Source organism: Centruroides sculpturatus, unplaced genomic scaffold (genome assembly GCF_000671375.1).
Source record: "Centruroides sculpturatus isolate CEXI.00-Female unplaced genomic scaffold, Cexi_2.0 scaffold1385, whole genome shotgun sequence".
Classification (NCBI taxonomy): domain Eukaryota; kingdom Metazoa; phylum Arthropoda; class Arachnida; order Scorpiones; family Buthidae; genus Centruroides; species Centruroides sculpturatus.
The window spans coordinates 146,817-215,593 of record NW_019385547.1 but is presented as its reverse complement, the minus strand read 5'-3'; the positions used below and the strand labels follow the sequence as shown (position 1 = coordinate 215,593).

General features: G+C 30.8%; 2 protein-coding genes and 1 pseudogene across 4 annotated transcripts; 2 read left to right on the top strand and 1 right to left on the bottom strand.

The window, feature by feature from the left end:
* The first annotated feature begins 922 nt into the window (after positions 1-922).
* Positions 923-5,011, top strand: LOC111639999 (CCR4-NOT transcription complex subunit 2-like). The gene is made up of 9 exons (XM_023385992.1): positions 923-1,122; positions 1,192-1,296; positions 1,365-1,448; positions 1,516-1,550; positions 1,618-1,717; positions 3,259-3,415; positions 3,494-3,555; positions 3,636-3,786; positions 3,866-5,011. Exons 1-9 carry the CDS (start codon positions 1,020-1,022, stop codon positions 4,098-4,100), a joined length of 1,032 nt encoding a protein of 343 aa, XP_023241760.1. The 5' UTR covers positions 923-1,019; the 3' UTR covers positions 4,101-5,011.
* A 7,755-nt stretch (positions 5,012-12,766) lies between these two features.
* Positions 12,767-58,709, bottom strand: LOC111639994 (protein kinase C-binding protein NELL1-like). 3 transcript variants are annotated; one of them, XM_023385987.1, is made up of 20 exons: positions 58,284-58,709; positions 48,376-48,525; positions 47,230-47,380; positions 38,072-38,342; positions 36,794-36,866; positions 34,864-34,946; positions 34,636-34,764; positions 33,024-33,120; positions 32,198-32,280; positions 32,019-32,121; positions 31,788-31,907; positions 31,575-31,712; positions 31,250-31,372; positions 31,086-31,181; positions 30,884-31,021; positions 18,509-18,619; positions 18,188-18,438; positions 17,871-18,098; positions 16,531-16,580; positions 12,767-14,652 (listed from the first exon to the last, which is right to left on the bottom strand). In XM_023385987.1, exons 1-20 carry the CDS (start codon positions 58,333-58,335, stop codon positions 14,346-14,348), a joined length of 2,754 nt encoding a protein of 917 aa, XP_023241755.1. In that variant the 5' UTR covers positions 58,336-58,709; the 3' UTR covers positions 12,767-14,345. The 3 variants fall into 3 exon arrangements, with proteins under 3 accessions (XP_023241755.1, XP_023241756.1, XP_023241757.1); XM_023385988.1 differs by lacking the exon at positions 16,531-16,580 and having other exon boundaries at positions 58,284-58,708; XM_023385989.1 differs by lacking the exons at positions 48,376-48,525; positions 58,284-58,709 and having other exon boundaries at positions 47,240-47,371.
* On the top strand, positions 24,533-25,657 carry LOC111639995 (annotated as a pseudogene).
* Positions 58,710-68,777: the final 10,068 nt, after the last annotated feature.

Here is a 68,777-nt window from a genome sequence, read left to right as displayed (position 1 = left end):
TAGTAGAGCATTGTTTATCCAAATCAATTGGGGACTGGGGTTGTTCAGATAATCAGTTATCCAAAAAATAAGTTATGTACAAAAAAATATATTAAAAATTTATAATGATAATTCAATTTTTGTGGGTTCTTGACAATCGGGATCAGAGCTTAAGCCTTATTAGTTCCTATGTAGATCCACCCCTGATTGTAGGCAGATGACTTCAACATATCTACAGTAGATAAATTTAACCTAAGAAGATGTAATCAAAAAGACTCAAGCTAATAAAGGAGTAACAAAAATCACAACTGAGAAACAAAGATATGCCATCCATGAAAAAATGGACAGATTGCTTTTAGNGCGCTACGGACGGCGGGAAAGTAGTTCGGCTGCCCGATGACGTTTTACGTATTATAGGAGTTATTTTTACCGTTGTTTACGGATACTGCCACAATTTTTATAGGAATCATAACTATAGGAAACGGTTTTATAGGGGAATCTACTGTACATCCAATCTACCAACGTAAACAAACTACATCGACTAACTCATTAAACATAGAACCATACACCAACCAAAGCCGGCTTTGGTTGGTGTATGGCTCTATCTACCAATGTGTTTGCTAGTGAACTTCTCTGTTGTAACTGGGCTAAAAACTAAAATACATCTCTATTTGGTAGACCATTATAAGGATCATTTTTGGGTAGCATAAAAAAAATTTATTTTGTAAGCAAATAAGAATAGTAGGATATTTTAAAACAGAGAAAAATTTGACATTATTTTTCAATTAAAATTCCATCAGTGTCATTGCTTTTTCAGAATTTTATAAATTTATTTAAAATTATTGTAAATTCTCTGATAGACATCACTATCTATTGATAAATTTATTTATAGTGATAAATTGTTGGAATATTTAAATAAGCATCTATTCACTGATTTCATTAAGAGGTTAACTTTGTTATAATTAACTGGATTGAATTTTTATTTATTCACTTTTTTAATTCCAAAATTTTTTATCTTACAATACAGTGGTGCAGGATCAATGAGTGGGATGTCAGGTTATGGCATTTCTCATAATTCTAGGAATTTCATTTCTCAAAATTTATTAGGGGGGAGTTTACAGAATACCTTTTCATCGAGTCCTGGTAAGAGAAATAGATTTTTAATACATTGAATATAAATTGTTATTCTTTTAACAGATTATCTTATTCCAGCTCTAGATCTATCAGAGTTTCCATCACTTACCAATAGAAGTACTCAGGATACAAATTCCAATCCTTCACTTCCTCCTAATCCTATGGCAGGGAGACCTCAGTATGGTGTGTACAGTTCTTTTAATTAAATTTTCTTTTCTTCAAAAATAAAAATAATAATAAATCTTTTGTAGTTGGGATGGTGAAACAACCCACCAATGAGTCAAATGAGTTTCAGATTCATAGTGAAGATTTTCCTGCATTACCAGGATCTCAGAGTAAGATTTACCATATTATTGTTATTTTTATATTATGTTTTTATTTAATTTGTTTTTAAATTTTCAGATCAAGACAATAGTCAAGAAGCTCTTAACAAATCTGTAAGTTTAGTTTTTTAAAAATGCATAAAAATCAAAATTCAGAAATTAAAACTTTATTTTAATTTAGTCCTGTGGAATATCTCTGGAAGCGACAAAGGAGGGAAGTCGTTTTCTTGAGAAATCTGCCACTCAGTGTCAAAAAAGAGGAATCCAAACATCTAAAGAAGGTAGTTTAGTACTTGGATTATTATAATTATATTGTATAGATTTTAATTAGTGTAAAATTATTTTAGATTGATAATGAAATAACTATTACTGAGCAATTGAAATTAGTTATTTTGTCCAATACTGTATCAGTCAAAATAACATTCTCTCTCCGTGCGATAATCAGTTGTAAATTTTATATTAATGCTGTATTGCTATGTTTCATATATATGACGTAGATCGCTCATGTTGCAAGTGAGTTCACTACAGAATCAGCCATTTCGCTGCACTACCATAGTGTAAAATCGACCAGTATATGAGCTGCGATTAAAACGTTAGAGCCCTTTTTCTCGGAATCTTCTGGCTAGTGTGCTTTACAATTCTTCTGGGTGGACACCCTTGAGGTATACTACTAACCTGCAAAGTCTCATCCCGAACTGAATTTCTGAGACCGTAAGGTCCTCTTGTTAGTTCATAGGTGGTTTAAGAAGTTTTATATCGACAACTTCAACCTATAGGATGAACCAAGTAAAGGAATGAAATCTACTGTAGATGATGATGCTTTACATATGGATTCAAAGAGAGCTGCTCTACTTTGTTAATCCTTCAGGTTGAAGTTGCCTATTTGAAACTTCTTAAACTGCTTTGCACTATGTATTAGAAAACAGCATCATATCTAAAAATTTCACCCAAATTTTTAGTTACAACAGTTGCATTGTTACCTTTTAGAAACTTATGAAGGCTGCACTGATGTAAATACAGTAGATCCCCCTATAAGACGGTAGATACNCCTTCTTGAATATGCGACCCCTTTACAAATTAAAAAGTTCTGGCGACCCCCACGGCCATATTAAAACTATGTCAGTGATTTTAAAAATTACTGTACATATTTAATTTTCTTTCTGTTGAGATTTAAATATCGATCAAAAAACCAATTGTATCGTAAAATAAACAGGCACAGTCTTCTCACTGAAATTGTAGTTTTTTTTATTGTAGTGTAGGACCTACAAACACTTGTCTTGTTCTTTTACCTGCGACCCCCCATGTATGGCTTTGTGACCCCCCCGGCGTCGCGACCCACAGGTTGAAAAACACTGCAATATGTCATTGTACATATTTGTATACATTTTCAATTAATGACACCATGCTTTTATAATTAATATAAACGTTCTGTTATGATTATATGATATGCCATTTTAAGTATCTTTTTATGTTGGTATTTTTACAATTTAAATTATATAATAATATATTATTTCCAAGAATATAATAATGCATATTTGGGAAATTAGAATGTAATTTACAACAATAACAATAAAACTTAACTAGTTCTTGAAAAACTTTTATTAGGCAAAAGCAGATATAGTAAACTTAAAACTATATGAAATAAAAATAAAGTTTCTTTTGTAGAGTTTGTAAATTCATTGGATACAATTTCAAGAAAACTTTCTTTTTTTCGGAATGTTTTGCAATAGTGCATATTTGCAACAGATGTTTGCTAATAATTTCTAAATTTTATTTTGTTAAGCTGTACAACAAGTTTAATAATTGATACTTATCATTTCAGGAAGGGTGACGAATATTCCTGGAGGAATGGTGATGGATCAATTTGGAATGGTGGGTTTGTTGACGTTTATTCGTGTGGCGGAAACTGATCCAAATCTAGTGTCTCTAGCTCTAGGGAGTGACTTAACAACATTAGGGCTCAATCTTAACACTCCAGAGTAATTTCATATCCAGTTTTTAACATATGCACTTTAATTTTTCTATTTACTTAGATTTTTTTTATGCATATTTAATAGAAGCCTTTATCCAAATTTTGGAGGACCATGGTCTGAACAGCCTTGTAGGCCTCAAGACATAGGTAAGCTAAGTTGTGATTGGAATTATTATTATTTTTTTGTTGATTATTATTATTTAGTTATGATTTTCTTACTTTTCTAGATTTTCATGTGCCATCGGAATATCTGGTCAACCAGAGCATAAAAGAGAAATTAGCTCCAATCAAGCTAAATCGGTATGGTGAAGATCTCCTCTTTTTTTTATTTTATATGTTCAGTGGTGATATTCTTCAGTTGGCAGCAGCAGCAGAATTGTAAGTGGAAATGACAGCTGTCTGTTTTAGTGCATGTGTAACTCATGTTCAATCTGACTGAACTCTTTGCCTCATTCAGGTACAACCGGGACTGGAGGTACCATAAAGATGAAAGAGTGTGGATCACCCGTGCTCCGGGTATGGTGCCTACAGAAAAGACCAGCACGTACGAAAGGGGTACTTACTACTTTTTTGATGCAGGAAATTGGAGAAAAGTGGCCAAAGAATTTCATCTGGATTATGATCGGTTAGAAGAACGTCCCCACATGCCTCAAACTCTACACTACAATCCTGCCCAATCAATGATGGCATAGGACAAGAAGGATCGTTAGTCTTGCAGTGATTTTTGTCATTTTGCATTTGGTTCTACTGCTGCCGGATGGATCCAGCTTGTTTTTTCTTTATGAAAGAAATCAACACCAAAAGAGGAAAACTACATTTGGTAACAAAAGTGCAAATAATTATCTGTATTGTAAGATTCTTTTGCACTATCTGACAAGAATATTCTTAATCCTATTCTGAGAAGCTTTAGTTCCCACAAATATTTTTTTTGGATACTTTATGTTAATTATAATTTATATAGATAGAAAATTTAATAAGAATACAAAACAAAAAATGAGTCCGTGTATATAAATAGATAAAAAAGAATTTTAAATTTTCAAAGAAAAACATGGAGTATTTTAACTGCGACATTGTCCTTCTAAAATTCTCTATTGATAGCCATATATCACCACAGTTTGTAAAATTATCATGTTTTGTAATTAGAATTTTGGTGGAACTTCCAAATTCTATAAAAATATATATTATATATATTACTATACAGATAATTATTATCGAAATCGTTCGATATACAAAACTACATATTTTTATCTGACAGTCATGTCTGTATTAAATTAGTTACAGAGAACTTTTTAAATTGGCTAAGTGAGGCAGTATTTATTTCAAACACAATTTTCAAGTTTGAAAATTTGATCATTTTAAAACAATCATATATTTAACTTAAAGGAAGAATGGCAATCCAGTTTGAAGTCTGCAGACAAATGAAGCCTGTTATGTCAGTCGTGCATCACTGTAATGTATATGATAATTTTGTTACATCAACTGCAAATAATTCACTGCACATAATTAAGTTTTTGTAAAATATTTCATCTTGAACGTCATTAGAGCTCATTTGACAACAGTGGAAATAAAAATTGGTATATTGAATAAAGTTTTAATTTCTTGATTTTTGTTTCATTCAGGATATACAAAATTTATTTAAAATGTTTTTTATTTAGATGACTTATTTCAAAGAATATTATAGATAAAAAATAAATGGGTTATAATTGGTCTAAGTACATATAAAATACATAATATATATACATTTTCAGTATATACTCTCATGTCCAAAACTCAGCATAACCATCAATTTGGTTATATTTCAGAGAGTATGAACAGAAACTTTACATATAAGTAGAATATTGCATTCTTTATGCGACAAAACAATTGAAAAGCAAAAATTTAATCTAAATTATGTCAAATCAAAAACAAGAAAAAAGTATTAAGCATTGTCATAAAAATTTTTGCACAGAAAATGATTAATATAGCATAACCTCCTGCAAACACACACACTGCACAGTGATTGCCCACTCTGATTATAAAATTTGCTCTTGATAGAGCTGATAAATAATGTCAATTCTTGAACAAAAATACCTTTAAGTTCCTTTATCATTATTCTTGATAGAGGCTGACAGGATGCAACTTGTCTCACTAGAGTATCCCACATATTCTATGGAATTTAGAGCTGAAGATCTTGCAGGCCATCCCTTGTGACAAATGTCTTTACTGTCAAGAAAACTATTTACAAATACAACCCTATGTGTGCAGGCATTATTGTCAATGAAAATAAAATATGCATCCATAGCATCTTATATAAGTCTCACATAGAGTTCCAAAACATTGTGTCTTACCTTGTTGCAGCAATTGTACCCTTTGCAAGAATGTGGAGTGCAGTACAGCCATTAAGCATAATGCCATCACAGACTATGATATCATCACTCCAAACTAGTCTCTCTCTGCACTATTCATCAGATTGTATTGAATTCTCTGCTTTCTTGATTTTAATCTGTAGATGATATCCAGACTTGTCAGTGTCAACATTGCCCTACTCATTCAAAGTGTTAAGAATATTGTTATTGGATTATCTTAAACAAGTTTTTTTGCACACACAGGTCAATGAAACACACAGTGGATTCTGGCAAAATCACCTGAATCCTCCTATAAACAGTTTGTTTTGAAACTCTAAAACTGGTGGCCATAGACAGTTCTGCAGAGTTGCCTTCAGCTAAGGAGACATTCTTCTGTTATGACACATCATTAATATCAAGTAGTAGTCCTAAAGGGTAGTAACCCTTGGACATCCACTTCCTGGTTGACATGTAACCTAATTTCTATTCTTACACTATTCAAAATAGGAATCAATTCTTTTGAAACAAAAAGAAACATGGGCAATGTGATACAATTAAAATCAAATCAAAAAGGCCAGTCTTTCATCAAAGCCAATTCATTAATAAAACCAGTGCAGAATGTAGATAATAATGAAACAAATGTCTAATATGTAGTAGCAAATGGTATTTTCACAATTTGATTGACATAAATAATAGACACTTGATTTATGATGATTGTATTACATCAGAAAAGCAAAATGTTGATCTGATTTCTTTCAGTCATGTAATTTATGTTTTAAAACTTATGAAAACAATTATAGGAAAATTAATTTGGTCTCTGCAAGACAAAATATTGAAAAAAATTGGAGTTTAAACTGAAGGATCATTTTTGTTTATTTCAGTTTTCAAACTTGGTATGGCAATATTTAAAAAGAGCTTCGTAACTTTGAATCTTTTAATAAACAAGTTGATAGTTTTTTCTATGAAAATGTTTCTAGTAAAGTCTAATTAGTTTTTATCAAGCTACTGAATTTTACTTTAATGGCACAACAATCTTGTGTATATTACATGTAACATACAGGTAAAATGTTTTTTATTTTGTATATGTATTTATACATGTATATTTTACATGTTCTGTAGAATATCTTCATTTCAAAGTGTTGTTTATAGACTACTTAAATGATTAATAGTCTTAATACTTCAATACATATAAATTTTCAAATTGAGTCTTGATATTTGGGTTGTGTTAATTATCAATATGCTTTATCAATAAGAAATCAAGGAGAATTCGAGATTAGAACATAGCTTTTCATTACACATTGATCTTGAGCATTTATACCTGGATGTTAACATAAGTACAGTGGGTGATTGGTTAATGAACATAATCCATTCCAAGACTTCGTTCGCTATCCGAATTGTTCATTAACCGATTATCGATTTACCATAGGTTTTTATGGGAACTTGATTAATTTGTTTTGAAGACCCCAAAAAATAAAAACTTTCTCACTATGTTTATTTATATGTAATAATAAAAATAAAAATGCAAGAGTGTGTATATATGTATTAGTCATGTTTCTTCCGTTTGTGGGAGTTAAAGAATCTGTAATGTTGATTGCTTTTCTCTCCAGGATTTTTCAGTAGTAGTTAATAGCATTGTAATTGTAGAGATCCCCAAGCTATTAACCTCAACCTAGTTTGGATGCCATTTTAAGACCGTCGTTCTGACATCATCCCACTTCAAAAAAATATTTAATAGCAGATATTAACATTAATTCTTTTTTCAGAAGAAAACATATCTTACCAAGTTTCTTGGTGTTTTTCATTCAAGAGTTCTTGGTGTTCTTCTGTCGTCAGATCAGTTTCAGTTTCATTATGAGCTCTTCAATATTCTTTATTTCTCAGATGTGATTTTGTTATTCCTTAAGCTGCTTGATTTTGTTTTTATTATACAGTATCTTTCTTAGATAAGATTTGAACTGGTCTATAGTAGGCCACAGTTCAGCCATACTGCCCAGCAACATCAGACATCAGTCCACTCTACCTTTGCTATTATACGCTCACTTTTTGAAAATAAAAACTGATGCGAAACTTAACAAGTGCCCACCCGACACTCTCACGAATACTATAAATGAATTATTTTTGTCAGAAAAATAAAAGGCTGGAATTACAAGGGAAAGTTTCAAAGTTCAGAGGAATACTATCTGGTAAGTATATACTGGGTTGAGCGTCAATGTCAATGTCTCCCGTACTCTGAAAAGTTTCAAATTGTTGCTGAAGACAAGGGAAGACCAATCAATATTCATTATTTTACATTGTTTCTTGTTTGTTCTGTGAGGTGTTCATTGTCCAAACATAAAAATCTTTCATGAAAGTGTTTGTTATCTGATTTGTTCATAGTCTGAACTGTTCATTAACCAATCACCACTGTATTCTCAATTTTACAGTATAAAGAAATAACTGATCATTTTTAATCATTTTTTATTTTACCTCTGTTTAAGCAAATATTTAACATGAAAAAAGTATTTAAAATGAAAAATTTTATACTTTTGGGCCTCAATTTGAAAAAATTGTAGACCTATAAAATCCTACTGTCTGCCTTTCCTTAATCTTGAGAACAGAGATAGATGAAAGGGGATATGGAAAGCTTAGGACAGGAAGCCACAATTAACTTCATATGAACTTCATGTTTTATTTTAATTCAAAACTTTTCCCTTGAAAGAAGTTATTGATAGAAGACCCACAAATCCATTGCTATCTAACAGGAAAAGTATGATGTACAGGGGCAAGACACTAATTTGAGGTGAAGAGCATATATATTAATTTAAAAATATGATTAAAAATTCAGCCTGGCATTGTGATGTCACAATAAATAAACCTTTTCAATAAAAACAAGCAAACTTCTGTCACTTCATTTAAAAATATATATAAATGACATTAAAAATTTGAAGTAAATAGGAATAACAAATTTACAGCATAAAATTCATTGAATAGAAGAAAAATATGTGAAATAATAATCAGGTTACAAATGTTAATTATTTTTCATTTAAATTTTTTAGTCCACAGTCTTGATTATTTAAATTTTTCTTCAGTTTTTGATGCTAGATTTTTTCAGTTGAATCTTTCATATTGTTGATGCTAGATTTTTTCAGTTGAATCTTTCAGCCATTCTATAAATCTTATATTTATAAATAATTTGAATTATCAGTTTTGAGATTTTAATTCTAGTTACAATAATCAATGTAATGCTACAGAGAAAAGCAAAAAGGAAAACATTTTAGAGGTTTTTCAGGGATGATGAACATTGTTTTAATAATACATATGTGAGAAAGTCCAGCTTGCTGCCTGAGATTTTCATTGATAAGTATTGATAAATGAACAATGCTATAGAATGTAGCAATTAATTAATTAATGGAAAATATTGGAAATAAATCTGAATACAATATATATTTAAGTAATAGATTGAGGGTAGATTAAATATATTCAATTGAAAAAATTAAGTGATGACATTTGAACAATATAGTTTCTATTTATATTCTTTTGCAGTTATTTATACACTACAAAAAGTTAAGTTTACCATTGATTGGTAAAACTAGAAAATGTAGTTCTTTAAGCAGACTTAGTTATATCCATTCTTTTAATGAAAACATATTTGAGTTATTGATAGTGAATACATTTATTTGTGATAGACAACAGAAAAATTAAGCATATTTCTACATAATCATTTTTATGTAATATTGAATTGAACGTTTTAATATATAATTAGTTTTGTAAATTATTATATTTGGGTTATTGTTTTGCTAAGAAGCAGAATATTTCACTTTTTGATTTTAATATGAAATTTTCAAATCAGATTTAAAATAATATAGTGGTGATTTGCAAACAATCTTAAAATTCACTTGAAAATTATCATTAGATTATAAAATGAAGATATAGTAAGTTATCTTGTATTTTCAGCTTAGCTAATTTATATGTAACAAAAATTTTAAAATTTAAACTTGTATTGAAATATAAATTAACTTGTTTATATACTAGTGTGACATTTAAACTGATCTAAGATTAAGATGGCAGTCAGTCAGTCTAGAAGTGGAACTGGAACAGTTTTTTTTAAATCCATAAATAACTTTCAAACTCTCCATATGAACCAGGGGGAGAAAGAATAGAATAGATTTTTAAAAATTTGCAGTTTCAATATTAAAAGTTTAACTTCATAAAATTGCAATCATTCTCCAAGAAGAGAAATAACTAATGAGCATAAAGAATTATTCTTTCAATTTATGACAATGAGGTTACATTTATAAGTATTAAAATTGCATTTCTTTAGTAAATTAAATATTCCAGTAGAAACTCAAATCTGTATTAACTTAAATACATTTGTTGATATATAAATTGGAATTTTAATACAGTGAAGCCTTGATTATCCGAAAGTCAATCATCCGAAAGAATTCCAGTCGGCAAATTTAAATTTTCGCCAGTGCTGTAGCGCTGCAATCTTTGGCTATGTCTTGGGCTACTCAAATATTTTACGTTTTTGATACTAAATTAACTTCTGAAGTATAATTTTTTATTGTTTTTATATTTTTCAATATATTTATTTTGTTTGTACAAAATAAAAAAATTTTTCACGATACAATAGTCTTCGTTAGGCTTAACATCGACGAAAATTCAACGCGAAGCGACACGCAACGGAGAAAAATTTCAACATGGCATAGGTTAATATATTTTTCCGTACACAATCGGTTATCCAATATATCAATTTTCCGAACAACCCCAGTCCCCAATTGATTCGGATAATCGACGCACTACTGTACTTACTTTTTAAAAGGTGTTAAACACATTTTAAACAATGAACAGGTTATGCTCTATAGATTAGAATAAAAGTAATAAATACTTTTGTCCATAAAACAAATGAGCCTTCATAGCTTTGATACATTTTAGTTTTTATATAGTGATACATGAAAACCAACTTTGCTTAATCAAAACAATTTATTACAGCATTTTCACATCCTCTTAAATTGTTTAAATAACAAAATGAACATGAGTCAGTATGTTAATGGATAACATTAGTTTCATCATTTGTTAGTTTAACTAACAAATGGTGAAACAAACTGAAAAAGATGAAATAACCAAATAATGGTTATTTGGCTAGCTACAAAAAAAATCACTTATCTTTTGTAGATTACTGTATATCTATTTAATCTACAAAAGATAAGTGAATTTTTTTTTCTTTCTTCTTTTTTATAAAGGACTTTCATATATTAAATAGCTTGAAATGGATCTACAAATTATTAAGAATGAAAATATACAGCATTTAAAGTTGTATAAAAACAAAGTTATACTGACACTGATTATTGGTTTTATATAAAACTTTTGTTTAAAAAAATAAATACTATTGACTACAAATTATATTCCAAATGCTAAGTATTTTGCAAGATTTGCCAAAAATGAAACTTAAAGTTTATTTTAATTGGAAAGTCTTAATTTTGTCAAGAATTGCCAAGATTTTGTCAAACTTGCCAGACTAAACTTGCCAAAATGGTAAGTTTGATTTAATTGGAACCTATTCTCTCAAGTGAGACTTAAGAATAAGCTCTATGTCAAATACAAAAAAAGGGCAAAATTAATTAGTATATTAGATTAATACTAATCTAATTATTAGGAAGATTTGTTAAACTAAGTTACAGGTTTAATTATGGTAATTTGATGACTAATCAAACAATAAGGTTGCCATTTTACATATCTATCACCTTTACACAGTATGTTTAACAATAGGAATTTGTGGAAACTTGTTTAAAAATCTGGTATAAGATCCATTTTGAAAACTAATTTCCAAATAGATTTTATAACCAAGTTGTAATATTTAACACACTTGAATTAGTGTTTGAAGCATGAAGTTTGTTCCATTTAAGAACATTAAGTGGCTGATCTGTTTTATTTAGAATGGGCAAATATGAATCTAAAAACAAATCTGAAGATTGAATTGCATTCCAAAAATGATTTTTGGATTTTAGAAACTTCTTAGGTTCATGTGTATTCAAATTTACTGGACTCAATGATGAAAATAAGTTGTCTTAGTTCTAAGTTATTGCACTGCTGTTTACCATTATTCTCCATTTCTCTAACATTCCACAGAATATAGCAATCATAAAATATAGCATATTGATTGCATTTAAACACTTTAAAAATGAAAATTGTTTTACAAGTGTTACTTGTAGGTATGGGTGTTGCATCATAATTTCAATATACAATTTTTAAACAACCTTCAAGGGAAAAACCAACATTCTAAATAGAACAAACACTGTCAGTATAGAATTTATTAATTTGATTTGGAAGTTAATGCATACTGATGACATTTATTCTATTTAGAATTTATTTTTCTTCCTTGAAGGTCATTAAAAGTCACCTAAAACATAATTTTAATTATACTCCACTTAAAAAGATATTGGTGTGACAAAATGCATTTTTAATGATGGCTATTGAAGTATGAAATAAGTTTGTAAATGTTTTTCTTCTAATCATTAGTTGTTCTATAATTTTTTTTCCCAATAATTAGGTAATTTACAGATACTGGATATAACAGGACTAACAACAGAACAAATTACAAAGTCCAATCTCTACCTTGGCATTCCATAATACAATCAAATACATTATGTACAAATCACTAATTACTATTATCAAATTCAATTTTTAATTGTAAAATTTAAATAATAAATCAAATTTAGGTTTATAATTTCAAACTTTGTAATGCATCTGAAGTAAAATTTAGTACTCTAGTATGGTATATTTAGTCAAATACAGTTTAAATTCATTGATGCTATTTCATTTATAAAGTTAAGTTATCTGGCTTCTCAATTTGATTTTCATACATTTATGTCATTTTAGAATTTTAATAGAGATTACATTAACATAAAATATATACATTTTTTTAAAACTGCCAAATTATAGCAACTGCTTTGACATTAAAATTTTCATTTCAACTGAATCATTAGTGGTTTGTGTATGTATGTAAAAATTGAAGTAACTGCAAAATGTTACATGTCATATTTAAAATTCATATATTACAAATTCTCTTTGTTCACTTTATTAATCATAGGGGAACGTATAATTATTTACATTATCTTACAATTTTCCAATTTAAGAATCATTCCACGACCCTAACAGTTATACAATAATGAGTGCATGCCTAACTGATATTACAACAAACAAAGCAAAAAAATTGCTAGGAGGAGGCAGGCTCCTCAGTGAGAAGTACTGTTTTCGTAGTAGAGTTCCACCTTACGGATCACAAGAAGCTTATCTATGATAGATTGGTATGTTTGCAACCACCTGTGTGTGGAGGCGGAGAGAGGCAGCAGTGGGCCAAATCCGTACAGTTTTTTGATTTGACTAGATGGCCCATGGTTCAATTTGAAAAACATCTATGGCAATATTTTGAATCTTATGTTTGACTGCTATACAAGTATTGGAATTACGGAAGCGAGCAGAGTTTAGTGCCTTCATCTGAAAAACACAAAGCGAAAAAACACTAAATTTCTAAATGGTTAACTTAAGAACTAGTTGTCATGGAGAGAATTAACCTCTCAAAAAGGAAGACGTATTGCATAGGCCTGATGTCCCCAGCTGCCAGGGACGTCTCTGGCACACGTTACCCGCTTGCCAGATGCTTCCTGGAGATTGACTCGTGTTGCTAGTAGGAACCAAAACATTCCGAATTCGGACTTTAAAAAAAAGGCAATTTTGTTCTAGGCTTCTTGTTCCTACGGGTGACTGCATTGGTGTCGAGTTCGAAAATAATTTCTGGCACCAAAATACTGTGACCTGAAGCCGTGCGGTACTTGGACACTTAAATGTGGCTTTTTTGCATACAAATTACAACATGACAATTCCCTGTAACTATTATTATAGATGAAAAACAATAGGTGCTCAGAACTCTACTGTAGAGATCATGGCAAGAAACAGAAGTATGCTAGAAGGCAAAAATTTGAAAATTTGTCCAAGAGTCCAGCTCTTGAATGACAGCTGTCTTGTTTCAGGCATGGCACACTCAACCGATGAAACATCACAATTCTGCTAGTTTAGCCAGAACCCGTCACTCGACAATATATTACACATCTCAAATAAATTAAGTACACGATAGCTTCGGGCTAGCATTTAACAGATTATATATACAAATTACAGTATATTTAAAAGTATTTTGCATATGTGCACAGTCTATATAAAGTCAGTGAAACAAATATACTTGAAGTTGTATCAAAAATTTGTGAGATGCAAAAATTCAAAAGTTTAAATAAATATGAGCAGGACCTTGTTTACAACCGAAGAGTCAAATTTCAAATGGCACAACAAGCAGGTTTTGTACATTTTAGGAAATTGTCAAACTGAGTTAACTATATTACTAGATCCCTCATAATCCAAACAAATATTTCATTTTATTTCTGGGAAACATCTTCACAGCTGTTAACTCAAGTCCATCTAACAATGAACTGTCCCTTTCTTCTCATTTCAGGAACATAAAAGGAAATGATTCCTTTTTATTTGGAATTTCATTGGTATGTTAACTGGCAGTAGGTATAACAGGCACTCCTTCAAACTATAGCTGATTGTGTGTATCAACCAGAAATTTTCTGGACCGCTTGATTAGATAGGAATTTTGAGAGCCTGAATTGAACTTTTTGCTGTTGGATTCCTTTTTGGCAATACTAGGAATTGTGAAGTCCTTTGACACAGAAAGTAGTGACTTTGATAACCTGTCATCCTCTGTATGGGATGAAGTGTCAAAAGAAAAATCCAACAGGCCTTCAGTGTTGGCACGATCTTGAGAGGTAGCAAGTCTGTTGGTGTTAAAATTCCTTTTCCAAACATCACGTTGCAAGGACATACTAGTAGCAGAGCCATCACTATTAACCAAACAATTGGAGTTATATGAGCAGCAGAGCTGTCCATTCTAGAAAATAAAAATTTGTATTTTTGTTTAAAAATTGCTCTAAGTATACATAAAAAGATTTTTAAAAAATTAAAGACAGTGACAAAATAACAATATTAGTTTATGATATGATCAAATTTTTGGAAAAGTGAAAACAAATTTTTAAAATAGAAAATAATCCAGTGTCACTGTATTTAATTTGAATTAAATATAAACATTTCAATATGTATGACAAATTAATTTCCAGAAGCTAACTTTAAAACTTTCTTAAAATATTTTAAATATGACCAATGAGGATAACATTTTCATACAACTAGAGGCAATATTAAAATTTGAAAATAAACCATTATGAAAATCAAGAACAGACCATCACATCTAAACAGGCAGATCTTAATGATTTAGTTAGATAAAATTTTACATATTAGATACTTTAGAAATTTTGAAATACTTCAATAAATGATATCTGAATCTCAATCACTTCCCTGATTTCTAGTGTTAGGGTATCAGTCCAAACTAAGGTAATTTAAAAAGTCTTACTATTTAAAGATTAATATATTCAAGTTATTTTATTAAATGTATAAAAACAGCTTATGCTTAATTTACAGTTGAACTATATATCTGTTTACGAATAAAAATTAAAATACACACTTAACTATAGTGTATGTAGACAATATTGTATTTTATACAGAAATTACTATATGTTTATTTAAAATAACATTTGAAAAAAGAACTAAAATTACATTTAACCCTCTTAAAACAGGATTTATTACAAATTTTTAATCTTAATATGGACATAGGTATGAAACACAAGTATATGCATTTTTTACTTTGAGATATAAAATTCTAATTCTAAAATGAATTCATTATACTGTATCCATTTTGTTTTAAAATTTTAAATAATGAAATCAATGTTTTGCTTTTATTTAAAGATTAATTATTGTTACAAAAATGTTGGCTAAACTATGTATGGTATATACATGTAAAGTATGGTTAAACTATCAATAACTAAAACAGCTTCCTTTTATGTAATCTACATTCTATATAAAAATAATTTTTTAAACACCTGAATTTGAGAAGTTGAAAGTTTGACATGTACAGTCAGTTCTGTCTAAAGCAATCGAGCATGATAATAAAATACTCTAAAGGTTCAACTCTTAGTTAACCTGCAAACACTAAAGAAAAAAAGAAGTCAACAAAAATTGAAGTTTTCTTAGACAAACTGTTTTACAGCAAATCAGGGAAGCAACCAATTCATATTTCAAATGAATAACTTAAAATTTAGATGTATTTTTCCAAAATGTATTAAAATCAGTTTATAATTTGAGAAATGGTAAAATTTAATTTAAATGTGCACATTTATAACTTCCAATAAATAAATAATCCTGTTATTATAGTTTAGAAGCATACTGGTATAATGCATAAACAGTATGTTATATAAAGGTTAATTTAGAATAATGGCAGTTTATCTAGATTTAACATTACAGCTAAAATTTATAAATGAAATTAATGCCATTTTATTAAAATTGTCATTAAAAATAATACTAATTAAAAGCAAAACTTTAAATTTGAATAAACGGAAAAATCTTATCCTGTATAACAAAATATTGCAGTACAAATTAGCAGTATCCTAACAGTCAAAACATAATGAAATGTTTATGATTGCTTTATTTAAATTTATTTTAATTAAGCTAAGCAAGAATTGCACAAAGAAAATACAAATTAAGTGAAAAAGCATACTAAAATTTTAAAAAGTGAATTAAAAAAGAATTTTAGTTTGTTACTTAATTTAAGCAATAAGGGGAAAAAAAGATTAAAAATCCATGCATAAGAAAATGATGCAATAGCAGTAGAAGTGTGTGCAGCTATGCAGATGTGTTAAATTCAACAAAATGGCTTTACCGATGGGAACTATAACCCGTATTGCTCACCGAGTGTTCACAGTGTGGAACCTGTAAGAGGAGTATTATGTAGACAGAACAACAACAGGATAGTTAAAAGTTAACCAATATTAATATTAATGTGGAAAACAAAAAAAGGTGGTTCTTCTTCTGATTATTAGTCAATTAGACTTACTTCATCATTAATAAAAAATTTTAAAATTAAATACTTCTCTTATTAGTAACATGGTTATTTTGTTAGTTGAACAGAAGAAGAATTACCAACAGATTTTCACTTTCATTCCACATTGTTAGTACCAAATCAAACTTGCACCAAAACAAGCAAAGGCTGCATTGCTGCACAGCACATCATGGAGTAGATTTGAATGCACATTTCAATGTTCATTTCATTCAAAATTAATCATCCTTCCTAAGTAATTAACAAAATCACCTGGAGGATTTGAAAAAATTTTTTAAAATCAGAACAAAATGACAAGTTTAAAAACAATTAGAAATATTTTAATTTTTGGTGCAAATTTGTTAGAAATTGACTAAAGGGGAAGTTATAAATAACCTGTACACATTTTTTTCTTCTTTTCTTAATGCATTCTTAAATTATGTTCACTAATAATAAGTTTAATCTAGAATTTTTCAAGTGTGTTTTAAAGTAAATCCACATAAGTATAAATAATTGAAATGCACTTGTATTAATTAAGACTTAAAAACTTAATTATTACTACATGCAAAATCTGAAGATTTAAGTCACTATTCAGTTCCAAACGAATTGCTGTATTTGTAAAATGTATCTGATTCGCTTTTTTAAAAAGAGTAGGCACTTTTAATTTTCTGAATAAAGAAAAAATCTCAAAAATTACATGATTTTTTTTTTATTATTTTAAAAATTTGTCAAATTTGTTTATATAATGCAAATGATTCTTTTAGAAAACTAGAATTAATTATATTGACTGTCCATTTTAATAAAATTTATATTTGTGATTTTCTTTATATTATTCGTTTCAAATCTTGTAAAAAAATCTTTGAATATGAAGTGCTACTGTATATTGTTTCCAAACATTTCCAGTTTAGTGGAATAAATTTTTGGTGGTATTTTTTATTGAAGGATATTTTATTTATCTTTTGGTGTTATGAACTTAATGCAAAAGAAAAGATAGATTTCTTTACATTTAAAAAGCTCATTGTACTAAAAGATCCAGTTCTTAATACTTAAAAAGTCACTTCCAATTTAGACTACAAAAATAATGTGTACGGGTTTCTATATTTAAAATGATTAACTTGCTTGTTAATCATTTTTTAAATTGAAAAAAAAATGTTCATTCAATAATAGAAATTGCAATATCTTACTTGACATTTGCAGGAAGCACACTGATCATGAGTAGCTGGTACAACTTCTCCTGAATTGTAAGTATGATCATGATACATACAACCAATACTCAGTGACAGATTATTACCATAAACTATTTGTGAGCAGGTCTGTTCTTCACAATGAATACAACAATCACCTGGTCGGTATGTAGGTTCATTACAAGAAACAGGAGGGCATTCCATTTCCCAGCAATCAATCTCACCATTCTATTGAAATGGAAAATTTAAAAACTTAGTAATAATTCTACTGCAACATGTCAGACCTAAAAGTTTAAAAATTTCATGGTTAAAATTACCAGACATTCACATGTTTGGCACTGATAAATCCATTTTTCTCCATTCTGTAATATTTTTGAAGATTCTTGATGTTTACAAGTCCTATTTTTATAACAATGTGGACAGCAAGAAGTATCCACATTGCCACTGCTACAGTCACAAGATCTTTCACAATGCACAACACCATTGACACAGTTACAATGATGACAAAGATTTGTTGGTGATATCCATTTCTCCCCATTATATTTTTCTTCTTCATAATATAGGCAATCTGTAATATAAAGTAAATTTTATACAGTGCACTTTAAACTAAATCTTAAATGTCAATAATAAAAACCTACTAAGAGAACAAGTTGTTGTATTTTGGCATTTACAACTAAAGCTGCCTTCTTCATTAACACAGGTTGCAGATGGATGACAAGTGTGAATACCTAATTCACATTCATTAATATCTAAAAAAAGTAAAAACAAAGTTTATAGAAAACTTAGCATATTTCTGTAATAGATAAAATTTATCTATTTCATTTTTATAATTAATTAGATAAATTTTCAAATATATTTAGTAGTTTTATATGCAAATTATTAAAGAACATTTACTGACAAACAAACTGCCAATTTGAAAATTTTAGTGTAGCTTTTTTGATGCATTCAGTAGATTTTAAAGTTTAATATAAATAATTGTTGAAACAAAATCACATTTTACAAATTTGTGATACTTAGAAATAAGTGGAACTAAAAAATATTTCAAAGTATTTCATTTTTTTTTAAATGAATTATTAAATAATATTAATATTTAGAAAAAAGTCTTTTGAGTTTATCATAAGAAACAGACTTAAAAATGCTTTAATATATATGTCTCCTATATCTTTAACTGCACTTACTGCAATACATCTAAAATTAATAGAATTGTTCTGGCAAAAGAATTTTCAGTTTGAAATTAAAATTTTTTGTTCAAGCCTGAAGGTCAGTAAAGCTGACCAAAAACATTTGGTATTTAGCAAAATAAGCTGCATTTTAAAGGTTTATTGGAGCATTTTTGATGTATTGCTTTAATATATTCCAGTTATACTCCAAACTTATGTGATAGGTGGGACCGAGCAATAACCACGTAAGTCGGGGTATAATTTAGCAATTTGTGTAAAATCCAAGTTTGATGTATGTAAGCTAATAAATGTTCTCGTTAATCTTATCTCGTCTTTTGATTCGTTCACAGTTACAAGAAATCACCACAGAGTCTCTCGAGTCTCCATAGATATAACAAACAGAAATAAATAACAAAATAAATTGTAGCTATGTGTCAATTCCGCGCGACACATCCGAACATGTAAGCAAGCTGAACAATAGTGTGGGGGAAGTGAGTAATCAAGAGTTGCATGGCACTCAAACAAAAGACGAATCGGCAAGATTTGAAAATCGCATAACTTCGGGTTTGCGTAAGTCGAGGTATTACTGTATTTCAAAAATGCATCACAGAAGACAAGCTCTGATTTAGCAAAGCATTTCGGGACCAAATCATCTGAAGAAAGGTATCTACTAAAATAATTGGCATTCAATGGCAATCTGGCAGTTTTTCAAGTACTCTTTCACAACTTTTGTAAAAAATAAACAGAAATCAAACTAGACAAACAAATAGAAAGAATCTTACGTTGTTAATTATCATGTAAAAAATTGTCCTAATTTGGTAATAGAGCTAAGCATCATTTTATGCTAAATTTAACAGTTAAAAAGTAATGATTAAAAAATAGAGAGAAATTTAGATCTGGACTATAATGGAAATCAAAATTACAACAACTCTAGTATCTAAAATTAACCAATAAATGCTATCCATATTTCAAGCAGCATTTCTAATAAAATTTCTCAACGTGGATCATTTGATTTACTAAGATTTTGAAAGAAAGAATAACAAAGCAAAGTTGAATAATGAAAGAAATTAAGCAAGAGAAGTACTACCAAAATGTTTTTCCACTGAATGTAGGATATCTAAAAAATGGAACTGAATCTTGTTTGACAAGGGCATCCTATAAAAACAAAATATTTAGTACTTATTTTTAGAAATGATCAGTGCTTTGCGCTTTTTATATGAAAACATGAATTTTAACGTCTCCTGAATAGATACTTTAGAAAATAGTGGACAATTTTTGTTTGTTGTCTGCATTAGACAATGGCTACATAATCAGGGCAAGTAACAATCCTATTACTAAGCTAAACTGGAAAGTCTGCTCAACGCAGCTGTCTTCTAAACTAATCTACAAAATCTAGAATTCATTGCTTTCAAAATTATGGAGAACTATTTTTATAAATATTGAAAGAAGATGCTAAGTCTTACAATTAATACAAAAAAGGCTCAAAATGGGAAATGAAAAATTCTGGAAAACAAAATTTTGTTCCAAATTAATATAATACAAAATTCTGTTAAAATATTAAACCTAAGTTTCACTTTAAAAAATTTAAGCTAAATGATAAGTTTTATTAAGAAGAATTTAGAAAAAGCAATTTCTTAAGTATAATATATTTTACTGTAATTTTAAATTTAGAATCTAAAAAGAAATTTGACGTGTTCTTTGGGAAGCAAAAGCACGAAGTTTCTTGGAATAGATCATAATGTACAGTACATATTGACATTAAGAAAAAAAACAGACAAACCATGAACAAGTGAGCTTTTGGTATTTGCATTTTAACTTTTTACTTGAAATCTAAGCTATGGGTGTTTTTTTCCAAAATACAAAAGTAAGTTTTTGTATGTTTTCTCCAGAAAAACAGTTTTATTTAAAGGATAATCAAATTGCTAATCAAATGTGTTTTTCTTAAGCATTAAGAAAAACAAGTTGACTAATAGTACACAGTTGAAGTGAAGATTCATTAATTTATATGTAAAATAAATGTTCAGAACTTTATACTGTTATAATGTTTTGTCTTATACACTTATAAGTTCAAAGTCATGTAAAAACTTCACAATAGTACTTGGACTTCAATTTAAAAAAACCAAACATGCTTTTAATAATTAAAATGACTAGATTTTCTATATAACTCTATACACATTCACAATATCAAAAATTTAATAGAAGTGTTCTGTAGGAATATGAATGAAAATTTAAATGCTCTATTTCAGAAAATCACAGACTACATAAAAATTTTATCATATAAATACCATTAAAAACAAAACTAATGAAATGCCAAGATTTAATTAGTTCTATTATTTTCAGATTACAAATAATATGCATTTTAAATATTAGAATAGTTTTGCTACAATTTATCAACTAAAATTTTTTAATATATTTTAATTTGACCAATTTAAAGAAATATCTGAAATATGTTCTAATGATTTTAGTATAAACTAAAATGGAGAAGGCACCGAGGTCGGCATTACATGTACGTTTATCATTTTATTGTATGTTTTTAGTGATAAAAAATGTACAAATAATGCTGACCTCAGTACCTTCTCCATTTTAGTATACAATATTTGGCATGAAAATCATATTGATCACAAATTTCATAAAACTTCTACCCTTACATAGTCTTCAATTAGATAGGAAGATCCACTAGTTCTGAACATTTCATAAACAAAATGCTACCATTATGATTACAAATTAAAAATGCACACAATGTAAAAATATCCAAGTAAACTAAATTGTATTAAAATCAGTTTTAAAGTTAAATATATAATTGGAATTAATATTTTGAAAATCAAAATTTAAAAAAAAAGTCTTTATTAAACTTTGTTTCCAGAATTTGCAGCAGTTTACATTGTATTTGATATACAAGTAGTATATGACAAAAAAAAATTTTTGGTATGCATAACTGAAAGTTACACACTTAACTATTGTTTCTTTTAAAGCTTTAAAAAATTGTGCCAAAGTTATCTGAATTTCAAACATGTATAATTTGTTTACAATAAAAAGCTGAAGAAGAATCAAATTAACTACATATAAAATCAAACTGAACCAAATTTAATATAAAACAAGTTTCATAGTTTATGACATCAATTGTCTTATTTCATCAGAACGAATTTTTCAATTAATAATTCATATACTATTTGAAGGATAGCTGCATTATAAAATATTTATTGTATTTTATTACAGTGAAAAATGAAAATCTTATGTTGCATGCCAATTTCCAATGTACTATTTTGGACATTTGCCATTTAATTCACTATGACAATAATAGTAGTGATCAGAAAATTTGCCAAAAAGGTTTCACAAAAAATTCATATTTAGAAAAATTTTCTTGATATGACAGATCACACAGTCAAGATCAACAAGTTATACCTTAACCTTCTCTACATGTTCTCATGCAGAAGGAAAAAAAAATTGCTACTAAATTTTTAAAAATTCCAATAAATCCTTGACTTTATACATAGCTGCAAAGCAGCTGATAATATTATGCTCATTGTAAAAATATCTAACTGAATATTTAATTTAAAATTTATGATTTTACAATATAAGCTTGCAAAGCCATATATTTAAACATCTTACGGTAGAAATTTTGATAATGTGGAAAGATATCTTCATAATACGTTTTCAAATCATCTTAAAGCATTATTAAAAAAAACAGCTCCAAGAATAATTTCAGAATTTAAAAAAAAATTTTAATTCACTTGTCAATAAAATTAAATTTTTTCCTCCAATATTTGATGTTAAATATAAGATTAGTGTTTAGTGTCAAATTTTCCATTTATAAAAGGTGGGAATTATTTTTACACATACATGAATGAAATGGTTCTAAATGGAAAAAACAAAGCAATTTGGATAATTAAACACTGCAAGAGCAGTTGATAAAATATTTTTCAATGTATTAAACATGAGATGTGTATATTTTTTAATGCTTAGAGAGAAAACAACCCACACATTAAACCATTTATTTTCGTAAAATATTTTAATAGCTATTTTAAACTAAACTAAAAATTAATTCATGGCTTTCATTTTATCAAGGGAGAAATTTAAAATATGCAAGCAGCAGTATCAGAATCTCTTAACAGAATCTGAAAACAAACAGAATTTCTAAATTAACCTGTCAGGCAACACTGCACAAATTACTGTATTGACATAAGTATTTAAATATTTGACAGACCTATAATTTTAAAACCAAAAATTCTTAATTAAAAAAGATCATTTGCAATTGCAGTTCAGGAAAACAATGGCTTACAATAACCTTCATTAAAATGGCAATCCAAACAGTTTTCAGGAAGCTGCACCTTTTTGATGAACTTTTATATTTAATTATCTGAAGTTTTGAAGAATCCAAATGAATAAAATGTATTATTACTAGCTAGCCAACAATCATTATGTTGTAACTGATCTGTTGTAAGTTGATCTGAGTGTCAAGTCAAAAGGTGGAAATTACTACATACTTTTTGAATGTCAGAGCTCTTGTGTAGTCGTCACCCCAGTTAGTTATATCTGAGAGTGAATAAAGTTAATTGTTAATTAACTACATGTTTTTATGTGAAACAGTCAATAAATCAATATAAAATTGGCAACGAGGACTAAGATACAGACTTACCAGCAGAAATTACAATTTGAGATCAAAAGCAAGAAATGTCGATCCCAGGAACATCAACCAGTGGAGTTTGTTTCGAAATGGACAGCCAATAGAAAACCTACAAGGACCGCTTTAATTTTTGCTTGAAGGCAAACCAGATTGAAAATGACCAAGATAAGTGTGCTTTATTTTTTACTGTGTGCGGTGAAACCCTATATGAACTTGTAGTAACACTCCTAGCTCCAAAAGAAATGACACAAGTTAACTTCAATGAAGTTCTTAATGCTCTTGATAGCCATTTTAACCTGAAACCTAGTGAAACTGTCAAATCGTCGAATCGTTCAAATTTAACCAGAGGTCACAAAAAACAAGAGAGCGTATCAACGACTATGTCGTGGAACTATGGAAAATTGCAATGAATTGCAACTTCGGCACCTCACTAGAGCATATGTTAAGAGATAGGCTAGTGGCTGGTTTAAGGGATAAAGGAATACAACACGTGTCATTGGCAAAAACGGACACTACTTATAAGGCCATTTTAGATGCAACATTGGCAGAATCTAAAGATATTAGCCAACTTGGGTCAGACGGAAACAACACCCAAGTGTATAACTTAGAGGTGAACTACAAGAGAAAGAATGAGTCTGCTATATTACGCTGTTTTCGGTGCACTGGAAGTAATAACCCAAATAATTGCAGATTTGCTCAAGTAATCTGTAAATTCTGCAGAGGGACACATAGAAAAAGCATGTATCACGAAACAAGAGTGGACGGAGAAAAATTCCAAACCAGGGAAGAAACCAAATTGGGACACAATGGAAAGAGGTATCCAGCCAGAGAGCCAAAGTACACAGAATTGAAGAACATAAAAATTTGACATCGAATCAGATAGAGGAATATACATCTCTATTCAAAATACATGGAAGTAGGATACCACCCTTAAAAATCTTAATATTGAAAATATACCAGTCATGATGGAAATTGATTCAGGGGCTGGGTACACTGTAGTGAGCAAATGGACGTTAAAAGAAATTAAAATCCAGCGAGATAAGTTAGAACCGGGAGAAGTCAAATTACAGACATGGGCGGATCAGAATCTGGGAGGTAGTGGTCACTACAAATGGTGAGTGTACAATTTAAAGGAAGAGTTATGAATCTGCCATTGTTAGTGATTAAAGGAAATGGACCAGGACTTGTTGGAAGAAATTGGTTTGAACCATTAGGAATCAGAATAGAGGGACTATATCACCAACATGATGCAGATGATCTGATACAAAAATTCCAGCATTTATTCAATAATTCAGAAATGGGTCTATTTAGAGGTGAGGTAGTCAGTTTAGCGATAAATAAAGAAGCTAAGCTTATTTTTATGTGGGCAAGACAGGTTCCTTTTGCATTGAGAACAAAGGTAGAACAAGAGTTGAATCGACTTCATCAGTTACGAAAATAGAACCAGTTAGAACTTCTAAGTGGGCCACTCCTGTGGTACCCGTTGCAAAACCAGATGGAAGTGTACATTTATGTGGAGATTTATTGCCTCTGTTTATGGTGCAGCAGTAAAGTAGATGTATACCCATTGCCTGCCATTAACAATATACTTGCTTCCTTATTTCATTATCTGGTGGAAAGGTATTTGCAAAGCTGGATTTCAAGGAAGCATACTTCCAATTTCCTGTGGACCAGAAGTCATCCGAGATACTGACTATCAACACATGCAAGGGTTTATATAGACATGAAAAGACTACCATTTGGAGTGTGAGTAGTTGTCCAGCTATTTGCCAGAGAGATGGAAAAGATCCTAGGAGGTATTCCAGGGACAACTGATGATAGATAATATACTTGTCATGGGACTCAATGAAGAAGCCCTACATCAAAAGTTGAAAATTCTTAACTGGATTTCAGAAGCTGGACTAAAACTGAACAATACCAAATGCCTATTTAAGACAAATCAACTTAAATTTTTAGGATAGTTGATAGATGCTCAGGGCATTCAACCCACACCAGATAAAATTGCAGTTATCCAACAGGTTCAGGACCCAAAAAACAAACAAGTGTTACAAGCATTTTTGGGGATTTGTAAACTTCTATGATAGATTTTTGAAAGATAAAGCAACCGAAGCTGAACCATTATATAGACTCCTAGATAAAGACAAACCATAGATCTGGAAAAAGAACACAGCAAAGAATTTGTGAAAATAAAAAAGATGATAACACCAGAAACATTATTAATACATTATGATTTAAATAAACCAGTATTGTTGTCATGTGATACTTCAGCATATGGAGTTGGAGCAATACTTTCATGCACATTACCAAATGGATCAGAAGCTCCTATATACTTTGCATCTAGGACACTCCACCCAGTAGAAAGAAATCATTCACAATTCAAGAGAAGTATTAGCTATAATCTTTGGCATCACAAAATTTCATAATTACCAAGCTGACCAAAATTTTACTATATATACGGATTGTAAGTCAGTTGTGGGCCTTCTGAACCCTGCTAAACCAATTCCTGATTTAATCTCACCCAGAATGATTCGTTGGTGTTTGAAACTAGCAGCATACTCATAGGATTGAACATCATTGGTCAGCAGAGATGACTAATGCTGATGAATTCTCATATACCATACTGTGGAAGAAAAGACCATCTCCAAACCAGGAGAGATATTCCTTATATTTGAACAGCCAGAATTGCCCATCACATCTCAGGAAGTAAGCAGAGACAAACAAAGACTCAGTGTTAAAAAAAGAGTTGAACATGCAATCTTACACGAATGGCCACTTAGTAGTCCAGAAGAACTTGCGCCAATAAAAATAAAAACCATTCAACTATCCAGCATAATTCTTTAATAGCGTAAAAACCGTTTTCAAATGCATTAAGCGTTCATCAAGATTATATGCTGAGAAGGAGAGGTATTCTAACAAAATTACTTTACTTTTCCAAAACTATACTTTTCCAAAAGGCACATTAAAGAAACAAAGGAATGGCTCCAAAAAAACAATGTTGTTCTCATAAAGGCTGATAAATCAAAAAGGTGTTGTACTCATCGAACGGAGCTCATAGAGAAAAGCTGCATGAGTACATCGACAGCACCGAATGTCGTCCTGCCCCGAGTAATTACCTAGAAGCCTTACAACAAAGAGTGAGAAAATTTACCCTAACTCCTTTAGCCAATTATCTGGGTATGAAGACTGCTACTTTACAAGCTCCCAGGACACCAAGAATTTTTGCCTTTGGGAAAACCCATAAACATGGTTCGCAGTTACGCCCTGTAGTAGAAAAATGTAATGCTCCAACCTTCAGAATAGAAAAACGACTTGTTAAATTTATAAAAAGAAAGATGCAGGTTTCACCTTTTTCAATAAAAAACTAGGTGGACTTTATCCTAAAACTGGAAAATATTGCCCTCATGAATGAGGAATGGATGACAGTTTTAGATTATAAGGCATTATACCCATCAATCAAACTGCCTCCATGTTTTTGTGCCTTGAGAAATTTTTTATTTGCTAATGTTAATTAATAATGCTACCAAATACCACATGCAGATTTTAGAATTAGTGGACTTAATTTGTCACACATCTTTCTTTGAATTCGAAAATAAAACTTATCTACAGGGGCAGGGAGTACCGATGGGTAGCCCCCATGTCATCAGCCCTCTGCAAGTTGGTACTCCGTAATCTGGAAAACAGTATCCTCCCTTCCTTACAACAAGATATATTGATATATGCAAGATATGTTGATGATGTCTTTATCTTGTGGAAGGATAATCGCTACATCAAGCATTTTATAGATCTGATAAACAGTAACCCGTATGGTTTAACATTGGAATTGGAGCAACAAGATAGTGGTAGCATTAATTTCTTGGATCTGACTATAACATGCATAAAAGGGGAAGTTTGAACCAATATTTATCGTAAACCGACATCTATCCCCATCATTATCCCTAAGAATTTGGCAGATCCAGAGCATATTAAAATGGTGGTATTTCGATCTTGGATAAGAAGAGCACATACGCATTGCACAAACGTTTGCGATACTGTTAAGGAATTACAACATATATGAAGAACCGCCATACAGCATGGCTATGGAAGAAAATGAATAGAGGCTCTCATTAAGAAAGATGATAATCTTGCAAGTAGGCAAAAGCAAAACCACCAAAAAGAAAAACTGGTCCTTGATTATATACCCTTCCTTAAACCAATTGTCAAGAGTGTTTCCAAAAATAAGAACTTACAAATAGTTTATAGACGTAATCCCACTATATACAGGATATTAAGGAATGATAAGGGGGATTATGAATAACTCCTTAACAGGAATATACTCAATACCGCTAAGAGATCATAGGTTCAACTCTAACTTAGTATATATAGGCGCAACTTTGAGGAATTTGAAAAAAGAATCAATGAACATAAGTTTTCAGTGAACAAAACAGTTGACAGTACGGTCCTTGCCACTTATGCTAAACAACAAGGCATTACTGTCTTCTGGGACCAGGCCTCTATAAAAAGCTACCAGATCTAGACACACAGTAAAATATCTTGAAAAGCTGGAAATCCATAGGGCACAGAAGAGCGCTCAGTGTATCAACTGTAGGGATGCTGACGGGCTTTCGTCCGCTTGGAAATCTTTTTGCGACGAATTGGAATAGATCTAAATAAAAGGCTTAATCAGGATTAGGATGATCCTTGATAAGATATTTATTTTTTTATTATTTATTTATTAAACACAGAAATTTGTATGTATCACTTTTGTTTATAACATGCTTTTAATTTTTTTAATTTTTTGCATAACCATTTATTTGAAATTTGCTTGCAATTTTTCGAATTTCCCATTTTCGAATTAGAGAAATAACTGATGATGAATGCTTAATGCGTTTGAAAACGTTTTTATGTTATTAAAAAATTATGCTGGATAGTTGAATGGTTTTTATTTTTATTGAATTAATTCTCCAGTAAGCAAGTATACAATTTAGAACTTGCTCCTTTCACTAGGCAAAAGCTAAAAAACTTTCAATTCACTGCAGCAGCATTTTATGGGAACAGTAGTTATCTCTAGAACATTGCAACCACAGCTATTACACCTGTTACACTCCACACATGAAGGCATGTCTAGAATGAAAAGAACAGCCAGGAGCTATTTTTGGTAGCCTGAAATAGATACCGTCTCTTCAATTTTGAAGTCTATGTGCAGAAAATGCACAAGAACAGAGGTCAAACCCAACCCCAGTTAAAGACACTCATTGGTCCCCCTCGGGACCAAGTACACATTGATCATGCAGGACCACACTATGGATGTACATATTTTATTCTAGTGGGTGCTTATTCGAAGTGAGTGGAGGTAGAGGTACAAACGCAGTCAACCCAGAAAACTGTGAAACTATTGAGAAGAATATTTAGTACACATGGACAACCAAATACAAAAATTGTATCAGACAATCATCAAAGCTTTAAATCCCAAGAAATGGAAGAATTTATACGAAAAAATGGGATACAGCACATTTACCCCTCCATATCATCCCTCTTCCAACAGACAAGTAGAGAGATAAGTCCAAACTATAAAAGAGGAGAATCGAAAAATTACATCACAGCCAAGAAAAAAGTGAGGTGTTTCTCCCCAGACTTGTTTAGCTTACACACAACACTTAGTAACACTACAGGAAAAACGGCAGCAGAACTACTGATGGGAAGAAGACTACATACCATCTATGATTGATTAAATCCACACCTATATAAGGATAGAAAAGAGGAAACAAGAATAGGAGAATTCCAGATAGGAGACAACATCAATTACCGATGCTATAGAGATGCAAAAAAGTGGAAACCGGGTAAGGTGACAAAGCAGACCAGACCATATATACATACATGATAGCTTCACTAGAAGGAACTATAGAAAGGAGACACATTGATCAACTGATAGCTTGAAGAGAACCACCACTCCAGAACAGGCAACATCCAGCTCCCCAGAATAATCAACATCAGGACAAAGGACCACTGGTTAGGAGAAGCTCTAGAACATGGACACTACCTGCACATCTCTGAGACTTCGTTTTAGAGGGGGAAGATCAAGTTACAACAGATCCGAGTGTCAAGTCAAAGGTGGAAATTCCTACATACTTTGAATGTCTGAGAGAGCTCTTATGTAGTCATCACTCCAGTCAGTTGTATCTGAGAGTGAATAAAGTTAATTATTAATTAACTACATGTTATGTGAACAGTGCCAAAAACAAAAATTGATAAAACATTATATAGTGCAAAATGAACTCATCCATAATGTCATCCATTTTTTGAGGATGTTTCAGTCAAAAATTTGAGCTCTGTCTTGCTTTATTAATTTTTTTTATTGTCTGTTTCAGGAACTTTTTCTGGCAAAGAAGGTTTAGCTAACTGAAATCATTGGGTATCCATAGCTCTTGCCATTAGCAAAATTTTGATGCTAACTTTCTAATAACAATCAGCTGAGAATTATGAAACTATCAAAAAAGAACTCAGCAAATTCAAATAACTACTACCTGGCTTTAAGAGTTTAACCAAATAGTGGTTTGGTACAACCACTACCATTTGGTGCAGAAAATATCTGCATATTTGATTCTTAAAGCCTATCCATAAACCATAACCATGCTTTGGCCGATATTAAATGACAAGCCGTTTCAAACCTTCGTAAACAGACATTACTGAATAATTGTCAAAATCGTATATATATGCTATTTATTTTAAACCAGTATGATGTGTAAAAAGAAAGTATTTCAAAATCATTAATTTTAAACTAACAGACAGCAGATATTAAAGGTGTCAAAGATTGAATTAATTATTAGACAAAGTTTAAATAATTTATTTTCAGTTATTTGAAGACCTTTATTTTCACATTTTATTACTTCTAAAAATCTAAGATTATGTGAAATAAAGTCATTATATAAAACCTCGTTTGTATAAAAAACATTAAAATTGTGTTAATAATTTTTCATAATTACTTTAATGAAACGAATTTTTATAAAGTAATTTAAAAATTCATTTTTCATTTCAAAGTTAGTTTTGCAATTAATTTAAACAATAGCATTTAACTCATGGTTTTATATAGAACATATAGAAGCACATATCTGTTCTGTATATCCATTTAGAAATGGTTAGAAAAGAAAAAATAAAATCAATATACATTTCATTAAATTATAAAAAAAAATGAATACTGCTTTAATTAATGTGCTATTTAATTTATAGGTTTTAGATATTTGATATACAGTTACCTTCACATAATATTCCTGAATTGTTCCTATAACGAGTTTGGAATCCATGTTTACATTCACAGAAGTACCAACCAGGCATATTAACACATCGAGCATTAGCATAACAACTATGAAGACCCAAACTGCATTCATCAATATCTACAAATTAAAAGATGTCTTAACATCATTTTACATATGTTAAAACTTAAATAATTATGCTTACCAATTTCGCAACTATTTCCAGTATAGCCTCTTCTGCATCCACACACACCTGGTGCAATGCAACGACCTCCATTTACACATGTTTGATTACATACAGCTATAAAAATTGTTTAAATTTTTAATTAAAGCAAATGCATCTGCATTGATTTAAATACTATCACTTACGATTGCAAACAAATCCATCCCCTATATATCCTTCCTTACATCGACAAAGATAACTGCCATCAGTGTTGATACAGATTGCATTTTTATCACAATTATGTTCATTGGAACTACATTCATCATGTTCTGAAAAAATAAAAGTTATCAATCCCAAAAACTTGGGTGATAAAGTCAAGTAGCAAGTTTATAGATGACATGTTACACTAAAATATATTGCCATCAAAATGGACAAAAACGGTTATTTAACAATAACTGAACTCTACCATTTAAAAATGACTGTTTTGGAAATAAAGCATATTAACTTCAATTATTTGAGATAAATTTTTACCTTTACAAGTAAAAGTATCCCACTTTTTATAACCTGCCAGACATTCACAGACATAAGAACCTGGAATGTTAACACATGTTGTATTCACTCTGCAGTGATGGCCATAATATCCTCCTTCAGTCTTGCATTCATCAACATCTAAAATTTTAAAAATTTTAGGCATGTTACATTTAAAACATTAAAGGAATGTAGAAAAAGTTCTTTAGGACAAACCATCACAGGTAGTTCCATTTCCTTGATATCCACTATTACATTGACAAATATGTTTTGTTGAAAGATTTATACATGTAGCATTAACATGACATTTATGTCCTTGAGAACAAAAGTCCATTCCTAATGGAAAAATTATTCAAAAACCTTAATTCTTTTCAATATATTATATTAAAACAATTTTTCTATAAATTTGGAATAAAGTTGCTAAAACATTAAGATTTGATTACGAACCACGGCAATATGTACAACATTCATCTGCAGCTTTAAACTGCTCACTTTCTGGACAAGTCAATTCTGGACAAGCAGTCTCTCTTCTACATGTTGTAGTACCATCCTAAGTAATTAGGATTTAGAACATTGTAATGAAATCACATTAAACTTAAAAAAAATATCTAGTAAACAGTACTTACTTCACATGTACAAACTGTGCAATCATCCCGAGGAGTGAATGTTTCTCCATCATCATATTCAATTCCTTCTAGTAAGCAATTTTCTAAAAAAAAGTTTAGTTTAATCTTTAAAACAAACTGATATTTTAAAAAAATTAAAATTTTGAATAATTAATAGTTAATATTCNAGTTAGGAGGCGCGATTTCATGAAGCTACTTTTGAATGCTAATCATTCTTGATCCATTTTAATACTCGTTATACTCTAATCCACTTGTAGTGCTGAGCAAAAGGGGAGTTTTCCCACCAGGTTGTTACCATGACAACAGCGATACACAGACGCTCGGGGGTGTTGAAACAGTGTCTTTTCAATGTTAATGTTTCAGTCAAGAAAACCAGAATTTTCACTGATTTTAGTTTTACCTCACTGATCAGCTAGTTATTGTTATGAAGTTAATGTGATTACCTGACCTTTCTAATTAAAAATGATAATTGTTTCCTAGAAAAGAGAGGTTCTAAATCAATAGTTTAGAATCTTGCTTTCACTTCTTCAAAAAGAAGTTTATCTACACACATTTTCCTACCATCATCAAAATTTAAGCTTAAAAGTTCATTTTCAAATTATTGGAGATTACTGGTAAGCAATTTTCTAAAAAAAAGTTTAGTTTAATCTTTAAAACAAACTGATATTTTAAAAAAATTAAAATTTTGAATAATTAATAGTTAATATTCAGAAATCCTAAGATGTGCAAGTTTAATTTTAGAATCATTCAAAATATTTAAAATTGTATTAGAATTAAAAGTTTACATTTAATTACACAAAAAAACAAATTAAATCTGAATACTCACTACGACAAACTGGACAACATGGATCATCTTCCAAAATTACAGGATTCTTACATTGAGAAGGACCACATTTAATAGGACTGCATTTTAAAACTCCTCGCTAAAAATATTTAATAAGAAAATATAGTCTTAAACTAAGCACTTTTGATTTTAAAGAATAATTCTAGAGCAAAGAACTTCCAGATAGTAATTATATACAAAAATATAGTCTCATCTTTCGGAAAATGAAAGAAGCTAAATTATTTTCGCCAATACCAGAAATCATTTAAATTAAATTTTAATATAGGAAAAAATTAAAAACAAAAAAGTCTTCAACTATGCTTTAATAACATAGTATTACAAATTATGAATATGAAAATGAGAAACTATTAAATAAAAGCAGAATTTAAGGATTAAAAAGTGTTTATATATAAAATAGACATCGAAATAATTTCACACACACACACTAAATTATTTATATATATAGTGTGACTTAACACAGTATTAATTTGATAATGACTATTATGAATTTAAATTATCAATTTTGATAATTTCATTAAAAATTCTGATAACCTTCAATGTTTAATTTTAGTATCATGATAAAATTAAAAAATTTTGTATGGTCAATACTTAAATTTTATCATCTTTCTAAAATAGCAACATAAAAGTTTTCAAAATTACATATTTAATGATTATAATTCAATACTAAGAAAAAACATCTTAGATATCCTTTGATTAATATACATTTATTACTCAACTTTGTTAATGGAGAACAAATATGAGTCACATTTAAGAAAATTTAATCTCAAAAGTAAACCTGTTCATTGTAAATTGATTTAAAATAAAAGTTAAGAATACCACTTTAATATATAAACATTTTTTTATAAATTACCATATACATGACCAGATGCGACTTGCTGTCTTAGACACAGGCTAAAAACTTTAAAAAAGGATTTTCACCTGGAATGTCACTTTCTGATAGCTTAAAATGTTAGTGAAAGCATTTACTGTGCATTGGCTTAAACACAATACAATGAAACAATAAAACTAAAATATTTTACTAAAAGGGTAAAATTAATTAAAACATTATTGCATAAGTTAAGAAATTACACCATGCATATTGGAATAATGATGTTTACATTATGAATGATCAAAGCTATTTATCTGATGTAATTGGTAGAAAATGTTATAAATTAATCTAATGATTTTAAGTAGTGTTTAATGCAAGTTGAGATTTTTTTGAAGTGTTTTTATTACTTAAATAAATCTCTCTCTATGAAGATGACTTTATAATTATAAACATAGAAAAACTTTTGCTTTCTTTTAGTTTCTTGCTGGATATTGGCTAAAATGTGCAGAGTTGTTACTTTTGATGTAAAGTTCATGAAGGTTTTACATGTATGGAAGTTTAGTTTTTTATAAAAAAAATTAATTCCAATAATAACAATATTAAATTATTAAGAAATAAAATAGTTTTTGATCCTCTAAATTAAATGGAAAGTGAAAAATATTTACTTCTTAAAGATATCTAAAAAGTAAGTTGTTCAAACTATCTTATTGCTATTAGCAAAGACCTTTGAAAAAACTGATTTGGGATGATACTAATTACATTTGGGAAAATATATATATTACTTACCACACAATTACATATATCACAATTGTGTTTCCATCTAGCTCCATCTCTATGTATAGATCCATTAACAAAACAGTTCTTTTGGCATTCACATTCCTCTACAGCTGAAATACGTTGTTCGGCTTGAGCTAACTAAGTTAATAATAAAGATATGGATCTCTATAGTTCTTTTACTTTAAAGGTTATTTTAAGAATTTCTGGTTGTATGCTGAATTAAAATTTGCTATTTACCCTTTCAATAAGTTCTTTTAAATGATTTTCTAATCCTTTTACTGAAATTTGAAGTTCTCTGAATTGACCACATGTTGGACACTCTAATAAAAGGAGAAAAAAAAATAAATGTATAATTTATGGTAGTAAGTCAAAATTTCTGAAATTATAGTGGAGTAAATGTCACTATTCCTTAACATTACACTCAAGTATCAAACTAAATATATTTGTAGACTTAAAAATAAAATGTCCTTTTTACATTTATTAAAGAAATTTTCTTAAAATTATTTTGAAATAATTTTAAAATCTAAATAGTTCCTATTTCATTTATTCACTTTGACTAACGATAAATAAGTGAAGCAAAATTCACTTATTCATTCAGCTTTTAATTAGTTTAAAAATTGCCAAAATTTCTTACTTCCAAGTACATCTAACTCAGGTGTTAAGAACTTATTTTAATCAGAAGGCCACATCCTCTTTTCAAAAGGAATTAAGGCCACACAATGTACTGCAGGCATATATACTAAGTACTTAGCACACATGTTCCAATATTATTAGTTCTAGTATTTAATTTAACATTTATTGAAAGAGAATGGAAAAAAAGGTTTTCATAACCAAAAGTTTGTGATAAAATACCTAAATTTAACTTATTTTATCAGGCCATACTAAAAGTAACAAAAAAGCTGTGGGTCTTCACTCCTGCCCCAGTTGTTAAAGATAACAGAAGCAATACAGGATGAATTGTTATAATTGAGAATAATTTATTATAAATTAGACTTATTAAAATTTGTATTAACATATCCTTCTAATTTTTTTTTATTTTGTTGAAACTGAATCTTTAATGTGTTTATTTTACAATGAAATGATGATTTAACATCTCAGACTATCAGCACATCCACTTTATTCAGTACTGTATCCTTTATACATTTGTTTGCCAACTTATCCATTTTCTTTTCATCCACCTGGTATGGGTCTTTGAGGATGTGGATAGTCTTTTCAAATTCTTTAATTTCCTTTTTGTTGAAACAGTGTCTTTTCAATGTTAATGTTTCAGTCAAGAAAACCAGAATTTTCACTGATTTTAGTTTTACCTCACTGATCAGCTAGTTATTGTTATGAAGTTAATGTGATTACCTGACCTTTCTAATTAAAAATGATAATTGTTTCCTAGAAAAGAGAGGTTCTAAATCAATAGTTTAGAATCTTGCTTTCACTTCTTCAAAAAGAAGTTTATCTACACACATTTTCCTACCATCATCAAAATTTAAGCTTAAAAGTTCATTTTCAAATTATTGGAGATTACTGTTCTTACATTTTTAGAATTCAAATGTAAGAACAATACCTTGAGTATCTTCACTTATGCTCAAGATATTGTTTTCTAATAAGCAAAAGCAATTTTTATAAAATTGATTTGAATTTAATTTTTTGAATTCAAAAATATAAAGCAATATTAAAAAATAAAAACGTTCTGTTACTAATCAAGGAGACCATCCTTGAGATAAGTAAAAAAACCCAAACAAGGTAGTTCTAAATAAATTTTTAATATATTTTTTTTTACAGAAATTTGATCTTAAATTGTCATCTTAATGGGACAAGTAATACCTGAAGAAATGAGAAATAAAGGATACCATGAAAAAATGTCCACTAATTGTAATCTTGATGCATTCTAAGAATATTTTATTGTGAGAGACTTACTTTTACTTTGTATTGCTCGCCAAACTTTTCTAAAAAAGTTTATGGAAAATTGTTTCTACTTTTACTTTATTTACAAATCAGATATGGACAATTACTATAAACTTATCAGTGTAAAATGATAATATACTCAAAAAAAACATTACAAAATGAATATTTAGATTTGCTAGTTTCAATTATTTGAGAAATTTGGGAATAACTAGATATTGTTTACATTTTTATTCTTTTGAACAAAGATTTATAAAAAACAATTACTTGCCAGTTGCTAAATTAGAACACTGCAATGTGTATCCATGAGGCCTTCCTATTATTCTAACATCTTGTAAAGATCCCTGAAAAGAATATACATTCATTAAGATATTTTTAGAATAAATTATTAAATTTGCAAAAAGGTCAAATTTACTTTTTAAAATGAAAGTTGAGTAATGAAGTTCATTACACACACACTTGAAATAAGTCAAATCTTAAAAGAAAATAATACTAGGTGCATATCCATAATAATTTAAAAAATGAAGGCACTGAACCATTTTATTTACAAAATTGTGCAAATTATTGCATTCAGCTGTTAAATAGTGTGTGAGTGCAAGTGTTATTACATATATATATATACACACACGTACATACACACACAAATAAAATGTATGTATATATATATGACTATATTTATTTAGGTAGATAGATCTTGCATAAAAATGCTGCAGATTACTAATGCCCATCAAGTTCAACCCTGAATAATAATTAGATATAAGTTTTTGATTTAGTATGATGAGTTTGATGAATGAAAGTACTGTAGAATAAAATTTATGTATTAGAAGAATTTATTTTACAAACAATAAACATGAATATTCACTTTAAAGTTTAATCATTCATTTCAATAAAATTAATCTATGAATTTACTCTATTTTTAGCAAAACAAAAATTTAAAAATTTTCTAAATATGCAATATGATTATTTTATGGCCAGTAGCCAAGTAATATACTTTGCAGGTATAATATGGCCAATTGCCAACTTACTAATATTCTCAGAATATAGTTAATAGTTAACATATTATATTACATATTAAAATATGAAGTTCAAATTAAAATTTCATATTTTTAAAGCTGCTTATATAGTGTAAGACTCAATAGTTTTATAGCATATTGCTAATTTTACATAAAACTTAAAAAAGATATTATTTATGCTATTTAAAATTTCATGAAATCAAACAATCAGATAAATTCATTTATACTTTTAAAAATAAAATTTGTTGAGTGATCTATGAAATGCTACAATGTACATATCTAAAAGTAGAGATGATGATAATGATTTATTCTAGGTTGCAAGAAAATATATTCTGTTTATAAAATAAAATTTTTCTAGTGTTGACTGTATTGAAAGAAGAAACTATCAGTGCACAAAAAAAAAAAAGTCATTTATTTGAATGTTGAATAAAATTGTGTAAATACATCTTAAGTACATTTTCAGAAAAATTTCTAAAAAAATTGGTAATACACATGTATTTTGAACTGCATATGCAATTTTTTTTTAAATCTCTTACCTTGAAAAAGAAGTGCTTGGTATTTCTTTGTCCCAGCCATAAAGTGATATTCCTATTGGTAAAACTCCTATCAATGTCATTAATAACTCTTTTATAAATAAGACTGCAGTCCACATAAATGGCAACATTATTTCCACTAACAGTTACTGAAAGTTTATGCCAATTATTATCAGCTAAGTGATAAGGAAATGTTTCCATGTGGCTCAGGTTGTTATGGTAATATTGCAATCTAATTTCATTTTTTCTTCCACTGCTTTGCAATTCTAAAAACCTGGAAAAATTAAAATATTGTCTCTTTCATAAGTAAAATATATGAAAATCTTCATTTAAATGAAAAATTAAGTGTACTTGTTAACTACTACGATTAAATAAATTAGTTAAGCAAAACAATGTTATTCCAAGAAAAACAAAAATATATATATTTTTAAAGCACACGTTAAATTATTTACATGTAAAATTTGTTGAAGATTTATATATTTTTATACGTTGCATTTATTTGAAATGCATTTTTCAAAATTTATATTCAGCNTTCTGTTCCTAAACTTTAACAAAGCGAGCAGTACAATGCTGGCTAACTCGGTATGCATTCCCTCCGCATGTTAGAGGAGTAATGTGTAGTTAATGAGGCGAATGATCCCTTGAACTACGAAAGAGCAGCCGCTTCATCATTAAAAAATGCGGTTCTATTAATTCAGTTTAACATAAGCTTTCTCAATAGTTACTGCTCACCTGGTTGGGGTTTAGAGAATGTTAAAAGCATTTTTATTTTTGTCCCGCTATTCAAAAGTAATGGATCGAGCAACGAAGCGAATTAAAAAAAATTACACGCGACGTGTATTGGAAAAGACTAGCAATGCCAGCTTTACATAGGAATTTACTTTTGAGTATATGCTCCACTGCACGCAGTTGCAACCGAAAATATAATAAAGAAAAGAGTCGAGATTCTACCTGGTTGCATCAATGGCTGTGACAAGTCAACTCCTGACCTATACTGCACCAGCGATAGCAATAACGTCGTATTATTAAAGCGCTTCTGAGGAATTTCTCAGATTAAAGTACAGAGATAGAAGTACAAAGAAAAAAATCCGAGCAATAAATCTTGGTAAAATATATAAAAATCCAATTCATAAAAAGATGATACCGAAGTTAAATGCGATTTATTCGCCATCAATCACAGATATAATAATATATTTGGGCAAATAAAAACATTGAAAGCTATCCGAATTGTGGAAAGAATTTCGAAAGCAATATTGACAATTTAGTCTGTAGTTATAATTTCGAGTTCTTTTCATATTTCTTGTGGCAGATGTGGAGTAGGAACAGCTAAATGCTTTCGTGCAACACGTGACTGAAATCGAAAGTTTGCTATCGTTGGTAGAAATAAATCGCGTGTCAATGGGGCATTAAGTTAAGCTAACTATGAACGATTTAGTCATTATAAAAAAATGATTCCAGTAATCGGAGAACTGATTTGAAAATAAACAATATTCAGAGATCCCAGTTATTATAATTGCAGGTATGACATTAGTAAATCACACGTGTTATAGGGTGATAAGGTAAAAAGAGAAATTACAAGCCTCGAGTGTTAAGATTCAATTTGGGAATTGTTACCCGCCTTTCGAGGAAGCTAAAAACCCAAAACAATTTCTCAGGCAAAGAACGTCTTGAAACTTTTTCGGAAGTAGTGAGCTTGGAAGAGATCAACAAGCGAACGGTCCATAAAAAGGGATCAATTGTACTCGATGGTTGCCACGACAACCGATTGTCCCCTAGGACCACCAGACGTTAAACTAGTTGTCTTTAAATAGGGAAGAACCATCAAAAGTAACTGATCGATCGAAGTGAAGAACAAATTCGCATTTCTGGTAAACAGGTGACGAAAGATCGTACACTGGCGTTCAATTCGCTTTCTCGTGCACCTGTCACTAACTTATAAAAGTTTCTTTAAAAAATAGGAAGATTCAAGAATGCAAAGAATAGGATTAAGTGGCTAGATTTTCAAAACGCCTTATGCCATATCAATTACGCTGGAGTATGAACAGTATCAATATATGTAAAAATAAGAAATAATCCGATGACCGCTTTATTGATCCAATTATGGCAATGGTTGATCGACAAGAGCGCAGAATAGCGAGGATGGGCGCTGTGTTCTTAGTTCTGGACAAAGAATAGACGGCCACGCCCTACAATAAAGGTCACAAATGGTCGGTTTATTATTTTCCACCACCATGTGGAATTCTTTAGTTTATTGTGTTGTGTTCGACATATGTATAGTTGCGAGATGAACAGTTGACAGGAAACAGGTGAAAAGACACCTTATGTTTGAATCAAAGCATGCTGAACTTCATAGTCAGCTATCCAAATAATAAAAACGTGACTTAATTTGTCTCTTATTGAAAGTTTAAAACTATTGAAATGAACGGAATTAAAATGAGGAGACGACGTTATTAAGTCGGGACGGTATTCGATAAAAGTGAAGACCAAGCTGAATTTGATGCAGGAAACGAGCAATAAAGTAAGAATGAAACATCTTATCTGACCTATTTAAATTAATTCTTGCATATATAAATTTCAAAATTGGTAAGATTTAATAAATTCATCCAATACTGATCAGAATTCAGCCTTGAGGAATCGTACCTGAGTTATGAATTATTGCAGTGTTGCGCAACAGTTATTGATGTTGCACACGTGCATTTGAGAAATCGAATCATCCTAAATACACGGAAAAGAATTTATATCTAGGTTAGCTGTTATAAATAGAAATACAACTATAAAATTGGATCAATGATATATCAAAATTGGATTCTAAAACAAACCGAATACCAAGAAATACAGCACGAGAAAATTTCGAAAATTCGAGTATTCCGAACTGCTTATGACTAAAATGGAGGAAACTATATATTTCTATGCGATAAGTTGGCAAGAGTGCTTTCCAGACTAGTGATAGACAAGATCTGGTTTCTTGCCAGATTTCCCCTGTATAAAATTTTTTAATGTTTAATACATGTATCAAATGTAAGAATTAGTTTTTGCTGGAGGAAGAGGAAATGAGGAAAAATTGCAATTTTCGAAAATTGTTTCTGCCCCATATAACTAAATTCCTGTGAAATTAAAAGCTTATTTCTGATTGAAGCAATGCATAGAGCGTAAAAATAGGTAATTTATTCTCTTCTAAAATTTGCTTAAAACTAAAATGAAAATTCACTGGAGCAAATAACTCGTCCGATAAGATTATCCAATATATATTGGTTTAATGGAATTGTTTGGGGAATTCCATTACAATTTTACTAGAAAAAAAATATTGTAACAATATTAAAAAAAATAAAAAAAATGGGTTTACTGAAATTTCTCTATTCCTAGATTGAAAACCTTTCAATACTTGAATTTTTCAGGAGCAAAACTGCTAGAAGAAATGCAGACGAAAATTTAATTTACAAATATTTGAACAAGTTCTACAAATTTCATTAATTTAAACCATTTATAAAAAGAGAATAAACTTTTTATTTAAGATTTAGTTAGTTATCTACTTTTAAAAACATTCTAAAAATTCCTAAATTAAACTTAAAATCAAATAAACAATATATTTTTTCTAAACTAAATCTCATAATAAAAAATGTCATTTTAAGACTAGATTTCTAAAATTCGCTTTTCTATAAATAAGCTAATTCTTTAAATTTTTTCTAATTCTCTGCAAAATTTAGAGATTGGTTCAAAGAAGCACATGATTTACGTTAGATTTTATAGTTAATCAATGGAGATATAGACCTAAAATTCTTAAAATTTAAGACTATTTTGAGTTTTAACAAAAAGTTATTATAGCTTATCTAGTTACATAATTTTATTGGAATCTTGTTTCAGTGTACAAATACAAAAGCCGTTTTATAACTAAATTCAATAAATTCAAATATTGTACCTATATTTATATAATACAGATTCTTTTGTTTTTCTTTAAACTTATTTACACAGAATATGAAGCAATATTTTTCCCCTAATTAAAACGTTAGAATAAAACTGAAATTATGAGAAAGCGAAGACATTTTTGAATATCTACGTAAGTATAAATATTTTGACATAAAATATTTATACTAACGGAACTTTATTTATACTTATATTCTGGAAATTTTACTAAGAAAAAGCCAATTTGGACAGTAAATTTGCTCACTAAGATAGAAAATTCTGATGAAAATACGGAAAAAAGTCAGTCTTTTAATAACGTTTGTTTTATCAAATAACCTAACAGTTTCGAAGTTTGTAAGAATCTTCAAAGTAAGAATTAATTAACTAAAAAGGAGGGAGAAATATTTCTAATTTTACCCATTTTCAAACCACTTCATTATTATTATTATTAACTGCGATAGCTTTAAAGGAATTATCTCGCAAATTGTTCTTGATGAAAGATTTAGAAATTTACTTCAATTTAGCATATTAAATGCTTAAATCCATCGAGTTACTTTAAGATTTGATCTCATTTTACGTCCGAATTTTAAGTTTTTCTATATACGTATATAAAATTTATATTTTTTCTATGAGTTCATGTATACGTACGGAATAATTATATATATATAGAAGAACAGCATATATTTCTTAAATACACTACAGCATTCGGTCTAAAATCAATGGAAATTTTATATTTTCAAGAAACACTTCGCAACCGCTGTATGCACGCAATTATAAAGAACTAATTTTCAATCCTTAAAGTGAATATTAAAATACTGTATGCATCAATAGACAAAAAAAATTTTAAATTCGATCACGTGGCAACTCTCTACCAATCAGCATGAATAAAAGTAATGCTTATTAATTTCCCTTTAATAACCATGATTAGCATCATAAAATTTTTTCCGAAATGAAAATTTAATTAAATTTCTATTTTTCTCGATTTATTATAACAACTAATGAAATAATATCGAATAACTATTTTCTATGAATCGTTACCATAGCAACATCATCGAATTAGGGTTAAGATTTGAGTATAAAAATTTTTGCGATATTTTATCATCTTTCTAAAAAATTATTTAGAAATAAATTCTATTTATGAAGTATTTTCATAAATTTAAAAATCAATATTTTTGAAATATAAAGCTTATATATATATATAATTTTTTTTTAAAATGAAATCATCGATTTAAAAAAATTTCTTAATCTCATAACCGGAGCTTTTGATTTTAAATTATCAAATTAAAATCAATAAAATTCGCACCGTTTTACCTTCTTTTATTAATATTAACGCGAAAACAAGAGAGAAAACTATTAAAAAATCTCTCTGCTCATAAATTGTAAAATTTATAAACCGTAACTGAAAGCAGTCAAGTCCGAATTTTCGATATCTCGTAACGTTGTTTAATGTTTCATTTTTTCCTTCGCATTTGATATATAATGGCTTTTTAGTTAAAAATAAAATCGTTCTTAACATTTTTCGCATAAAATTTTTAGTTTTATTTTTTGAATAGCATACTTGAGAATTCTAATAACGAGATTAACAGATTTTCAGACTATCTTGTGACGTCATTCTTATCTCTGTTCAACATTAATTCGAAATCATAATTAGTTTTGCTACTAAAATCGATCTTGATGACATATTAATGATCTGTGATCGATTTTAGTCATTACTTATCGTTTACTATTAATGCACTCTTAAAACTAAGAAAAGCTTTTCAGATCAAAGAATGCAATTAATAAATTGCAATGATCAATTGGAAATTTTACACAAAAAAATGTTAAATGAATAAAATTTCAATTTGAATATTAACTTTTTACTTGTTTCCTAATCGATTAAAAAACAGATTTCAGCCAAGTTCCTTGAAAGAATCCTGTTACAATTTTTGCCTATCCAAAACATAATGATTTGCATTATTAAATCTTTGATATGCTTTCGAGAAGCTGCTATTAATTTGAAAACATCGGATGCTTTGCTAATAAATAGCTTGCTAACTTTTCTGCATTCTTTGCACGGTGTGTTTATTAAAAAACCACGATAATTTTCATTCATACGCGACCGTATTCGTTGCCTAGTCGTGCATCTTAGCTTGTAGGAGAAGTACGTCGCTTTTCGAGAAAGTTTGAAAAGTTAAAAGGCGTAAAGTGAAGTTAAAAAATGGAGGTGCAGCATAATTGAAGGGCGAAACCCAAGTAGCATAGAAATGCAGACAGGTACGGCGGAACATCCTTTCTTAATCAAAGTTCCTCTGACGCCAGAATGCTGGAGGTTGCTCCGCCCTTTGAAGAGGAAGACGACAAAGGGGGATATGATAAGAGCTGCCATCAACGGACGTGTCTGCACGGCACGGCTCCAGTGTGTCCAGCTGGTCCCGGGATTGGCAAACGCTGTGTTCCGGTACAATTCGATCGTCCTTCTTAAAACCATCCTAGCAATTCATAACCCTCGCATATTATTCGAATCGAAATCCTTCATAATATTCTTTTTTTCCGAATCCAAAAATTGCCGTGACTGCATTGCAGACTCGTGACCCGAAATGTCGCATTCCTCGCGGGTGAAAATGAAAAAAATTGGCGCGAAACAATGCTATCCCTTCTCGTCACCCTGTAACATCTTACGCGAGTGAAAATCTATGGAAATCTACTGTACATCGATAAAATATCAATTCATAAAAGCCGGCATAGGACGGAGCACTCTTCGAAGCGCGCACGTTATCCCCTCGACACTTTAAATAGGGGGATTGGCCCGCAAATTCCGCAATGGGCGTCTCACCTCAACCGCACTTAAAAGAGAAACGGAGTTAAAAGAGGATTTTACTTACCTATCCTGATGACGAGGACGAAGAACGTGGAGTACACTACACTTAAGGCCATGTCGAGTTGTAATATGTACACGTTTTATACAACCCGACTTATTGTGTTCAAATTTTTGTACATTGCGTACAACAAGTAATCACACGTACGCCACCTTAATTCACCTGGCCTCGCCGGCCACTTCGATTCTATCATTCGGGTAAAGTTTTGGTGAGTAGTGCCCACTTTGTCAACACCTTTCCATAGTGCCAGGTAAGTTAGAGACGACACACCACTGAAGAAATCAGAGGAGAACAGAGAAGCAGCCACCCTCTTTGCCTTTAGCCAACTGACTTTTGCTACGAGAGATCGTGCAATCTCAACTGAAGGAAGCGTGCGCTGCGAGTGTATTGGCTGTGGAACAGTCTATTTTGCTCGTCTGGGTAGCACGGGAATCGATACACTACCATGATGTCATATACTAACTACAAATCTCTCCCGATATAAAAATTAGCACCGCTCCTCTCCATCAAATAACGATTGACGCGTGTTTTACTTAATATTAAATTTTACCACGTCAAAAAATACACCATTTTTTAGCGCTTCTCTCTTTCCTTCTCGTTTATTTGTATATTCCCCAATTACATTTTTCGAAATGAGTGACGTCACGCGTTATGGCTTTATAAACATTAGTAATTTTCGCTACCGTGCTCAATAATACACTATATTATTTACTTTAATCCATTTTTAAGAGTTACGGATTAACGTTAACGAGTTTCACTTCCATTTTCCTAACGAAAATTACATATTTTCTTCGTCGGCTGCTACGATGACGTCATGACAATCATAAAATACAAAAATTAATTAATATAATTTGTCTTCTATGAAAAAGTCGCTAGATTTGTATTCTATGAAAATACTAACATTTTTCATTAAATTAAAAATAATTCTCTAATTGTTATCGAATGTTGCTAGATTTTTAAAATCTTTTAATAATAAATTCTTATAATTCAAGCTTAAGAGCGATGACATCAGAGCGAGAGAAAAATTAAACAAAATCTTTATTATACAACAAATATATTTAATTATTTATTGCTTGTAATTTCTACGAATTTTGTGATAACTTTAATGATGTTATTTTTCCGTTTTATCACGGAGAAAGAATTTTTTAGTTTCGAAAATGATGTTGATCTCAGAAGAGATAAGAGATAACAAATTTCTCTAAAGTTTTTAAAATTACAATGCTTAAAATATTAACGCAATTTTTAATTAGTTGTAATGAATTCAAGTCGATACTAATTTAAAATTAATTTAATTTTTTTTTCCTTTTCTTTCGCTTCCGCTTACGGTTCTTCAGTTAGAATCCCACTCTCTGATTGGTTAATTTTAATTAAAATAAAATTTAAAAATTTTTCGTTTGCTATTTGTTTATTACAAAATTTTTCGTTGGGAAATTATTTTAATTTAACTTTATGATGATTTTTTCATTATTTAAAAGTAAAAATTATTTTTCTAACTAATTGAAACATTAAAAATTCGGATTATAATCCACCATTTTAAAAATTTAAATTATTGAGTTTTCGTAAAAGATTAAAAAATTTTATATTTTAGCTTAGTCACTTTATTAATATATTACAGGAAAATGGGAAACATTTAATTTTAATCTAAGTAATGGAGAACTTCCATGTAACTAATTCATTTATCTAACGTAAATAACGTAGGCGAATCTGATGTCATACGGATATCCTATAGATTTGTGATTTTTCCGTTTCATCACATACCAAACCCCGCCTTCTTCGTCAGTTAAAGTTATAATTTGGTATCTATTTCAAAGCAAGCTACAAATTATTAGTATTCATTCAGTTATCCTCATCAATTGCTCGAAGGAGCAACCTAAAATTCTTTACTTGCAATCAGTTATCCTATATTGTCTTATAACTTTAAACATTTCAATGCTTAACACGATTTTCTTTCCATAATCTCCTTAATAAATTGATATATTTTTCGTATATTCCATAAATATTTTAAAATATCAGAATTCGATTAAACTGTTAACTTATTTGTTATATGAGCTAAAATTTCCAATCAAAGCATAAGTTAATTTTTGTTTCTAAATGTTTTGGTCCAGATGAGCTTGGCAAAAAAATGCACTTTTAATTATTAAATAATTTGCTTACAAAACAATGTTGGATAACGTTAAAAGTGTTGAATGATGTTGAAAATAATCTGCTTAAAAATGTTAACCTGCTCAATCATAGTTATAATCAATTATAATTATTTATCTTAACGAACGAATAANGAAAATATTAAATTATTTACGCACACTCATATTTTATAAAACAAGAATTTTATAGAATTCTGTTTTCAATAAAAACGTTCTGTTAGTAATACGAAAATCATAAAAAGGGGAAAGCAGTCACAAAACCTACCTGCTATTACCTTCAGAAAAAGCCAATATCGTGCCAGCATTCCTCTGTTCTTGCCTCAAAGTAGCCATAAGAGTGAATTCGTTGCTTCGCGAGAGTATACTCAATGCTTTCTTACAGGTTTCCGTGGGTAATCTAAGTTCCCTTAGATCTCCTTTAAAAAAAAAAATACACACGCACATCATAAGTCTTAAACATTAGTTTAAATTTGAAAAATTTAATTTATAACTTAGTATTTTTTCTCACTAAGATAAAATATTGAGCGCACATTAAACTGAATTATACCACGAAAAATGTCTAGTAGAATTATTCACGGAAAAATTTACCATCGGCTATTATTATTCTACAGCAATTTACAGCACTCATATTTTCAAAAAGGGACCTATAAAAGTATTATGTATGGTAGATACGGAATAATATATATATAACAGTTACAAGAAAAATCGATTGATACGAGTCTTAAGTTGTTTGGGGAGATGGAAACTTTACTCTGTCGCTTCGATCACTAAAAAGGCGACATTGAGTCGACCTCGTCCCATCACCTAAGGTCAGCCCCTACTAATCATGTCAACCAGCGTAATTTGCCGGGGCAATTACACATCCCTAAACAATTGTACTAACAGATTGGGGACCTGATGATTTATAGGCCCTTTTACTATTGAATCGCCTAATTCCCAAACATCACCTCGGGTCATATTACGCCGGCGAGGTTCCTATGAAAACGGGGCGTATGAATTGTTTTAGATAATACAATATTCCACGCGTCTGGTTTCTGCGAAAGACAATTCACCGTCGCACCATATGCACGAGCGTATAGAAGAGGGGGTTGACTTTACTACATGCTACCAGATGTCCGGGGCAGCGACACAGGTGGCTAATACAAGCAAACCTTTGCAGAATAAACTATTAAGTTGCAAAACAGAAGAAATCTGCCTCTTTTCTATTTTCTCTACTTGCATGTCACGTTTATTTACATTTCCGTTAACACGACGGTTGTACCCTTATTGTTAACGGTTATGTATCAACTAGATTTTTCCCCGTTTTAGAAAAAAAAAATGAGTGAAACCTTTCAGTGTATTTTATATTATGGAGAAATTGTTAAAATATCGGATCAGGTTTATAGAATAATAGAAAAAAAAAATTACATACCTCTTAGCAATACAGCTGGCGAATATCTGTAATTATTATTATTACCATGGTAACCATCGGTTAAGTCAAGGCCTCTGTAAGATGTGTTGTATACATTAAGTGCCTCTATCAGTGCAACTTGATATCCTCTGTCTATTTGAATACCTGTAGCTATAAAATTAGAGGGAGGAAAAGTATACATTAATATATTTTCTTTGTGTAAATATTAAATAATAATTTTAAGTACGCTATAAGTTATATAAAAATCAGCAATTCGATTTGGCAACGAGATACTGAATTATTATTAATTCATTATTTAAAAACATTAAATAAGCAGAATAAAAGAAGGTAATCGATGTTTTAAGGCCTGGTTAATTAAACAAACTTCGTTCAGAATGACTTAAAACGCTTTTTCATAGCCATTTAAAATTTTTTTAGTTACTAAAAGTATTCAAGTAAAAAAATTCTGAATAAAAGTTTGATCAATTTTAATATTAAGTAGTTACAAAAATTCAATAAAATTATAAGTTTTACGGAAAACATTTTTTAAATTTATTTATTGGAATAATCATCATTAGGTAACTTCTCGATAAAGCTATCGGAAACTTCCATTATTTATTCTCTTCGAGAGCATTTGATAGTGTGAAGCGAGACCAGACAGCTAGTTCGGTTTCTGGTCATTAAAGTTCAATAGGTGTAATTTCAGTAATAACTTATCGATAAATCGATCGGACGAACTCAAATTAATACCGTAGAAGCAGAATATTTTGAACCCGGGAGAATTTTTTTTAAGTAGGAAGACGAATCGCTTGTCATTTTTATTGCATGCACATGGCTGACTTCACGGAGAGCGTTTCAGAAAGGATTAAGGCTGCTCTATAATTAATCTATGTACTTTTAAAAGTTCGATTTTTAATTAATAGTAGAAAAATGCGTTCCGCCCGTCCAATTCAGTAGACGTCTAATTTAAAAAAAACCAAACTTTTTTGAAGAATAATCTAGTTTAACTGGATGAGAGGCATTCCTGAAACCACTTTCGCCGCGGGCCAACATTAGTCTGGTCTTATGAGAGCCCTTCGTAATTAAATAAACGTTAGGACTAGAGATAACAATTAATGGATATAGTTGGACTACGGCCAGAAACATGCAAAAATATGGGTTAGTATTATGAAGTGATATCGACCTAACTAGCTAAGTTCTATATCAATATCAATTTTGAAAAACAGACTTACCTGAATGCAAGATCGATATCAAAATAACAGGCCACATGCCGACCTAGACTGGCCAAGTCCTCACAGTCATCGCTCAGCAAGCGAAGTAAAATAGGAACGAGTTCCTGCACGTGCTAGTGCCGAGCAGGTGGCATCAATGGAGCGTGGGCCGAACCATTGCTAGCACCTGTGTGCCTTCAGCTGTTTCCGTCGATCCACCAATGGGCACGCGTCTAACGGGGAACCATACTGGCAGCAGATTTTAACTATTTTCCTTTTTTTATAGCCGACGCGTGCCATTTTCCGATAATGTATGTCCGTATATAAAAACCATCTGCGAGTAAGAAAACTCAGACTGCTCCTAATGGCATGAAAACAAATTAAAGTACTCTGCCGGACACGTTATGTGACGTTGCAGACGGGCGTCAGACGGACTCCAGACGAAAACGGACAGTCTAGCATCCGTATCGCCGTCTTCATTGATTGGTTGACAGAGCAGTTTCCCGAAATTCAAAGTTCGTATAATAACTGGAAGGGCTTAAACCAACAGATGCATAGTTAGCTTATTCGTGCAAATAGGAAAAGCCTAAGTACCTTTATTGCATTCATACATCCTCATGTCACATCTTGAGCAGATGGATGACTATCAATGGCACCTGTATGTCAAACGTACGATAAAACGAGAGAATGAAATTGTTATAGTGAGGGATTGTATGGACCAGAGATAATCGAAGGAGGAACTGACCCCGAGCAGTGAATGGAACAGCTGGACGGATGTCCGGCACGCGCCAGGGTCAACACACTTTGGAGAGTCAAGGGATGGACGACTGCACTATCTGCATTCTGTCCATCTTAAATTATACCTATAAAGTATTCTTATATTTATGTAAATTAATATTTGTTGCAGTTTCGTTAATTGTGATTGTATTTGAAGCAATATTTCCTTCCTATAGAGAACAATTCGCCGATATCCTGGTGCGTCCAGTCCGGATTTAACCACCTGGGACAGCTGGACGTCGACAGTGTGTGAAATATTGACTGTACTTAGATTCATCCTCCAGGATTCGTGCCAATTATTAGCAGAGAAGCGTGGAAAAAGCTATCTTAAATGACGTCGAACAGAAGACTACCTCTACTGTATCCTGTTTACTCCTTAAGTTGACAGGAAATATTTCTAGAAACAATTTTACTTCACATTCATAATTTCATCATAGTGCAATCTGAACGATTAGGTCTTCCTGAAGGACTTTCATTGAGGTGTACGTTAACGTGTGCTGCAACAAACGTACGCTCATCCCTACAGAGTCAATGAATTAAATCAGTCATAGTAAATTCTGAATAGGACTTATCCTAGCGGGTCGAATGTTGAATTTCGTGGAAGCCTAACCCACAGGAAGCAAAACTTCCTCGCTTCCTGATCTCTACATAATTTTTTTTTTTTTTGTTTTTGTCTCTGTATAGACAAGTACAAATTGATAATGAATAGCCATACTAGTGGCGCCGACTGAAAAGATAAAAAGCCTGACGTTACGTTGCAACAAATCCGTAATAGATGGAAAATTCATTTTCTTGTCTTTTAAATATCCATTAACAAGCGCAGTAACAAGGATAGGTTAAGATCGCAATTTGCAATGTACAGTACTAGAAGAACCTACGAGATTATTAATGAAACAGCCTCTTCTAGCGTTAAATTGGAATGTTTAACAATATACGTAAATTATTAACGAAAGCAAAGACAGAATAAGTCACTAGTAATTAATTTTGAACCTATTAGAAGTAAAATTATCTGAAAAACTATATCGATAAGATAACAGATATTTCGGTTTTTCATAAGGAAATCTTGTCATAGTGGTGCAGGAAATAAAGCAATCGATGTTTTAAGGTGTGTCCCCTATAACGGAGTCGGTGAAAGGAAATGATTCACTTGATTGTCCCTTAATCTGATGTAGCTCGATAACTATTCTACCGGCAACGTGAACTTCTTCGGACCAATTTTAGATCTCTTTTGGAGAAGAATCGACGTGACTGTCACTTACAGAAGTTTTCTATAGCATCTTGGAGAATTAATTCGAGCCGGTCCAAGTCGTAACCGGATTTAGCTTAATACATCGCTTTCCTCGATTCGTCTAATTACGTTTATAAATTGCCCGATAAAATGATCGGTACGATCAAGCTTTAACAGTTAGGAGGCGCGATTTCATGAAGCTACTTTTGAATGCTAATCATTCTTGATCCATTTTAATACTCGTTATACTCTAATCCACTTGTAGTGCTGAGCAAAAGGGGAGTTTTCCCACCAGGTTGTTACCATGACAACAGCGATACACAGACGCTCGGGGGCCTGATGCAACGGGTCAATAAAGTCCAGAGCGTCACGTGATCGAGGGTGAATGTCACCAGATGAAGACGTCCGCAGAGATCTAGTCGTCGAGAAAAGAGAAACGTTCTTGTACACCACACCCAGTCTGAAACTGGAGTTCTGTTCCTAAACTTTAACAAAGCGAGCAGTACAATGCTGGCTAACTCGGTATGCATTCCCTCCGCATGTTAGAGGAGTAATGTGTAGTTAATGAGGCGAATGATCCCTTGAACTACGAAAGAGCAGCCGCTTCATCATTAAAAAATGCGGTTCTATTAATTCAGTTTAACATAAGCTTTCTCAATAGTTACTGCTCACCTGGTTGGGGTTTAGAGAATGTTAAAAGCATTTTTATTTTTGTCCCGCTATTCAAAAGTAATGGATCGAGCAACGAAGCGAATTAAAAAAAATTACACGCGACGTGTATTGGAAAAGACTAGCAATGCCAGCTTTACATAGGAATTTACTTTTGAGTATATGCTCCACTGCACGCAGTTGCAACCGAAAATATAATAAAGAAAAGAGTCGAGATTCTACCTGGTTGCATCAATGGCTGTGACAAGTCAACTCCTGACCTATACTGCACCAGCGATAGCAATAACGTCGTATTATTAAAGCGCTTCTGAGGAATTTCTCAGATTAAAGTACAGAGATAGAAGTACAAAGAAAAAAATCCGAGCAATAAATCTTGGTAAAATATATAAAAATCCAATTCATAAAAAGATGATACCGAAGTTAAATGCGATTTATTCGCCATCAATCACAGATATAATAATATATTTGGGCAAATAAAAACATTGAAAGCTATCCGAATTGTGGAAAGAATTTCGAAAGCAATATTGACAATTTAGTCTGTAGTTATAATTTCGAGTTCTTTTCATATTTCTTGTGGCAGATGTGGAGTAGGAACAGCTAAATGCTTTCGTGCAACACGTGACTGAAATCGAAAGTTTGCTATCGTTGGTAGAAATAAATCGCGTGTCAATGGGGCATTAAGTTAAGCTAACTATGAACGATTTAGTCATTATAAAAAAAATGATTCCAGTAATCGGAGAACTGATTTGAAAATAAACAATATTCAGAGATCCCAGTTATTATAATTGCAGGTATGACATTAGTAATATAGGGTGATAAGGTAAAATAGTGTTATAGGGTGATAAGGTAAAAAGAGAAATTACAAGCCTCGAGTGTTAAGATTCAATTTGGGAATTGTTACCCGCCTTTCGAGGAGGCTAAAAACCCAAAACAATTTCTCAGGCAAAGAACGTCTTGAAACTTTTTCGGAAGTAGTGAGCTTGGAAGAGATCAACAAGCGAACGGTCCATAAAAAGGGATCAATTGTACTCGATGGTTGCCACGACAACCGATTGTCCCCTAGGACCACCAGACGTTAAACTAGTTGTCTTTAAATAGGGAAGAACCATCAAAAGTAACTGATCGATCGAAGTGAAGAACAAATTCGCATTTCTGGTAAACAGGTGACGAAAGATCGTACACTGGCGTTCAATTCGCTTTCTCGTGCACCTGTCACTAACTTATAAAAGTTTCTTTAAAAAATAGGAAGATTCAAGAATGCAAAGAATAGGATTAAGTGGCTAGATTTTCAAAACGCCTTATGCCATATCAATTACGCTGGAGTATGAACAGTATCAATATATGTAAAAATAAGAAATAATCCGATGACCGCTTTATTGATCCAATTATGGCAATGGTTGATCGACAAGAGCGCAGAATAGCGAGGATGGGCGCTGTGTTCTTAGTTCTGGACAAAGAATAGACGGCCACGCCCTACAATAAAGGTCACAAATGGTCGGTTTATTATTTTCCACCACCATGTGGAATTCTTTAGTTTATTGTGTTGTGTTCGACATATGTATAGTTGCGAGATGAACAGTTGACAGGAAACAGGTGAAAAGACACCTTATGTTTGAATCAAAGCATGCTGAACTTCATAGTCAGCTATCCAAATAATAAAAACGTGACTTAATTTGTCTCTTATTGAAAGTTTAAAACTATTGAAATGAACGGAATTAAAATGAGGAGACGACGTTATTAAGTCGGGACGGTATTCGATAAAAGTGAAGACCAAGCTGAATTTGATGCAGGAAACGAGCAATAAAGTAAGAATGAAACATCTTATCTGACCTATTTAAATTAATTCTTGCATATATAAATTTCAAAATTGGTAAGATTTAATAAATTCATCCAATACTGATCAGAATTCAGCCTTGAGGAATCGTACCTGAGTTATGAATTATTGCAGTGTTGCGCAACAGTTATTGATGTTGCACACGTGCATTTGAGAAATCGAATCATCCTAAATACACGGAAAAGAATTTATATCTAGGTTAGCTGTTATAAATAGAAATACAACTATAAAATTGGATCAATGATATATCAAAATTGGATTCTAAAACAAACCGAATACCAAGAAATACAGCACGAGAAAATTTCGAAAATTCGAGTATTCCGAACTGCTTATGACTAAAATGGAGGAAACTATATATTTCTATGCGATAAGTTGGCAAGAGTGCTTTCCAGACTAGTGATAGACAAGATCTGGTTTCTTGCCAGATTTCCCCTGTATAAAATTTTTTAATGTTTAATACATGTATCAAATGTAAGAATTAGTTTTTGCTGGAGGAAGAGGAAATGAGGAAAAATTGCAATTTTCGAAAATTGTTTCTGCCCCATATAACTAAATTCCTGTGAAATTAAAAGCTTATTTCTGATTGAAGCAATGCATAGAGCGTAAAAATAGGTAATTTATTCTCTTCTAAAATTTGCTTAAAACTAAAATGAAAATTCACTGGAGCAAATAACTCGTCCGATAAGATTATCCAATATATATTGGTTTAATGGAATTGTTTGGGGAATTCCATTACAATTTTACTAGAAAAAAAATATTGTAACAATATTAAAAAAAATAAAAAAAATGGGTTTACTGAAATTTCTCTATTCCTAGATTGAAAACCTTTCAATACTTGAATTTTTCAGGAGCAAAACTGCTAGAAGAAATGCAGACGAAAATTTAATTTACAAATATTTGAACACGTTCTACAAATTTCATTAATTTAAACCATTTATAAAAAGAGAATAAACTTTTTATTTAAGATTTAGTTAGTTATCTACTTTTAAAAACATTCTAAAAATTCCTAAATTAAACTTAAAATCAAATAAACAATATATTTTTTCTAAACTAAATCTCATAATAAAAAATGTCATTTTAAGACTAGATTTCTAAAATTCGCTTTTCTATAAATAAGCTAATTCTTTAAATTTTTTCTAATTCTCTGCAAAATTTAGAGATTGGTTCAAAGAAGCACATGATTTACGTTAGATTTTATAGTTAATCAATGGAGATATAGACCTAAAATTCTTAAAATTTAAGACTATTTTGAGTTTTAACAAAAAGTTATTATAGCTTATCTAGTTACATAATTTTATTGGAATCTTGTTTCAGTGTACAAATACAAAAGCCGTTTTATAACTAAATTCAATAAATTCAAATATTGTACCTATATTTATATAATACAGATTCTTTTGTTTTTCTTTAAACTTATTTACACAGAATATGAAGCAATATTTTTCCCCTAATTAAAACGTTAGAATAAAACTGAAATTATGAGAAAGCGAAGACATTTTTGAATATCTACGTAAGTATAAATATTTTGACATAAAATATTTATACTAACGGAACTTTATTTATACTTATATTCTGGAAATTTTACTAAGAAAAAGCCAATTTGGACAGTAAATTTGCTCACTAAGATAGAAAATTCTGATGAAAATACGGAAAAAAGTCAGTCTTTTAATAACGTTTGTTTTATCAAATAACCTAACAGTTTCGAAGTTTGTAAGAATCTTCAAAGTAAGAATTAATTAACTAAAAAGGAGGGAGAAATATTTCTAATTTTACCCATTTTCAAACCACTTCATTATTATTATTATTAACTGCGATAGCTTTAAAGGAATTATCTCGCAAATTGTTCTTGATGAAAGATTTAGAAATTTACTTCAATTTAGCATATTAAATGCTTAAATCCATCGAGTTACTTTAAGATTTGATCTCATTTTACGTCCGAATTTTAAGTTTTTCTATATACGTATATAAAATTTATATTTTTTCTATGAGTTCATGTATACGTACGGAATAATTATATATATATAGAAGAACAGCATATATTTCTTAAATACACTACAGCATTCGGTCTAAAATCAATGGAAATTTTATATTTTCAAGAAACACTTCGCAACCGCTGTATGCACGCAATTATAAAGAACTAATTTTCAATCCTTAAAGTGAATATTAAAATACTGTATGCATCAATAGACAAAAAAAAATTTTAAATTCGATCACGTGGCAACTCTCTACCAATCAGCATGAATAAAAGTAATGCTTATTAATTTCCCTTTAATAACCATGATTAGCATCATAAAATTTTTTCCGAAATGAAAATTTAATTAAATTTCTATTTTTCTCGATTTATTATAACAACTAATGAAATAATATCGAATAACTATTTTCTATGAATCGTTACCATAGCAACATCATCGAATTAGGGTTAAGATTTGAGTATAAAAATTTTTGCGATATTTTATCTTTCTAAAAAATTATTTAGAAATAAATTCTATTTATGAAGTATTTTCATAAATTTAAAAATCAATATTTTTGAAATATAAAGCTTATATATATATAATTTTTTTTTAAAATGAAATCATCGATTTAAAAAAATTTCTTAATCTCATAACCGGAGCTTTTGATTTTAAATTATCAAATTAAAATCAATAAAATTCGCACCGTTTTACCTTCTTTTATTAATATTAACGCGAAAACAAGAGAGAAAACTATTAAAAAATCTCTCTGCTCATAAATTGTAAAATTTATAAACCGTAACTGAAAGCAGTCAAGTCCGAATTTTCGATATCTCGTAACGTTGTTTAATGTTTCATTTTTTCCTTCGCATTTGATATATAATGGCTTTTTAGTTAAAAATAAAATCGTTCTTAACATTTTTCGCATAAAATTTTTAGTTTTATTTTTTGAATAGCATACTTGAGAATTCTAATAACGAGATTAACAGATTTTCAGACTATCTTGTGACGTCATTCTTATCTCTGTTCAACATTAATTCGAAATCATAATTAGTTTTGCTACTAAAATCGATCTTGATGACATATTAATGATCTGTGATCGATTTTAGTCATTACTTATCGTTTACTATTAATGCACTCTTAAAACTAAGAAAAGCTTTTCAGATCAAAGGATGCAATTAATAAATTGCAATGATCAATTGGAAATTTTACACAAAAAAATGTTAAATGAATAAAATTTCAATTTGAATATTAACTTTTTACTTGTTTCCTAATCGATTAAAAAACAGATTTCAGCCAAGTTCCTTGAAAGAATCCTGTTACAATTTTTGCCTATCCAAAACATAATGATTTGCATTATTAAATCTTTGATATGCTTTCGAGAAGCTGCTATTAATTTGAAAACATCGGATGCTTTGCTAATAAATAGCTTGCTAACTTTTCTGCATTCTTTGCACGGTGTGTTTATTAAAAAACCACGATAATTTTCATTCATACGCGACCGTATTCGTTGCCTAGTCGTGCATCTTAGCTTGTAGGAGAAGTACGTCGCTTTTCGAGAAAGTTTGAAAAGTTAAAAGGCGTAAAGTGAAGTTAAAAAATGGAGGTGCAGCATAATTGAAGGGCGAAACCCAAGTAGCATAGAAATGCAGACAGGTACGGCGGAACATCCTTTCTTAATCAAAGTTCCTCTGACGCCAGAATGCTGGAGGTTGCTCCGCCCTTTGAAGAGGAAGACGACAAAGGGGGATATGATAAGAGCTGCCATCAACGGACGTGTCTGCACGGCACGGCTCCAGTGTGTCCAGCTGGTCCCGGGATTGGCAAACGCTGTGTTCCGGTACAATTCGATCGTCCTTCTTAAAACCATCCTAGCAATTCATAACCCTCGCATATTATTCGAATCGAAATCCTTCATAATATTCTTTTTTTCCGAATCCAAAAATTGCCGTGACTGCATTGCAGACTCGTGACCCGAAATGTCGCATTCCTCGCGGGTGAAAATGAAAAAAATTGGCGCGAAACAATGCTATCCCTTCTCGTCACCCTGTAACATCTTACGCGAGTGAAAATCTATGGAAATCTACTGTACATCGATAAAATATCAATTCATAAAAGCCGGCATAGGACGGAGCACTCTTCGAAGCGCGCACGTTATCCCCTCGACACTTTAAATAGGGGGATTGGCCCGCAAATTCCGCAATGGGCGTCTCACCTCAACCGCACTTAAAAGAGAAACGGAGTTAAAAGAGGATTTTACTTACCTATCCTGATGACGAGGACGAAGAACGTGGAGTACACTACACTTAAGGCCATGTCGAGTTGTAATATGTACACGTTTTATACAACCCGACTTATTGTGTTCAAATTTTTGTACATTGCGTACAACAAGTAATCACACGTACGCCACCTTAATTCACCTGGCCTCGCCGGCCACTTCGATTCTATCATTCGGGTAAAGTTTTGGTGAGTAGTGCCCACTTTGTCAACACCTTTCCATAGTGCCAGGTAAGTTAGAGACGACACACCACTGAAGAAATCAGAGGAGAACAGAGAAGCAGCCACCCTCTTTGCCTTTAGCCAACTGACTTTTGCTACGAGAGATCGTGCAATCTCAACTGAAGGAAGCGTGCGCTGCGAGTGTATTGGCTGTGGAACAGTCTATTTTGCTCGTCTGGGTAGCACGGGAATCGATACACTACCATGATGTCATATACTAACTACAAATCTCTCCCGATATAAAAATTAGCACCGCTCCTCTCCATCAAATAACGATTGACGCGTGTTTTACTTAATATTAAATTTTACCACGTCAAAAAATACACCATTTTTTAGCGCTTCTCTCTTTCCTTCTCGTTTATTTGTATATTCCCCAATTACATTTTTCGAAATGAGTGACGTCACGCGTTATGGCTTTATAAACATTAGTAATTTTCGCTACCGTGCTCAATAATACACTATATTATTTACTTTAATCCATTTTTAAGAGTTACGGATTAACGTTAACGAGTTTCACTTCCATTTTCCTAACGAAAATTACATATTTTCTTCGTCGGCTGCTACGATGACGTCATGACAATCATAAAATACAAAAATTAATTAATATAATTTGTCTTCTATGAAAAAGTCGCTAGATTTGTATTCTATGAAAATACTAACATTTTTCATTAAATTAAAAATAATTCTTTAATTGTTATCGAATGTTGCTAGATTTTTAAAATCTTTTAATAATAAATTCTTATAATTCAAGCTTAAGAGCGATGACATCAGAGCGAGAGAAAAATTAAACAAAATCTTTATTATACAACAAATATATTTAATTATTTATTGCTTGTAATTTCTACGAATTTTGTGATAACTTTAATGATGTTATTTTTCCGTTTTATCACGGAGAAAGAATTTTTTAGTTTCGAAAATGATGTTGATCTCAGAAGAGATAAGAGATAACAAATTTCTCTAAAGTTTTTAAAATTACAATGCTTAAAATATTAACGCAATTTTTAATTAGTTGTAATGAATTCAAGTCGATACTAATTTAAAATTAATTTAATTTTTTTTTCCTTTTCTTTCGCTTCCGCTTACGGTTCTTCAGTTAGAATCCCACTCTCTGATTGGTTAATTTTAATTAAAATAAAATTTAAAAATTTTTCGTTTGCTATTTGTTTATTACAAAATTTTTCGTTGGGAAATTATTTTAATTTAACTTTATGATGATTTTTTCATTATTTAAAAGTAAAAATTATTTTTCTAACTAATTGAAACATTAAAAATTCGGATTATAATCCACCATTTTAAAAATTTAAATTATTGAGTTTTCGTAAAAGATTAAAAAATTTTATATTTTAGCTTAGTCACTTTATTAATATATTACAGGAAAATGGGAAACATTTAATTTTAATCTAAGTAATGGAGAACTTCCATGTAACTAATTCATTTATCTAACGTAAATAACGTAGGCGAATCTGATGTCATACGGATATCCTATAGATTTGTGATTTTTCCGTTTCATCACATACCAAACCCCGCCTTCTTCGTCAGTTAAAGTTATAATTTGGTATCTATTTCAAAGCAAGCTACAAATTATTAGTATTCATTCAGTTATCCTCATCAATTGCTCGAAGGAGCAACCTAAAATTCTTTACTTGCAATCAGTTATCCTATATTGTCTTATAACTTTAAACATTTCAATGCTTAACACGATTTTCTTTCCATAATCTCCTTAATAAATTGATATATTTTTCGTATATTCCATAAATATTTTAAAATATCAGAATTCGATTAAACTGTTAACTTATTTGTTATATGAGCTAAAATTTCCAATCAAAGCATAAGTTAATTTTTGTTTCTAAATGTTTTGGTCCAGATGAGCTTGGCAAAAAAATGCACTTTTAATTATTAAATAATTTGCTTACAAAACAATGTTGGATAACGTTAAAAGTGTTGAATGATGTTGAAAATAATCTGCTTAAAAATGTTAACCTGCTCAATCATAGTTATAATCAATTATAATTATTTATCTTAACGAACGAATAATTAAATATTACCTCATATTATTGTATATTTTTAAAGATAATATTGTAAAAATATTAATTAACACATGCCTTGGAAATAACTTTTAAAAAAATATTCTAAATAGTAAAAATGGGTCAACTATTTTAGATGATATCTATATACCAGACAATTTTATCGAATTTCCTATTTTTTATATATGATGACAGATATATAACTATATAAATTTTTTAAAAATAAACTAAACATAAATTTTCATAAATTTATTATTACATTAATTAAAAAAATAACTATTTTTAAATTTTGAATTGTCACTTTTGCTATAACCTAAAGATCAAGATCTATAGTGTCATAAAACACATACGGTTATGTAATTTGAATAATCCCAAGGTAATTCTCTAAAAGTTATGCTAATGTTTATCTAATTATAATTTAATAGATAATTTTAAAATATTGAATTTGAATTGTTCATTAAGATAAACAATTTGTAATTAATTTGAAATGAAAAAGTTTAATTAATTTACTTTAATATAATATAATTAAACGCATTATTTATTTATTTATTTAAACTTAATTTCGTTATGATTTTTCTGAGTTAACATTTTGAGGCAGATGTATTTCAATGTATTTAACTTTCTATTTGTATACAAAAAATCATTTGTTTAACGTGTATAAACATGTTCGGCTGCGCGATTTTAAATTTCCACCAAATTCATAAATTTCTCATGAATATTTTATCACATTCCAAGTGCATTTAAATGTTCAAATTAAAAAAAAAAAAAAAAGCGTATCCACTATTCTAGATGCTTTATTATGTAGAATATAAACTAGAATCGACATCAAAGAGTTTATCTTTTATCTATAATTCTTAAGCAAAGAGAGACATTACAGCAGTTAAGAGCATATGTAGCCTATAGGTTATTGCCTTTTATGTGTAAATCGATTTTTTAATCATAGATAATGTATTGTCCCTTCGGTCCGTTTGCAATAAAAGTTATTCGAGACTTTCCGACAAAACAATCGAATAATGGCCGCGTGTCCTTGTCTGGTGTTGATTTTTGTATCGTGAAATTTACACTCGAATCTATTATATATTCGTATAATTAATTCATGCTTACATTTTTATTTTTAAATTTGTAATTCTAAAAATAAAATATTTTATTATTAAAAGTAAAATTTAAATTTCCATTTGCTTTCGAAGACAATTTAAAAGTTGTATAAAATGAATTATTTATTAATAATTTATATTGAGAAGTATAACTAATATTTTTAGGCGGAAAATATTTCGTTTATTCGTATAAATATAGCACGATTTTTTATTAAAAAAAACAATCCGTTTTTTCGAATCTCATTTTCCGGTTTTCTTTCTTTTTTTTTAACGAATAGAAAATGATGAATATTTGAATAATTAATTGAAATAAAAAATCAAAAAGAATGTCTAATTAAGTTATTTTAAGTTAGTTAATATTTGTTACTTTGTATTTGTTAATAGTACATAGAGATTTATTTAATTTGTTTTTAAAATTAGCATACTTCAATAAATTCCCAGAATAAGTAAAATCACGTGATAAATTTAACTATAAAAATTAAATATTTATGAATACACAAAAATTTTCTTTTTATTATAAATTATAAATTAAAATATATACAAATAATTGTAATGCCATTAAAGCAACGAATTCATTTTATTTTTCAAAATTATGTGAAATTTTCACGAAAGGCTGCATCACTACAATGACGTTATTTTTTTTTTCTTATTGAAATCGGCCTGAATTATTAATAGCTTGCACAGTAACCAATTTGGCTCGAAAACGAACTAGAAGAAAAATAAGAAAAATTCGAGATGTCACGTGATTTGCGTTTCGTGACGTGGTGAATATTTCTATCCAATACCACGTGACGCAAAAGACTTGTTGCCAGTCACGTGATTCTGTATAAGCATTGGCTTATCACGTGATTAATAGAAGCGCTTGGAAGTGGGATGAGCAAATGCTTTTCATCACGTGATTTTGTCTTAATTCGTATCACGTAGACTTTAATTTTCGAATTTTACGCTGCTCACGCATCTAAAGGGTTCAGACGGTCACGTGAACAAAGACTCGTAGGACAAGTGTCGCGCGTTTCCTCCTCCGAAGAAGAAGGTCAGTGACATCAAATATTGATTGATCTTTGCAGCCAATGGCGTTATTGGGGATTTTGATCACGTGAGATTAGGAACGTCTTTCACAATGAATATTCGTGGCGATCTTTAAATCACGGACGTCGCATTAAGTTTCTAAACGCTTAAAAGTCAAGCGAAAAGTTAGCCCGTCACGTGATATGCACGGGGAAAACAAATTAATTCCGTCGTGTGACAGCCTGCGCCTGTAAAGGAGACTTTTCCCTCCGATGCCGAGATGCGCCGTGATGCACCCCAACCACGTGACTGGATCATCTCGGCATTCACGTGACAAAAATGATAATAGTTAATCACGTGACAGCATTTCTTTCGTTCCCTGGAGAGAGAGGTGACTTTAGGTGCTCGCCCTATCCGTCCGCCCGTAACTCGGAACATGGGAACATTCTGAGAACCGCTTGTTTGACACGTACGACCCTCATTACGACATAACAGAGGGGAGTGATTAACGTTATTAATCGAACAAAACGCGACAGAAAGGCAAAAATTCTAGTGTCAGGTCACCTGACCATTCAATCACGGGACAGATGTGATAGAGACACATACACAATAAAAAAAAACGATCAAAACAATGAATGAACGCCGAACTGTCATGTGTCATGCACACATACAAATAACATACGGCCTGCACATGGGAAAATAGTCAATCGCCGATTTAATCCGTCAGCTGTCCTATAGGCGCGCTTGGTCACGTGACCGCGTGGCATTCCTAACTGGACCGACGATTTCTCTTTTACACACGTAGAGACGAGAAAAATTCGTAGGTTTATATAATAAGCGTTAATATCGTGTAGCAAAACACCATTTGTTCTATCAACGATAGCACCCTATTCGTAACGGGGATCTACCATTTGACTTTTATTGCTGTTGTAGCATTAAATGGAATTAGTCTGAAAATGAGAAAATGTACCCTGCCACGTGATGTAGGTAACGCTTCAGTTGACGCAATAATCCTTTAATATCTGACCAAGTACGTTACGCGCCGTAATGTTGCTTTCCTGCGTGCGTAACCGATCGCTAGCACTACGTCGTTTAAGAGCGATCACGTAACCTTTAGTGTTATTACCAAAATAATTCGATCGTTGTTAATTACTGCTACTACACGACTAAATTGATAATTAGACCATGATATTGTGGAAATTAAATAAATTTTATCTGTATAATTGATTACCGTTCTATCTTTACGGCAAACATAACATTCTCCCGCCTTAATGTTATTGCACGGACAATAAAAATGATTTAAAATTAAGTTTAAACAAAATATTCGACAAGAATACGGTTTCGTGAGGTATTTGCACTTTGTTTCGGTGGTAAAATTTTCCAGCCTTACGTCACGTGACGGACATTAATGTAGGTTTATGCGATTTTTGGTTACGTGTCGTATTTTTATTTGATTTAGCGTTGATAAGAGAACTAAAAGTTAACGAATGCGTGATCGCTTGATTTATACAAGTTTTGCTAAATTCGATAACGAAAAAAAAATTAAGATTCAGTCACGTGACGCTCTTTAGTATTAAAAAAAATTGTTACGTTTATCGATCTTTTATAAAAATTGGATCGAATGTTCGTCACGTGATTAAATTTGCAGCACGCTCATTTTACAATGTATTTAGTCACGTGCTTAATTATTTTTTTTCGATTTAAGTATAACTGTAACTTGAACTTAATTTAATCGGTGTCGAATTTTATTTTGTATAATCCCGATCACAGAAAGATTTTTACGTTTTCACAGAAAGATTTTTACGCTTTTTTACATTCGCGAAAGGTTAGTCATGAGAATTTCTCTTCATAAGCTCCGTAATCCAAATGATGAGTGAACATGGCCACGTGACTAAGTGTAAATTTTTTAAGTTTAGTATAATCCATCCGTTTAGTCAGGTAACGTACGAGCACTTTTCGCTCGTCCACCTAAGCCAAATTACCAGACTCTTGGCCACGTGACTCATTAGCACACGCTCCCACGGTGGTGCAGGTAACTAACTACTTTTGCTCGTGCAACACCCGGGGCGAATTGGGAAAAACGCCTACTAATAGGCTCTACGAAAACCCGATTAGTAAAGGTCACGTGACGCAGTCTCTCGAGGTCACGTGCCGTCTTTAAAAGCGGGAAAAGTAAGTTTTTCCTGTTTTTTGTCGCGCGATGTCTTCCGGAGAAAAGAAAACGCTCTATCACGTCACGTCTTCATCTAGAAACGGGTGAGTGCGGGTTAATGGATAGAAAACTCGGGGGTGAACAACTCGTGCCCAAGTGCGTCGTTAAAGGTGAGATAATCAATCAAACCATCCCCAAAAGCGAAGTTTCCCTTCAAAATTTTATCTTAATTACTATAGTAGCATAGCTTTACAGGTGGTCCAGCATGGCAGACAAACGCATCAATTTCTACTTTATCATCTTAATAGCATCCAGAAGTGCTCTATTCTTTTATTAACATTACAATCCGTTTCGCATTACTGTGGCACCGAAATTTCAGTTAAAACACGCCACGTGAAAAAGAACGTGTGATAAATGCCCGGTGAAAATTGTTTCCTAAGCGGTTACACCATCCAACAGTTTTGTTTATTATTTATTAAACACCGTAACGTAGTGAACTTAGCTTACTACAGTTTGGCAAAGCGCGTATCGAAATCTCAAAACTAAAAATGGTGCTAACGGGCGAGCAAAAGGAGAAATCGATGATTATATTAGATATGCAGCAGCACTTCTTCGTGAATAATGCGCCGTCCCACCTGTCCAAGGGCCACCTGCCATTTCGACTATGACTCATCTGCACTCTCGAATTACTGCAGTTCGGCGCGGTACCTCTGCAGCAACAAGAGTAAGGATGCAGCTACAGAATAAGGAGAAAACTCTAAAAGCTTCTTTCTTTTCTCTCTTTTCCCCCCGTTTTTTCTTTATAGAATTCCATCAGTAATGTGACTAGTCTTGAGAGGATTGTCCCGTTTGCATCTAACATCGCTCGATTTTTATGCTAACAACTAGACAAGGACAGTAAATAGTATCTAATGTAATATGAAGAGCCTTGCAAAAATAAAATACAGAATTAAATCAAATTTAGTACGGATTAAAAAGAAATTAATTGATGCTGCAAGAGCAATGAAAAATTAAAACTTTAAATGCATTTAACTTGTTTCTACGCATCCCAGTGACATTAAAATAATATCCATTTACATAACGGTCCTGATAGATTGCCGTAGAAATAAATGTTCATCGAAGTGTCACGAAATTCCATTCGTCATAAGGATAAATGTACAGAGAGAACTACCAAGTAAAATATTTTTTATATATAATTTACAGTTTTTAAAGATTAATACTCTAAAATAAATGCAGTTAAAATGATGCCAAATGTTAATAAAGGAATAATAATTATTCCTTATTAAAATGTTCTTTTATAAAATATATTTATTTATAAAATGAAGAAACTAAAACGTGTCTAATCAGTCTAATTAATAAAATATTATAAGAATGAGCGTGATTAAAATATTACCAAAATTTCAAAAGATAGAAAAAATTAATCTATTTGTTTTACAGTTTATCAGCCATTAAAGTACAGTTTATTTATGTTTATTTATGAATAAATTTAATAAATGAATTTAGTATTTTAATAGACAAGTGTATGAATAAAAATGATTTAAATTTTTGCTAAAGCTCGAAGAATATGCCCTAAACGTAAAAGCAGATTAACCGGTAGCCTTTCTCTAGAAATTTCTGATGCGATCCATCATCAAGCTAAAGAATTAGGAAATAGAATATCTTATCTATAGTTATCCAGTAGACTACTTTAGTAATAAACGTTTTAAATCCTCGCTGATGTTCTAAAAAAGAGAAAAAAAGAGAGATAAATTTAACTACTGAAATCTTTTTCCTGAAATTTTAATGCCAGGCATTACCAAGCAGAAGACCCTAGAAATTAGAATAGCTAATTCACAACCATCCACGTAAACTACTATAGGGATAAATGCGTTTGAAATATCGTCAAGACAAGTTGATGCTGCAAAAAGAATAAAAAAGAAGCCAGGAAGTCGTTATCTATTCTAGAATTTTTCTCAAATTATCACCCTTGCTGCAGGAGGAGAGATAAGTGAAGGTCGTTTACTGAAGTGTAGGATGTTGAAAATGGATAACAGAGCTTCTCCCTCTTTTATTCGAAACGCGGTAAAGACGAGTGGTACGTTATCCCGCCTACACGTGTAACTGCTGTCGTTTTTTAGATACAAAATCGTACATGAGTTATAAATTAGGTGGCGAAGACCGTGCAAACATTATCAAATGTTCGCAGCTTAACTCGTACTTACTATTATATTAATAGTAACGTAAGCTCATGAGTGCTTTCTTGTTTTTCTTCAACGCAATTGTTCGTGTTGGGTACGAACAGAAAGAAGCCAATAAATTCACTAATGGCCTCTTGCATTGTGCAAGCGGACCATTAAGAGCCCTCTAATGAAATTTGTATAGATTGATCGGTGACTGACAAATATTTTCTGCTATAGAACAGTAAAGACAGCACGTGATGGTCTTTCTCTCTCTACTATTGTTACAGCAAATTCGGCCCTCGGGGCTGTTAAAGCGGTCGCGCGAAGGTCAGTCAAAAGAGAATAATGTTACCCGGTTAGGTTCGCTTAGGTTATCAATCGGGCCCATGTGACCCCGTTGGTCGAGGTGGGGAGTCACATAACAGCAAGACGAGGAGAGCAGCCGGACACCATGGCTAGTCACAGTCGGGCGGAGCCAGGTGGGAGCGGCATCTGGGCCAAATGGGCCAGAACCGGCCCAGAAAGCTTATGCAAATGACGTCATTAAAGCGGGCTGGTCGACAACAATCGGAACTTTTCGGCTCTGTCACGCTCCAACCCCTTCCGTAATTGCTTCCGTCTTGCGGCATTCTATTGGCTGGATCGGTGGTGACGTAAATGCGATGGTTTTTAAATGTGGCCTTCTTGCCAGTCACGTGATTCAACGAAGTTCTTTAGCCCATTTCTCTAGGAAAAAAAATATATTGTTTTTTTCCTAGAGAAATGTATATATATATATATATATAATTATTTATAATTCAATCCGCGAGGGTGCTTTTAGTAAAGCGCTCTTTCCAACTAGATTCTAAATAAGCAACCAAATCGTATGTTATTTCTATAAATATTCATTTTTCTTTTAAATTTTGAATGGAATCGAGTAGTTGCGTGCTCTCCAAGGATTGTACGTGAATGAAACATGCATTCCGCACTTTAAACATAACTTAATTTGAATGGATATTTCAGCGCAAAGCACACTTTTGTAGAACATAAAAAAATATAAAAGAATTAAAGAACATATTCTTCTAGGTTAGTAAAGTTTACGGACAATATTTGAACTTTCGGGTATGCTAAGATTAACAAAAAAACCATTATATTAAATAATGACTACGAAATTCAGGTTTTACTATGCGTCATTGCTTCGTTGACGTATCTAGAAAAAATGGCTTTTTTATCATATTCACACCTTTCATCAAATACAAAAAAAAAAAAAAAATGCAAATGAATTCCAGTCCATTTAACCGATTTATTTTAAAAACAAAAGCGCTAATTTTACTAAATGTAAATCGAAAATTCAAAATGGCAACGTGACTAATTTCGTTTACTACACGAGAAAGTTCAACACGAGCCAGTTGAACTTTGAATTCGGCATTAACGAATTCATTTTTTCGCTCAAGTTAATAAAGGATTAAGGGGATGAAATTTGCTACATAGTTGCAGATAGGAATCAGCATAATATCTTTTAAATTCAAAAAAATAAAAAAAAATCGATATAGTAGTTTGGGCTGGCATATTTTCGGAGATAGAAAGTAATTTTAAAAGGCTTGAGGTAGTCGGGAGGTTTGTTCGGGGTCAAACGAGTTTTACGCACTCACAAACGCGAAGAAAACGAATGATACATCTGCTGCTCGTGATGGATACCGTCACGCATCTACCAAATGTCGGGGCACGCATCGATGACTCCCTCCTCGCGTCACTTATTCCGCTTTTTATGAAAAATCGCCATCTTAATGGCAGCTGCACTCATTAGGGAAAGTCATATGGTGAAATTCGATTGGGAAGACTT

Excerpts from the sequence above, each read along its gene's own strand:
- LOC111639999 (XM_023385992.1), top strand. The coding sequence starts at position 1,020 with ATGAGTGGGATGTCAGGTTATGGCATTTCTCATAATTCTAGGAATTTC. Across the intron at positions 1,551-1,617 it reads AAGAAGCTCTTAACAAATCT|TCCTGTGGAATATCTCTGGA; the intron begins GTAAGTTTAGTT and ends ATTTTAATTTAG. Across the intron at positions 3,787-3,865 it reads TTGGCAGCAGCAGCAGAATT|GTACAACCGGGACTGGAGGT; the intron begins GTAAGTGGAAAT and ends TGCCTCATTCAG.
- LOC111639994 (XM_023385987.1), bottom strand. The coding sequence starts at position 58,335 with ATGGCCTTAAGTGTAGTGTACTCCACGTTCTTCGTCCTCGTCATCAGG. Across the intron at positions 31,908-32,018 it reads ATGTTGTACATATTGCCGTG|GAATGGACTTTTGTTCTCAA; the intron begins GTTCGTAATCAA and ends TTTTTCCATTAG. Across the intron at positions 14,653-16,530 it reads ACGGGTTATAGTTCCCATCG|AATGGACAGCTCTGCTGCTC; the intron begins GTAAAGCCATTT and ends TTTATTTTCTAG.